This window comes from Zea mays, chromosome 8 (assembly GCF_902167145.1).
Source record: "Zea mays cultivar B73 chromosome 8, Zm-B73-REFERENCE-NAM-5.0, whole genome shotgun sequence".
Taxonomy (NCBI): Eukaryota; Viridiplantae; Streptophyta; class Magnoliopsida; order Poales; family Poaceae; genus Zea; species Zea mays.
Window position 1 is genome coordinate 175,812,712 of NC_050103.1, and position 60,158 is coordinate 175,872,869.

The window sequence follows — 60,158 nt, forward strand, 5'->3', positions numbered from 1 at the left end:
ACCTTCAAGTGGAGGAGTTCCTTGAGGAGGAAGGGATCAAGCACGAGTTCTCCGCTCCCTACACACCCCAGCAAAATGGTGTGGTAGAGAGGAAGAACAGGACGCTAATCGATATGGCGAGGACAATGCTTGGAGAATTTAAGACCCCCGAGTGTTTCTGGTCGGAAGCCGTGAACACGGCTTGCCACACCATCAACAGGGTCTACCTTCATCGCCTCCTCAAGAAGACTTCGTATGAGCTACTAACCGGTAACAAACCCAATGTATCTTACTTTCGTGTATTTGGGAGCAAGTGCTACATTCTAGTGAAGAAGGGTAGAAATTCTAAGTTTGCTCCCAAAGTTGTAGAAGGGTTTTTGTTAGGTTATGACTCAAATACAAAGGCGTATAGAGTCTTCAACAAATCATCGGGTTTGGTTGAAGTCTCTAGCGACGTTGTATTTGATGAGACTAATGGCTCTCCAAGAGAGCAAGTTGTTGATTGTGATGATGTAGATGAAGAAGATGTTCCGACGACCTCTATACGAACCATGGCGATTGGAGAAGTGCGGCCACAGGAACAAGATGAACGAAATCAACCTTCTTCCTCAACTACGGTGCATCCTCCAACCGAAGATGACGAACAGGTACCTCAAGTGGAGGCGCTTGATCAAGGGGGAGCACAAGATGATCAAGTGATGGAGGAAGAAGCGCAACCGGCACCTCCAACCCAAGTTCGAGCGATGATTCAAAGGGATCATCCCGTCGACCAAATTCTGGGAGATATTAGCAAGGGAGTAACTACTCGATCTCGATTAGTTAATTTTTGTGAGCATTACTCTTTTGTCTCTTCTATTGAGCCTTTCAGGGTAGAGGAGGCCTTGCTAGATCCGGACTGGGTGTTGGCCATGCAGGAGGAGCTCAACAACTTCAAGCGCAATGAAGTTTGGACACTGGTGCCTCGTCCGAAGCAAAATGTTGTGGGAACCAAGTGGGTGTTCCGCAACAAACAGGACGAGCACGGGGTGGTGACGAGGAACAAGGCTCGACTTGTGGCAAAAGGTTATGCCCAAGTCGCAGGTTTGGACTTTGAGGAGACTTTTGCTCCTGTGGCTAGGCTAGAGTCCATTTGTATTTTGCTAGCATATGCTGCTCACCATTCTTTCAGGTTGTACCAAATGGATGTGAAGAGCGCTTTCCTCAATGGGCCAATCAAGGAGGAGGTGTACGTAGAGCAACCCCCTGGCTTCGAGGATGAACGGTACCCCGACCACGTGTGTAAGCTCTCTAAGGCGCTCTATGGACTTAAGCAAGCCCCAAGAGCATGGTATGAATGCCTTAGAGACTTTCTAATTGTTAATTCTTTCAAGGTTGGGAAAGCCGATCCAACTCTTTTTACAAAGACATGTGATGGTGATTTGTTTGTGTGCCAAATTTATGTCGATGACATAATATTTGGTTCTACTAACCAAAAGTCTTGTGAAGAGTTTAGCAGGGTGATGACGCAGAAATTCGAGATGTCGATGATGGGCGAGTTGAACTACTTCCTTGGGTTCCAAGTGAAGCAACTCAAGGACGGCACCTTCATCTCCCAAACAAAGTACACGCAAGATCTGCTAAAGCGGTTTGGGATGAAGGACGCCAAGCCCGCAAAGACTCCGATGGGGACCGACGGACACACCGACCTCAACAAAGGTGGTAAGTCCGTTGATCAAAAAGCATACCGGTTAATGATAGGTTCTTTGCTTTACTTATGTGCTAGTAGACCGGATATTATGCTTAGCGTATGCATGTGTGCTAGATTTCAATCCGATCCTAAGGAGTGTCACTTAGTGGCGGTGAAGCGAATTCTTAGATATTTGGTTGCTACGCCTTGCTTCGGGCTCTGGTATCCAAAGGGGTCTACCTTTGACTTAGTTGGATACTCAGACTCCGACTATGCTGGATGTAAGGTCGATAGGAAGAGTACATCAGGGACGTGCCAATTCTTAGGAAGGTCCCTGGTGTCATGGAACTCTAAGAAACAAACCTCCGTTGCCCTATCCACCGCTGAGGCCGAGTACGTTGCCGCAGGTCAGTGTTGCGCGCAACTGCTTTGGATGAGGCAAACCCTCCGGGACTTTGGCTACAATCTGAGCAAAGTCCCACTCCTATGTGATAATGAGAGTGCTATCCGCATGGCGGAGAATCCTGTTGAGCACAGCCGCACAAAGCACATAGACATCCGGCATCACTTTTTGAGAGACCACCAGCAAAAGGGAGATATCGAAGTGTTTCATGTTAGCACCGAGAACCAGCTAGCCGATATCTTCACTAAGCCTCTAGATGAGAAGACCTTTTGCAGGTTGCGTAGTGAGCTAAATGTCTTAGATTCGCGGAACCTGGATTGAATTGTAGCATACATGTATTTATGCTTTTGATCATGTTCCTTTTTGCATTTTGTTGCTTATTATGGTGCTCAAGTTGTACAAACACTCCCTGGACCTCACAAGTCCGTTGCAAAGTGATGCACATGTTTAGGGGGAGATGTGTTACAACTTGACCCTTTGAGACTAACCATATGCTTGAGTTTGATGATTTAGTCTCGAAGGAGGATTGAAAGGGAAAAGGTGGACTTGGACCATGAAAGACTTCCACTGCACTCCGATAAGAGGGTAACTTATTCCAAGTTCATCTTTAGACTCTTATTGCCTGTTTGCTCTTAATTGAAGATTTTGGTGAGGCAATGGGGTTAAAGAGGCCAAGATTGATCCCGTTTTGGTGCTTGATGCCAAAGGGGGAGAAAATAAAGGCCAAAGCGATAAATGGATCAGCTACCACTTGCGAGATTTTGAAAATAGTAGAATAGAGTTTTTGTTTTGTCAAACTCTTTTATTGTCTCTCTTGTCAAAAGTTGGCTTCTTGTGGGGAGAAGTGTCGATTATGGGAAATAGGGGGAGTTTTTGAAATCTTTGATCAATCTCTTTTGGAATGACTCTCTTTATGCTTCAACATGTGTGTTTGACTTAGAGATAGAGATTTGAGTTTGATTTGCAAAAACAAACCAAGTGGTGGCAAAGGATGATCCATATATGCCAAAATTGAATCAAAATCAATTTGAGTTTTATTTGAAGTGATTTTGCACTTGTTCTAGTTGCTTTATGTTGTGTTGGCATAAATCACCAAAAAGGGGGAGATTGAAAGGGAAATGTGCCTTTGGGCCATTTCTAAGTATTTTGGTGATTGAGTGTCAACACAAGTGCTTAAACGTGAATCAATGCCCATGGATGAACAAAGTGCAAATCTAGAGCAAAGGTATGTTTCTAAGTCTTAGTACATTGGTTTTGTGTACTAATATACTTGTCTAAGTATCAGAAACAGGAAGAAGAAGAAAAGAGGAGAGTTGGCTGTGTATAGCCAAGAGGTTGTTTCGGTCTGGGGCACCGGACTGTCCGGTGGTGCACCGGACAGTGTCCGGTGGTGCACCGGACAGTGTCCGGTGCGCCAAGCTGCCTCGGCCGAAGAGGCCGCTCTCGGGAATTTGCTAACGACGTACGGCTAAAATTCACCGGACTGTCCGTTGTGCACCGGACTGTCCGGTGAGCCAACGGTCGGCCGGGCCAACGGTCGGCCGCGCGATCTGCGCGGGACACGTGGCCGAGCCAACGGTCGGAAGGGGGCACCGGACTGTCCGGTGTGCACCGGACATGTCCGGTGCGCCAACGGCTCCCGCATCTGCAACGGTCGACTGCGCTGTTTAAGGAAGGAAATCGGGCACCGGACAGTGTCCGGTGTGCACCGGACTGTCCGGTGCGCCCGACGACAGAAGGCAAAGATGGCCTTCCAGATTTGTTCTCAACGGCTCCTAGCTGCCTTGGGGCTATAAAAGGGACCCCTAGGCGCATGGAGGAGCACACGAAGCAACCTTAGAGCATTCTTGATCATCCACACTCAGTCTTTGCGCAATTGTTTGTCATTCTAAGTGATTCGAGCTCTGTTCTAGTGAGAACTTTGAGATAGTCTTTGAGCTCGATTCTTGGCCGTGTGTGTGCGCATTTTTGCTGTGGATTTGTGTGTGTTGCTTCTCTCCCTTACTCCGTGCTTCTTTGTGAACTTTAAGTGTAAGGGCGAGAGACTCTAATTTGTGGAGATTCCTCGCAAGTGGGATAAAGATAAGCAAGGCAAAACACCGTGGTATTCAAGTGGGTCTTTGGACCGCTTGAGAGGGGTTGATTGCAACCCTCGTCCGTTGGGACGCCACAACGTGGAGTAGGCAAGCGTTGGTCTTGGACGAACCACGGGATAAACCACTGTGTCATCTCTGTGATTGATCTCTTGTGGTATTGTGTTTTGTTGAGACTCCTTTCTAGCCACTTGGCAATCATTGTGCTAACACTTAACAAGTTTTTGTGGCTATAAGTTTAAGTTTTTACAGGATCACCTATTCACCCCCCCCCCCTCTAGGTGCTCTCAAATACAAATTCTATCTCTACAATTTCCAAATTCAAAAGTGGTTGGCTGATCCATTTTGCTTTGGCCCTTAATTTCTCCCCCTTTGGCATTAAGAACCAAAACGGGACAACTCTGGGCCCAATAACCCCATTGCCTCACCAAAATGTCAAATAAGAGCAAAAAAGGCAATGAGAACACAATATAAGAACTTAGGACAAGATACATTTTACTAGAATGCAGTGGAAGCTCTTTCGTTGTCCAAGTTCACATTTTCTTTCAATATCCCTATGAGACTATCTCATGAGCACTCAAACAAACAAGTTAGTCTCAAGGGAGTCAAGTTGTAACACATCTCCCCCTCAACATGTGCATCATTTGCAAAGGGACTTATGAGGTCCGGGGATGACTTGTACAACTTGAGCACCAAGTATAAGCAATAAATGACATCAATGCTTAAAGTAATCATGATTAAAGGCATAGAACACATGTATGCTGGAAATCAATCCTAGTTACGCGAGTCTAAGACATTTAGCTCACTACGCAACCTGCAAAACCTTTTCTCATCTAAAGGCTTGGTGAAGATATCGGCTAGCTGGTTCTCGGTGTTAATGTGGTAAATATCGATATCTCCCCTTTGCTGGTGGTCTCTCAAGAAGTGATGCCGAATGTCTATGTGCTTAGTGTGGCTGTGTTCAGCAGGATTATCCGCCAAACGGATTGCACTCTCATTGTCACATAGGAGTGGGACTTTGCTAAGATTGTAGCCAAAATCCCAGAGGGTTTGCCTCATCCAGAGTAGTTGCGCGCAACACTGTCCTACGGCAACATACTCGGCCTCAGCAGTGGATAGGGCAACAAATGTTTGTTTCTTAGAGCTCCAAGACACCAGGGACCTTCCCAGAAACTGGCACGTCTCTGATGTGCTCTTCCTATCAACCTTGCACCCGACATAGTCGGAATCTGAGTATCCGATTAAGTCAAAGGTAGACCCCTTTGGATACCAGATCCCGAAGCAAGGCGTAGAAACTAAATATCTAAGAATTCGCTTAACCGCCACAAGGTGACACTCCTTGGGGTCGGATTGAAATCTAGCACACATGCATGCACTAAGCATAATGTCCAGTCTACTAGCACAAAGATAAAGTAATGAACCTATCATTGACCGGTATGCCTTTTGATCAACGGACTTACCTCCTTTGTTGAGGTCTAGATGTCCGTCAGTTCCCATCGGTGTCTTTGCGGGCTTGGCATCCTTCATCCCAAACTTCTTGAGAAGATCTTGAGTGTACTTCGTTTGGGAGATGAAAGTGCCTTATTTGATTTGCTTCACTTGAAATCCAAGGAAGTAGTTCAACTTGCCCATCATCGACATCTCAAATTTCTGCATCATTACCTGCTAAACTCCTCACACGACTTTTGGTTAGTAGAACCAAATATAATGTCAACGCCATATATTTGGCAAACAAAAAGATCACCATCACAAGTCTTTGTGAAAAGAGTGGGATCAGCTTTCCCAACCTTGAAAGCATTAGCAATTAGAAAATCTCTAAGGCATCCATACCATGCTCTTGGGGCTTGCTTAAGTCCATAGAGCGCCTTAGAGAGTTTATACACGTGGTCGGGATACCTGTCATCCTCAAAGCCAGGGGGTTGTTCCACGTATACCTCCTCCTTGATTGGTCCATTTAGGAAGGCGCTCTTCACGTCCATTTGGAACAGCTTAAAGGAATGGTGAGCGGCATAGGCTAATAAAATTCGAATTGATTCTAATCTAGCCATAGGAGTGAAAGTCTCCTCAAAGTCCAAACCTGCGACTTGGGTATAACCTTTTGCCACAAGTCAAGCCTTATTTCTTGTCACCACTCCATGTTCGTCTTGCTTGTTGCGGAACACCCACTTGGTTCCCACAACATTTTGCTTTGGACGTGGCACCATGCTCTAGATTTCATTTCTTTTGTAGTTGTTTAGCTCTTCCTGCATGGCCAACACCTAGTCCGGATCCTGCAAGGCTTCTTCTACCCTGAAAGGCTCAATAGAAGAAACAAACAAGTAATGCTCACAAAAATTAGCTAATCATGAGCGAGTTGTTACTCCCTTACTGATGTCACCCAGAATCTGATCCACTGGGTGATTTCTTTGGATCATCGCTCGGACTTGAGTTGGAGAGGCCTATGATGCTTCTTCCTCCATAACCTATTCTTCTTGTGCTCCCCCTTGATCTCGCCCCTCTTCTTGAGGTACCTGTTCATCATCTTGAGTTGGGAGATGCACCATCGTAGAGGAAGAGGGTTGATCTTGTCCCTGTAATTCCTGTGGTCGCACATAACCTATTGCCATCGTTCGCATGGCGGCCGTCGGAATCTCATCTTCATCTACATCATCAAGATCAACTTGCTCTCTTGGAGAGCCATTAATCTCATCAAATACAACGTCGCTAGAGACTTCAACTAATCCTGATGATTTGTTGAAGACCCTATACGCCTTTGTATTTGAGTCATATCCTAGTAAAAACCCTTCTACGGCCTTGGGAGCAAATTTCGAATGTCTACCTTTCTTCACAAGAATGTAGCATTTGCTTCCAAATACACGAAAATAAGAAAAATTGGGTTTGTTACTAGTTAGGAGTTCGTATGAGGTCTTCTTGAGGAGACGGTGCAGATAGAGCCGGTTTATGGCATGGCAGGCTGTGTTCACAGCTTCCGACCAAAACCGCTCAGGCGTCTTGTACTCTCCAAACATTGTTCTCGCCATGTCGATTATCATCCTGTTCTTCCTCTCTACCACACCATTTTAGGTGTGGTGTGTAGGGAGTGGAGAACTCGTGCTTGATTCCTTCCTCAAGATATTCTTCAACCTGTAGATTCTTGAACTTTGACCCATTGTCGTTTCTTATCTTCTTCACATTTAGCTCAAACTCATTTTGAGCTCTCCTTAAGAAGCATTTTAGGGTTCCTTGGGTTTCGGATTTGTCCTGCAAAAAGAATACTCAAGTGAAGCGAGAAAAATCATCAACTATAACAAGACCATACTTACTTCCCCCGATGCTGAGATAGGCAAAGGGGCCGAAGAGATCCATGTGTAGGAGTTCCAGTGGTCTTGATGTCGTCATCACATTCTTGCTGTAATGACTGCTTCCCACCTTTTTCCCTGCTTGGCACGCTGCACTAGGTCTGTCTTTCTCAAAACAGACATTGGTTAGTCCTAACACATGATCTCCCTTTAGAAGTTTATGAAGGTTCTTCATCCCAACATGTGCTAGACGGCGATGCCAAAGCCAGCCCATATTAGTTTTAGCGATTAAAAATGCATCTAGATCGGCATTCTCCTTTGAGAAATCAACTAAATAGAGCTTGTCGTCTAATACACCCTTAAAAGTTAATGAACCATCACTCCTTCTAAACACAGATACATCAATATTTGTAAATAAACAATTGTAGCCCATATGACACAATTGAATTACAGACAATAAATTATACCCGAGTGACTCTACTTAAAACACATTTGATATTGAGTGCTCGGTCGTGATGGCTATCTTGCCTAATCCTTTAACCTTGTCTTGGTTCCCATCTCCAAAGATAATAGTATCCTGGGAATCCCTGTTCTTGACGTAGGAGGTGAACATTTTCTTCTCCCCCGTCATGTGGTTTGTGCATCCGCTGTCGATAATCCAACTTGAGCCCCCGGATGCATAAACCTGCAAGGTAATTAAGCTTGGGTTTTAGGTACCCAACTCTTGTTGGGTCCTACAAGGTTAGTTACAATAACTTTTGGAACCCAAATGCAAGTCTTATCTCCCTTGCATTTAGATCCCAATTTTCTAGCAACTACTTTGGCATTCTTTCATAACAATACAAAAGAAGCATTGCACGTTTGATACATAGCAGTTGGACCAGTGTAAACTTTCCTAGGCGCACGAGAAATAGTATGATTGCGCCTAGGCCTACTCTTATCATGAACATATGTGGAACTAGAAGCAAACATAGCATGCAAATCATGATAAATAGGTAGAGCAGCATGATTATAACATTTATCATGATGAGAAACTTTTTTGACATGAGCATAAAGATAAGCATGGTTCTTTTGATCATTTGAAGAACTACTAGCCATAGGAGCCTTCCCTTTCTCCTTATTGAGACCGGAAGTCCTTTGGCTTGTTAAGTTCCTGGTTTCCTTTTGAAAACCAAGTCCATCCTTAATTGAGGGGTGTCTACCAATAGTGTAGGCATCCCTAGCAAATTTAAGTTTCTCATCATTATCCATGCAAGTCTTAAGTTGAGCATTAAGACTTGCAACCTCATTGTTTAATTTGGCAATAATGGAGGCATGTTCATTACAAGCATCAACATCAAAGTCTTTACATCTATTGCAAATAACAACATGCTCTACACATGAACTAGTTGCATTTACTTCCTCTAGCTTAGTATTCAAATCATCATTTAAATTCTTTAAGCTAGAAATAGATTCATGACAGGAAGACAATTCAGACGACAGTATTTCATTTTTCTTAACTTCTAGAGCAAGAGATTTTTGAACACTAATGAATTTATCATGTTCCTCATATAAAATATCTTCTTTCTTTTCTAACAGTCTATCCTTTTCATTAAGAGCATCAATTAATTCATTTATTTTGTCTACTTTAGCTCTATCTAAACCTTTAAACAAATCAGTGTAATCTACTTCATCGTCAGAGGACTCCTTATCGCTAGAAGAAGAATACTTAGGAGTATCTCGAATACATACCTTCTTCTCCTTAGCCATAAGGCACGTGTGTCGTTCGTTGGGGAAGAGTGAAGACTTGTTGAAGGCCGAGGCAGCTAGTCCTTCATCTTCGGAGTCAGATGAGGAACAGTCGGAGTCCCATTCCTTCTCGATGTGTGCCTCGCCTTTGGCCTTCCTGTAGTTCTTTTTCTTTTCCCTCTTCCCATGCTTTTCTTGTGCCTGGTCATTATCATTATCGGGGCATTTAGCTATAAAATGACTAGTCTTACCGCATTTGAAGCAGGAGCATTTTCCCTTTGACTTGTTCTTGTTGGGGTACTCCTTGCGTCCTTTTAGCGTGGTCTTGAAGCGCTTGATGATGAGTGCCATCTCATCCTTGTTGAGCCCGGCAGCCTCCACTTGTGCTACCTTGCTAGATAGCGCCTCCCTACTGCTGGTTGCTTTGAGAGCAACAGGCTACGGCTCGTAGACGGGAAGTGGACCGTTCAATGCATCGTCAACGTATCTCGCCTCCTTCGCCATCATGCGCCCGCTTACGAATTTTCCGAGGATTTCCTCGGGCATCATCTTGGTGTACCTAGGGTTCTCACGAATAAGATTTACAAGATGTGGGTCAATCACTTTGAATGACCTAAGCATGAGTTGGATGACATCAGGATTCGTCCATCTTGTACTCCCGTAGTTTCAGATTTTGTTGACAAGGGTCTTTATCCTGTTGTATGTCTATGTTGGTTCTTCTCCTCTTATCATTGCGAACCTCCCCAGCTCGCCTTCCACCAGCTCCATCTTGGTGGTCATGGTGGCATCATTCCCCTCGTGAGAGATAGGGCTGGGCATTTTGAACCCGTGAACCGAATCCGAACCGTACCCGAACCCGAATAGACCGAATTTGTCGGTTTTCGGTGTTCGGTTTTCGGGTTCGGTTCCAAATCGTATCTGTTCGGGTATAAGGTTTGGGTTCGGTTTCTATCTCGCCTAACCCGAATAGACCCAAACAAACCGAAAAACAGTAACCCCCACTCCCCCAGCCCAAACCAGCGGTCAGCGGCCCACGACCGATCAGCCCAGTCTGGCACTCTCCCTCCCTCAGACCCTCACAAGTCGCCAACCCAACCCTAGTCAGCCGCCGTCGCCTCAAGCTCCAGGCTCCAGCTCCCGTGCGGCGCACGCCGCCCAGCCGCTAGACCCCAGCACCCAGGAACAAGAATGGCGGCATCCACTAGCTCCCACGTGCCGCCCAGCAGCTAGGCCCCAGCCCCCAGGAACAAAGCATGGCGGCATCCACTGCTCTAGCTACCGGCCCGGCCAGCCCGGCCAGCCGTCCCAGGTACCAGCGTCCGCTGCTCTAGCTCCAGTGCGTCCGCTCCAATGCTCCCAGCCTGGCCAGTTAATTGTTTATGAATTTTGTATGGACATATGTGCATATTATTGTATCAGCTTGTTTGTGATTCGTGAACTCATGATTTGTACATGTTTTGTGTTATTCGGGTTCTGGAGGAACCGAATAGACCGAACCGATTTTTTCGGTCTATTTGGGTTCGGTCCCTGTAAATTTAGGTTCGGGTTCGGTTCCTATAATTCAGAACCCGAATTGTGTAGAACCCGAATAGACCGAACCGAATAACCCGAATTACTCGAATGCCCAGCCCTAGTGAGAGATCTTGAGGGTGTCCCATATTTGTTTGGCGTTGTCCAAGCCGCTGACCTTGTTATATTCATCCCTGCATAGAGATGCTAGCAGAACAGTAGTAGCTTAGGCATTTTTATGTATTTGTTCATTAATAAATACTAGGTTATCAGTACTATCAAAATGCATTCCATTTTCCACAATTTCCCAAATGCTAGGATGGAGAGAAAATATGTGACTACACATTTTATGGCTCCAAAATGAGTGATCCTCTCCATCGAAGTGTGGGGTTTTTTCCAAGTGGAATAAAAAGTAAATGGGCATTTGAATTATACGGAATGTGGGAATAATCAAAGGAGTAGTTTTGATTAATTGTTTTCCTTTTGGACGAGGAGTCGTCGTCGTCATCCTTTGGTGAAGAAGAGGAGGTGTCGCTGTCGTAGTAGATAATCTTCTTGATGCGCCTCTTCTTCCCGTCCCTTTTCTTGTGACTCGAGCCTGAGTCAGTGGGCTTGTCTTCTCTTGGCTCGTTGAGGAGGGACTCCTTCTCCTTGTCATTGATCACCATCCCCTTGCCCTTAGGATCCATCTCTTCGGGCGGTTAGTCCCTTAGATGAAGAGTACGACTCTGATACCAATTGAGAGCACCTAGAAGGGGGGGGTGAATAGGTGATCCTACAAAATTCAACACTAATAGTACAAACTTGGTTTATAAAATGTTAGTTAGATTAAGCCAAGTTGCTATAGAGCGAGCTCTTGAGAAGAAATCGATCACAAAGAAAAGCAACACAAGAGACACAATGTTTTTATTCCATGGTTTGGCCAAGTAACACTTGCCTACTTCCACGTTGTGGTGTCCCAATGGATGAGGGTCCAATGATCAACTAGAATACCACAGTTCTTTTCTTTAGCAGTCTTTTCCCGTTTGCGAGGAATCTCCACAAGTTGGAGCCTCTCGCCCTTACAATGTTGATCACAAGAGATGCACAAGAGTAAGGGAGGGAAATCAACACACGTAAGACTCAATTTGCAGCAAACGCACGCAAACAAGCCAAGACGTGAGAACAAAACACGGTGCATGGAGTTCACAATTCAAATGGTGCTCAAATCTCTAACACAACGATCCGAATGCGTGGCGGTGGAGTCTAGGCGTCTTAGAATGATCAGAGAATGCTTGGTGTACTGCTCCATGTGCCTAGGGGTCCCTTTTATAGCCCCAAGGCAGCTATGAGCCGTTGGAGATCCAATTGGAAGGCAATTCTTGTCTTCTATCGGGTGGCGCACCGGACAGTCCGGTGCACCACCGGACATGAACAATAGTTGTCCGATGCCCGATCTCCTTCCTTATCGGGCACAACCGACCGTTGGACCTTCGGTCCCGTTGGCGCACCGGACACTTGAGAGCACCTAGAGGGGGGGGGGTGAATAGGTGATCCTGTGAAAACTTAAACTTATAGCCACAAAAACTTGTTAAGTGTTAGCACAATTATTGCCAAGTGGCTAGAAAGGAGTTTCAACAAAACACAATACCACAAGAGATCAATCACAGAGATGACACAGTGGTTTATCCCGTGGTTCGGCCAAGACCAACGCTTGCCTACTCCACGTTGTGGCGTCCCAACGGACGAGGGTTGCAATCAACCCCTCTCAAGCGGTCCAAAGACCCACTTGAATACCACGGTGTTTTGCTTGCTTTTTCTCAATCCCGTTTGCGAGGAATCTCCACAACTTGGAGCCTCTCGCCCTTACAATTGAAGTTCACAAAGAAACACAGAGCAAGGGGGAATGAGCAACGCACACAAGACTTCAAAAGATCAGAGCAACAACACGCACACAAGTCGCAACAAGAGCTCGCAACACGACTCAAAGAGTTCACAACTCCACAAGAGCTCTATATGCTATCACAATGAAACGAATGCGCGAGATCGATGTCTTGGTGCTTAGGAATGTTGTAGGAATGCTTGGTGTGCTTGGTGTCTCCCTCCATGCGCCTAGGGGTCCCTTTTATAGCCCCAAGGCAGCTAGGAGCCGTTGAGAACAAATCTAAAAGGCCATCTTTGCCTTCTGTCGTCGGGCGCACCGGACAGTCCGGTGCACACCGGACACTGTCCGGTGCCCGATTTCCTTCCTTAAACAGCGCAGTCGACCGTTGCAGATGCGGGAGCCGTTGGCGCACCGGACATGTCCGGTGCACACCGGACAGTCCGGTGCCCCCTTCCGACCGTTGGCTCGGCCACGTGTCCCGCGCAGATCGCGCGGCCGACCGTTGGCCCGGCCGACCGTTGGCTCACCGGACAGTCCGGTGCACACCGGACAGTCCGGTGAATTTTAGCCGTACGCCGTTAGCAAATTCCGAGAGCGACCTCTTCGGCTGAGGCAGCCTGGCGCATCGGACACTGTCCGGTGCACCACCGGACAGTCCGGTGCCCCAGACCGAAACAGCCTCTTGGCTGTACACAGCCAACTCTCTTCTTTTCTTCTTCTTCCTGTTTCTAATACTTAGACAAGTATATTAGTACACAAAACCAATGTACTAAGACTTAGAAACATACCTTTGCTCTAGATTTGCACTTTGTTCATCCATGGGCATTGATTCACATTTAAGCACTTGTGTTGACACTCAATCACCAAAATACTTAGAAATGGCCCAAGGGCACATTTCCCTTTCAATCTCCCCCTTTTTGGTGATTTATGCCAACACAACATAAAGCAACTAGAACAAGTGCAAAATCACTTCAAATAAAACTCAAATTGATTTCGATTCAATTTTGGCATATATGGATCATCCTTTGCCACCACTTGGTTTGTTTTTGCAAATCAAACTCAAATCTCTAACTCTATGTCAAACACACATGTTGACGCATAAAGAGAGTCATTCCAAAAGAGATTGATCAAAGATTTCAAAAAACTCCCCCTATTTCCCATAACCAATACTTCTCCCCATAAGAAGCCAACTTTTGACAAGAGAGACAATAAGAGACAATAAAAGAGTTTGACAAAACAAATAAAAGAGTTTGACAAAACAAAAACTCTATTCTACTATTTTCAAAATATCTCAAGTGGTAGCTGATCCATTTATCGCTTTGGCCTTTATTTTCTCCCCCTTTGGCATCAAGCACCAAAACGGGATCAATCTTGGCCCTTTAACCCCATTGCCTCACCAAAAACTTCAATAAGAATACAAAGAGGCAATAAGAGTCTAAAGATGAACTTGGAATAAGTTACCCTCTCATCGGAGTGCAGTGGAAGTCTTTCATGGTCCAAGTCCACCTTTTCCCTTTCAATCCTCCTTCGAGACTAAATCATCAAACTCAAGCACATGGTTAGTCTCAAAGGGTCAAGTTGTAACACATCTCCCCCTAAACATGTGCATCACTTTGCAACGGACTTGTGAGGTCCAGGGAGTGTTTGTACAACTTGAGCACCATAATTAGCAACAAAATGCAAAAAGGAACATGATCAAAAGCATAAATACATGTATGCTACAATTCAATCCAGGTTCCACGAATCTAAGACATTTAGCTCACTACGCAACCTGCAAAAGGTCTTCTCATCTAGAGGCTTAGTGAAGATATCGGCTAGCTGGTTCTCGGTGCTAACATGAAACACTTCGATATCTCCCTTTTGCTGGTGGTCTCTCAAAAAGTGATGCCGGATGTCTATGTGCTTTGTGCGGCTGTGCTCAACAGGATTCTCCGCCATGCGGATAGCACTCTCATTATCACATAGGAGTGGGACTTTGCTCAGATTGTAGCCAAAGTCCCGGAGGGTTTGCCTCATCCAAAGCAGTTGCGCGCAACACTGACCTGCGGCAACATACTCGGCCTCAGCGGTGGATAGGGCAACGGAGGTTTGTTTCTTAGAGTTCCATGACACCAGGGACCTTCCTAAGAATTGGCACGTCCCCGATGTACTCTTCCTATCGACCTTACATCCAGCATAGTCGGAGTCTGAGTATCCAACTAAGTCAAAGGTAGACCCCTTTGGATACCAGAGCCCGAAGCAAGGCGTAGCAACCAAATATCTAAGAATTCGCTTCACCGCCACTAAGTGACACTCCTTAGGATCAGATTGAAATCTAGCACACATGCATACGCTAAGCATAATATCCGGTCTACTAGCACATAAGTAAAGCAAAGAACCTATCATTGACCGGTATGCTTTTTGATCAACGGACTTACCTCCTTTGTTGAGGTCGGTGTGTCCGTCGGTCCCCATCGGAGTCTTTGCGGGCTTTGCGTCCTTCATCCCAAACCGCTTTAGCAGATCTTGCGTGTACTTTTTTTGGGAGATGAAGGTGCCGTCCTTGAGTTGCTTCACTTGGAACCCAAGGAAGTAGTTCAACTCGCCCATCATCGACATCTCGAATTTCTGCGTCATCACCCTGCTAAACTCTTCACAAGACTTTTGGTTAGTAGAACCAAATATTATGTCATCGACATAAATTTGGCACACAAACAAGTCACCATCACATGTCTTTGTAAAAAGAGTTGGATCGGCTTTCCCAACCTTGAAAGCATTAACAATTAGAAAGTCTCTAAGGCATTCATACCATGCTCTTGGGGCTTGCTTAAGTCCATAGAGCGCCTTAGAGAGCTTACACACGTGGTCGGGGTACCGTTCATCCTCGAAGCCAGGGGGTTGCTCCACGTACACCTCCTCCTTGATTGGCCCGTTGAGGAAAGCGCTCTTCACATCCATTTGGTACAACCTGAAAGAATGGTGAGCGGCATATGCTAGCAAGATACGAATTGATTCTAGCCTAGCCACAGGAGCAAACGTCTCCTCAAATTCCAAACCTGCGACTTGGGCATAACCTTTTGCCACAAGTCGAGCCTTGTTCCTCGTCACCACCCCGTGCTCGTCCTGTTTGTTGCGGAACACCCACTTGGTTCCCACAACATTTTGCTTCGGACGAGGCACCAGTGTCCAAACTTCATTGCGCTTGAAGTTGTTGAGCTCCTCCTGCATGGCCAACACCCAGTCCGGATCTAGCAAGGCCTCCTCTACCCTGAAAGGCTCAATAGAAGAGACAAAGGAGTAATGCTCACAAAAATTAACTAATCGAGATCGAGTAGTTACTCCCTTGCTAATGTCACCCAGAATTTGGTCGACGGGATGATCCCTTTGAATCATCGCTCGAACTTGGGTTGGAGGTGCCGGTTGCGCTTCTTCCTCCATCACTTGATCATCTTGTGCTCCCCCTTGATCAAGCGCCTCCACTTGAGGTACCTGTTCGTCATCTTCGGTTGGGGGATGCACCATAGTTGAGGAAGAAGGTTGATCTCGTTCATCTTGTTCCTGTGGCCGCACTTCTCCAATCGCCATGGTTCGTATAGCGGCCGTCGGAACATCTTCTTCATCTACATCATCACAATCAACAACTTGCTCTCTTGGAGAGCCATTAGTCTCATCAAATACAACGTCGCTAGAGACTTCAACCAAACCCGATGATTTGTTGAAGACTCTATACGCCTTTGTATTTGAGTCATAACCTAACAAAAACCCTTCTACAGCTTTGGGAGCAAACTTAGAATTTCTACCCTTCTTCACTAGAATGTAGCACTTGCTCCCAAATACACGAAAGTAAGATACATTGGGTTTGTTACCGGTTAGTAGCTCATACGAAGTCTTCTTGAGGAGGCGATGAAGGTAGACCATGTTGATGGCGTGGCAAGCCGTGTTCACGGCTTCCGACCAGAAACACTCGGGGGTCTTGAATTCTCCAAGCATCGTCCTTGCCATATCAATTAGCGTCCTGTTCTTCCTCTCTACCACACCATTTTGCTGGGGTGTGTAGGGAGCGGAGAACTCGTGCTTGATCCCTTCCTCCTCAAGGAACTCCTCCACTTGAAGGTTCTTGAACTCGGACCCGTTGTCGCTCCTTATCTTCTTCACCTTGAGCTCAAACTCATTTTGAGCTCTCATGAGGAAGCGCTTGAGGGTTCCTTGGGTTTCAGACTTATCCTGCAAAAAGAACACCCAAGTGAAGCGGGAAAAGTCATCAACAATAACTAAACCATACTTACTTCCTCCTATGCTTAGATAGGCGACGGGTCCGAAGAGGTCCATATGTAGCAGCTCGAGGGGTCTTGATGTGGTCATCACATTCTTGCTGTGATGCGCTCCTCCCACCTGTTTACCTGCCTGACAAGCTGCACAAGGTCTATCTTTTTCGAATTTTACGTTAGTCAAACCTATCACGTGTTCTCCCTTTAGAAGCTTGTGAAGGTTCTTCATCCCCACATGTGCTAAGCGGCGATGCCACAGCCAACCCATGCTAGTCTTAGCAATTAAGCATGCATCTAGACCGGCCTCTTCTTTTGCAAAATCAACTAAATAAAGTTTGCCGTCTAATACACCCTTAAAAGCTAGTGAACCATCACTTCTTCTAAAGACAGACACATCTACATTTGTAAATAAACAGTTATATCCCATATGACATAATTGACTAACAGATAGCAAATTATATCCAAGACTCTCTACTAAAAATACATTAGAGATAGAATGCTCATTAGAAATTGCAATTCTACCTAACCCTTTTACCTTGCCTTGATTCCCATCACCGAATATAATTGAATCTTGGGAATCCTTATTCTTGACGTAGGAAGTGAACATCTTCTTCTCCCTCGTCATATGGTTTGTGCATCCGCTGTCGATAATCCAGCTTGAACCCCCGGATGCATAAACCTGCAAGGCAAATTTAGGCTTGGGACTTAGGTACCCAACTCTTGTTGGGTCCTACAAGGTTAGTGCAAATTTCCTTAGGGACCCAAATGCAAGTTTTGTCTCCCTTGCATTTTGCCCCTAACTTCCTAGCAACTATTTTCCTATCCTTTCTACAAATAGCAAAGGAAGCATTTAGGGCATGATAAATTGTAGAAGGTCCATGAACTTTCCTATGAGCATTAACAACATTTCTCCTAGGCATATTGTGAATAACATTTCTTCTACCAACTTTTCTATCATGCACAACATGAGAACTAGAAGCAGTCATAGCATAAGAATCATAAGCATGTGAATCAAAAGCATTTCTAGAATTTTTCCTATCATGATACAAAAAGGCATGGTTCTTTTTAGCACTAGTAGCCATAGGGGTCTTCCCTTTCTCCTTAGCGGGAATGGGAGCCTTATGGCTTGTTAAGTTCTTGGCTTCCCTTTTGAAGCCAAGTCCATCCTTAATTGAGGGGTGTCTACCAATCGTGTAGGCATCCCTTGCAAATTTTAGCTTATCAAATTCGCTTTTGCTAGCCTTAAGTTGAGCATTAAGACTAGCCACTTCATCATTCAATTTAGAAATTGAAACTAGATGTTTACTACAAGCATCAACATTAAGATCTTTACACCTAGTGCACGTTTCAACAATTTCTACACAGGATGTTGATTTACTAGCTACTTCTAGTTTAGTATTTAAGTCATCATTAATACTCTTTAAAGTAGCAATGTTTTCATGACAAGAAGATAATTCACTAGAAAGCACTTTATTTCTTTTAACTTCTAAAGCATAGGATTTTTGTGCCTCTACAAACTTATCATGTTCATCATACAACAAATCCTCTTGCTTTTCTAAAAGCCTATCCTTTTCATTCAAGGCATCAATCAACTCATTGATTTTATCAATTTTATTTCTATCTAATCCCTTGAACAAACTAGAGTAATCTATTTCATCATCACTAGACTCATCGTCACTAGAAGAATCATAAGTGACATCATTACGAGTGATTACCTTCTTCTCTCTTGCCATGAGGCAAGTGTGACGCTCGTTGGGGAAGAGGGATGACTTGTTGAATGCAGTGGCGGTGAGTCCCTCATTGTCGGAGTCAGACGAGGAGCAGTCCGAATCCCACTCCTTGCCAAGATGAGCCTCGCCCTTTGCCTTCTTATAATTCTTCTTCTTCTCCCTCTTGTTCCCTTGGTCCTGATCACTATCATTGTCGGGACAGTTAGCAATAAAATGACCAAGCTTACCGCATTTGAAGCATGAACGCTTCCCCTTGGCTTTGGTCTTGCTTGGCTGTCCCTTGCGACCTTTAAGCGCCGTCTTGAATCTTTTGATGATGAGGGCCATCTCTTCATCATTAAGTCCGGCTGCGTCAATTTGTGCCACCCTGCTAGGTAGCGCCTCCTTGCTTCTTGTTGCCTTGAGAGCAAGAGGTTGAGGCTCGTTGATTGGTCCATTCAAGGCGTCGTCCACGTATCTTGCCTCCTTGATCATCATCCGCCCGCTTACGAATTTTCCGAGTACCTCCTCGGGCGTCATCTTCGTGTACCTGAGATTCTCACGAATATTGTTCACGAGATGAGGATCAAGAACGGTAAAAGACCTTAGCATTAAGCGGACGACATCGTGATCCGTCCATCGCGTGCTTCCGTAGCTCCTTATTTTGTTGATAAGGATCTTGAGCCGGTTGTATGTTTGCGTCGGCTCCTCGCCCCTTATCATCGCGAATCGTCCGAGCTCGCCCTCCACCAACTCCATCTTGGTGAGTAAGGTGACATCATTCCCCTCATGAGAGATCTTGAGGGTGTCCCAAATCTGCTTGGCATTGTCCAAGCCGCTCACCTTGTGATACTCGTCCCTGCACAAAGAGGCTAGCAACACAGTAGTAGCTTGTGCATTTTTATGGATCTTGTCGGGGACCATAATTAGGGGTACCCTCAAGGCGCCTAATTCTCAGCTGGTAACCCCCATCAGCATAAAGCTGCAAAGGCCTGATGGGCACGATTAAGTCAGGGATCAGTCCACACGAGTGACTCGATCACGCTTCACCCGAGCCTAGCCTCGGCCAAAGGCAGCCGACCTCGAGAGACTTCCGTCTCGCCCGAGGCCCCCTTTTTATGGCGGACACATCACCGGCTCGCCCAAGGCCTTGGCTTCGCTCAGAAGCAACCTTGACTAAATCACCACACCAACTGACCAAATTGCAGGGGCATTTAACGCAAAGGTGGCCTGACACCTCTATCCTGACACGCGCCCCCGGCAGAGCCGAGGTGACCGCCGTCACTCCACCGCTCCACTGGCCCGTCTGACAGAAGGACAGCGCCGCCTGCGCCACTCCGACTGCAGTGCCACTCGACAGAGTGAGTCTGACAGGCAATCAGGCCTTGCCAAAGGCGCCACGGCGAACTCCGCTCCGCCCGACCCCAGGGCTCGGACTCGGGCTAAGACCCGGAAGACGGCGAACTCCGCTCCGCCCGACCCCAGGGCTCGGACTCGGGCTAAGACCCGGAAGACGGCGAACTCCGCTCCGCCCGACCCCAGGGCTCGGACTCGGGCTAAGACCCGGAAGACGACGAAACTCCGCCTCGCCCGACCCCAGGGCTCGGACTCCGCCCTGGCCTCGGCCGAACGACTTCCGCCTCGCCCGACCCCTTGGCTCGGGCTCAGCCACGGCAACAGAAGGCAGACTCAACCTCGGCTTCGAAGGAAACCCCACGTCGCCCTGCCTAGGGCACAGACCGCCACGTCAACAGGAGGCGCCATCATCATCCTACCCCGAATCGACTCGGGTCACGGAGAACAAGACCGGCGTCTCATCCGGCCAGCTCCGCCAGAGGGGCAATGATGGTGCTCCACAAGCTCCATGACGACGGTGGCCCCCAGCTCTCTTACGGAAGCCGGACGACGTCAGCAAGGACTCGGCCGCTCCAACAGCTGTCCCTCCATCAGGCTCCGCCGCACCTCCGACAGCCACGACATCACGCCAGCAGGGTGCCCAGATCTCTCCGGCTGCCACATTGGCATGTACCTAGGGCGCTAGCTCTCCCTCCGCTAGACACGTAGCACTCTGCTACACCACCCCATTGTACACCTGGATCCTCTCCTTACGACTATAAAAGGAAGGACCAGGGCCTTCTCAGAGAAGGTTGGCCGCGCGGGATCGAGGACGGGACAGGCGCTCTCTTGGGGCCGCTCGCTTCCCTCACCCGCGTGGACGCTTGTAACCCCCCTACTGCAAGCGCACCTGACCTGGGCGCGGGACGAACACGAAGGTCGCGGGACTTCCACCTCTCTCACGCTCGGCTCCGGCCACCTCGCCTCTCCCCCCTTCGCGCTCGCCCACGCGCTCGACCCATCTGGGCTGGGGCACGCAACACACTCACTCGTCGGCTTAGGGACCCCCCTGTCTCGAAACGCCGACAGTTGGCGCGCCAGGTAGGGGCCTGCTGCGTGCTGACGAACAGCTCCCCGTCAAGCTCCAGATGGGCAGTCTCCAGCAACCTCTCCGGCCCGGGACGGTGCTTCGTTTCGGGACTCTCGAGTTCATGTCCTTCGACGGCAGCTACGACATGACACTTCTTCCACCGCCGCGCGACTACGACAATGGCGGCCGACAACCCGCCCGCCAGCGGCGGAATCGACGACGTCTTCCCCGCGTGATGGAAGAGCAATATTCGGGCTCGCTCCGTTCTCTCCCCCGCCAACGGAGGAGGAGGCGGAGCCGTCAAGGCCAGACGGGAGGTCGCGCTTCGTCGGCCGTCGAGCGAATCGACGCCCCCGACGCCCCGACGGAAGGCACGCCGGACGTCGACCTCGCGTTCGAGACGGAGGAGAGCGCCGTCCCCCCGCGGCACGCTGACCTTGAGCAAGAAGACGACGCTGGCGCGCTCGCAGAAAGCCTGCAGGACGTCGCCCTCGAACCAGGGATGACGGCGCAACCAGTCCCCGGTGTGACTACGTCGCTCCTCGTCGACCAAAAGGTAACGACTAACTCCCATCTTGCGTCATTTCGACTCGGCCTCAACCCGCCAAACGACCTCGTTTTGGCGGGCGCTCTCATTGAGGCGAGTGCAACCCTACTGAGGTTCTGTATGCGGTCGCCTTGGGACCGACTGACGGACGTCTCGACCTACGGGCCCTCTGGGTCCGAGGAAGATGACGATCCCAGCATCGGTTGGGATTTCTCCAGACTTGGCAACCCCAGTACCGTGCGGGACTTCATGACCGCATGTGACTACTGTCTATCCGACTGTTCCGATGGAAGCCGCAGCCTTGGCGACGAGAGCTGCGGCCCAAGCCGCGAATGTTTCCACATCGAGCTAGGGGATCCCACCGAAGGCAACCATCTTGGCATGCCGGAGGATGGTGACCTCCCCAGGCCAGTGCCTCGCGCCGACATCCCACGGGAGCTAGCTGTGGTCCCCGCTCCGGCGGGGGGTTACGACCCACAACTCGAGCAAGTCCGCGAGGCGCAGGCCAGGCTCAACGAGGGAACAGGAGCGCTTGAGCCGATTCGTCGGGACGTTGGACAGGCATGGGTGGGCCAACCCCTGGCCGGAGAAATACGTCATCTGCCCCAAGGTCTCCAGCACCGCGTTGCCAACGATGTCAGGATCAGGCCGCCGCCCGCATCCAGCGGGGTCGGTCAGAACCTGGCAACCGCAGCAATGCTCATCCGCGCGATGCCGGAGCCGTCAACCACCGAGGGTCGGCGAATCCAGGGAGAACTCAAGAATCTCCTGGAAGGCGCTGCGGCCCGGCGGGCTGAGAGCACTGCATCCCGGAGACAAGGATATCCCTCAGAACCTCATGCCGCGACTTCCCGATTCATGCGGGAAGCCTCGGTCTACACCGGGCGCACGCGCAACACCGCGCCTGCGGCCCCGGGCCACCTCGGCAACGAGCACCATCGACGCGACCGTCGGGCTCACCTCGACGAAAGGGTGCGCCGAGGCTACCACCCCAGGCGTGGGGGGCGCTACGACAGCGGGGAGGATCGGAGTCCCTCGCCCGAACCACCCGGCCCACAGGCCTTCAGTCGGGCCATCCGACGGGCGCCATTCCCGACCCGGTTCCGACCCCCGACTACTATCGCAAAGTACTCGGGGGAAACGAGACCGGAACTGTGGCTCGCGGACTACCGCCTTGCCTGCCAACTGGGTGGAACGGACGACGACAACCTCATCATCTGCAACCTCCCCCTGTTCCTCTCCGACACTGCTCGCGCCTGGTTGGAGCACCTGCCTCCGGGGCAGATTTCCAACTGGGACGACTTGGTCCAAGCCTTCGCTGGCAATTTCCAGGGCACATACGTGCGCCCCGGGAATTCTTGGGACCTTCGAAGCTGCCGGCAACAGCCGGGGGAGTCGCTCCGGGACTACATCCGGCGATTCTCGAAGCAGCGCACCGAGCTGCCCAACATCACCGACTCGGATGTCATCGGCGCGTTCCTCGCCGGCACCACTTGCCGCGACCTGGTGAGCAAGCTGGGTCGCAAAACCCCCACCAGGGCGAGCGAGCTGATGGACATCGCCACCAAGTTCGCCTCCGGCCAGGAGGCGGTCGAGGCTATCTTCCGAAAGGACAAGCAGCCCCAGGGCCGCCCAGCGGAAGAAGCTCCCGAGGTGTCTGCTCCGCGCGGCGCCAAGAAGAAAGGCAAGAAGAAGTCGCAATCGAGACGCGACGCCGCCGACGCGGACCTTGTCGCCGCCGCCGAGTATAAGAACCCTCGGAAGCCCCCCGGAGGTGCGAACCTCTTCGACAAGATGCTCAAGGAGCCGTGCCCCTACCATCAGGGGCCCGTCAAGCACACCCTCGAGGAGTGCGTTATGCTTCGGCGTCATTTCCACAGGGCCGGGCCACCCGCCGAGGGTGGCAGGGCCCACGACGACGACAAGAACGAAGATCACCCAGCAGGGGGGTTCCCCGAGGTCCGCGACTGCTTTATGATCTATGGAGGGCATGCGGCGAATACCTCGGCTCGGCACCGCAAGCAAGAGCGCCGGGAGGTCTGCTCGGTGAAGGTGGCGGCGCCAGTCTACCTAGACTGGTCCGACAAGCCCATCACTTTCGACCGGGCCGACCACCCCGACCATGTGCCGAGCCCGGGGAAATACCCGCTCGTCGTCGACCCCGTTGTCGGCGATGTCAGGCTCACCAAGGTCCTGATGGACGGGGGCAGCTGCCTCAACATCATCTACGCCGAGACCCTCAAGCTTCTGCGCGTCGATCCGTCCTCCGTCCGAGCAGGCGCTGCGCCCTTCCACGGGATCATCCCTGGGAAGCGCGTCCAGCCCCTCGGGCGACTCGACCTCCCAGTCTGCTTCGGAACACCCTCCAACTTCCGAAGGGAGACCCTGACGTTCGAAGTGGTCGGGTTCCGAGGAACCTACCACGCCGTGCTAGGGAGGCCATGCTACGCGAAGTTCATGGCCGTCCCCAACTACACCTACCTGAAGCTCAAGATGCCGGGCCCCAACGGGGTCATCACCGTCGGCCCCACGTACAAACACGCGTTCGAATGTGACGTGGAGTGCGTGGAGTACACCGAGGCCCTCGCCGAGTCCGAGGCCCTCATCGCCGACCTGGAGAACCTCTCCAAGGAGGTCCCAGACGTGAAGCGCCATGCCGGCAACTTCGAGCCAGCGGAGACGGTCAAGGCCGTCCCCCTCGACCCCAGTGGCGACACCACCAAGCAGATCCGAATCGGTTCCGGGCTCGACCCCAAATAGGAAGCAGTGCTCGTCGACTTTCTCCGCGCAAACGCCGACGTCCTTGCGTGGAGTCCCTCGGACATGCCCGGCATACCGAGGGGTGTCGCCAAACACTCGCTGGATATTCGGGCCGGGGCCCGATCCGTCAGGCAGCCTCCGCGCCTCGATCATCAAGGAAGGGTCGGCCTCGCCATGGCGGAGCCCGACCCTCCCTCGGGGGCTAAAAAGGGGGAACCCCTCTTCGTCAAGATCTTTTTAAATCAAAAAAAAAGGGGGGCCTCTTGCGTTCTCCCAGTTACGTTCCCCTGGCTATGTCAGAAGCCGGGTCTCGAGGAGCGAATGCGGGTACATGAAAATGGCAAGGCCGATTGAGCCAAGGAATTCCCGTACCTCCGGGTTAGGGATACCTCACTCATCACCTGCCACGAAGGATGGCCCAACTCGAGAAGCCACTCTATTATTGACGAGGTAGGACGAACATGCAGACGGAAAGAAAGGAGAGTACGACTCCATGCAAGAAAGACAAAAGTGTTCAGGCCTCAGCGGCCATGGTGAGACACACGTTCAACAAGAAACTGTTCAAACGAGAATCAGGCGCCGCCTTGGGAAGGAGCCGCGCCTTCATCTCCACCCCCGCCATCGGTGGGGTCCATCTCGGCCTCCGGTGACGTCGCAGGAGGAAGGACCTCCGCCTCAAAGGTGGTCGCCAGCACCGCGCTCGGACCGGCGGCAACCGCGTCAAGCCGCTGCACCTCCGGCAGAGCAGCATCGTCTTCGTCAGGAAGACAGTACCCCTCACTAACCCGCTCCAGATCCACAACGTAGTGAGAAGCGAGCACGGCGAAGGCCCGCCGGACGCCGTGATGTAGCGCTTCGCGGACTCTGCCGCGGGCGTGACCACCCAAGGCTCGAAGACGGCTCAGAGGGGAGCTTCCTGAAGGGACGTCAACGGAGCCGAGGGCACGATAAAAGTCCGAGACGGCCTCGGACATGGCCGCGAGGTTCGCCTCCCTCTGCTCGGCGGCTCCGGCGAGCGCCTCAGCAAGCGCCTTGGCGGACTCGTCAAGGGCGGACTCAAGCTCTGCAAGTAGCCAGGAGAAATACCTCAAGCACAAGCAAGGGAAACGAACAAGAAAAAGAACTAGGAAGGACCAAGACGTACTTCCGGCTCGGGCACGGTGCTCCGAGGCCGCGACTTGGGTCGCAGCTAAGTCAGCCGCGAGCGTCTCGGCTCGGCTCTCGGCCTCGGCGGCCCGGCCTTGAAGTCGGTTCCGTTCCTCGACGACCTGGGCGAGCTCCGATCGCTGCTGTTGCGCCTCCGCACGCGCCGCTGCCACCTCGGCTCTCAGGTCGGCGCATAGCAGCTGGAGGTCCGCCACCTTGGCATCTTGCTGAGAAAGGCGCGTGGTAGCCTCGGCGAGCGAAGACCTCAGGGATCGCAGCGAGCCCCAGACATCAACCTCACGGCGGATGAACAACGACTTAGCGGCGCTCCGGTCCGTCAGATCCTGGGAAAAGGAAACGGGGCGTCACAGCAAGTATCACACAGAAGGAAAAAAGGTATGCCCGAAACCGCTACCTGGAGGATTTTGGGGACGTCTCTGCAGAAAACCTCCAGCGACGACCGGAGCGACCCCACCGTCGCCTCTGCGCACTCGCGGAGCTCACCCCAGGACTGGTCTTCCTGCTCATCATCGAGAACGAAGACGGGGTCCGAGGCCTCGCGGGTCCGGAATCGGAGCAGCGGGCGCCGGGCCTCGGAGTCCCGCCGCACAGCGATGAGGCTGTCGCCCGGCTGGACGGATTGCGCGACCGCGCCCACCTCTTCTGGGGTCTTGGGCACCGACGCATCAGCCATCCCGGCGCTGGCGGCAGCTGGACACCCTTCGACAAGGACGGCGGCAATCTCGGCGGTGGCAGGCGCCGGCATGACCGGCACGACAGGCGAACTCAGAGCCGCGTGGGCGTCGGCCGCCTCCTCAACCACGATCGCCGCCTCGGCGGAGGAGCCGGCCACGGGAGCCCGCTCCTCCGAGATTGGCGACGCCCGAGCCCCCGATGTCGGAGTACCCCGCGAGAGGGTCGGCTGAATGGCGCTGGCTGCACAGTTCGACGCCGTCTTGAGGACCTTCCGGGGTGCCAGGTCGGTCTGGCCGTGACTTCGCTTGCTGGATAAAAAAAGGGGGATCACAGCCGAAACATACGAATGGGAGGCCAAGACGAAGACATTCCGAGGTACTCACCCACTCCGGGCCATGATCCACCGCGCCTGGGGAGAGCCTTCTTGGATCCCGGCTCTCGAAACGGCCGCCGAGGTCCGCTTCGCCGGCGCTTGGGGCGCCTGGGAGACAGGTTCCCCGGGCACGGCAGCGACGACCTGAGGGTCACTCCCGTCCGCCACCAGCACAAGCGGCGGCCTCTGGGGAACAGACGCCTTGGTCTGGACCTCCGGGACTACTTCAGCTCCTCCGGCGGAGGGGTCAGGTGGCCTCTCGGTTCGCCCCCGCGCCTCGGGTCGGGAGCCCGACGCCCCGACTTCGGGGGCTGGCGGAGTCGGTTCGCTCGGGGGCTGGCTCGACGGCTCTTGGCCACACCCCGGGCCGAGGCTGAGGCCAAGACGGGCGGCCATGCCGTCATCATCATCATCATCGTCGTCGTCATCGTCGTCGGGCGTCTCCGGCGACGGCTCCCTCGGGAGTCCGTCCCTCTCCTGCTGGCGGCGGCGCTTCTCCAAGGCGTCCCGAGCCCGCCTCCGCTCGCGGGCTCGGGCCTTCTCCGCGTCCTTCTTTTTCTTCTTCTCCTCCGCGGCAACCCGCCGCGCTGCACGGTCCACCGCGTCCTCCGGGACCCGTGGCAGGGAGGGTTTGTGACACCCCACATCCTAAAAGGAGGGGAGAAAGGAGCCCGATCATAAGGACCCGGAGCAACCAGATATACGAAGAAGGGAGGAGCAAACGCTCACCAAAGTCACGCACCCCTGATCGGGGCGCATCCGAAGCTGGGAGTATGCGTGGGGGTCCGACTTCCCCATCGCGGCCGACACCCGCCATTGGAGGACGTCGAAAGGGAGAGGATCAGGGGACATTCGTGAGCCCTCCCAGTCGGCTTCCGGGGTCATCTCCCAGAGCGACAGCCGTCGCTCCGCCAATGGGAGCACCCTCCGACGGTGAATGGCGGTGATCACTCCCGCAGCAGTAAGTCCCCCCTCCCGCAACTCCTTCAGGGCCTGGAGAAGGGGCTCGAGATTTTTCTGCCTCTCGTGCGGGGTCCCGTGGCGCCAGGCGTCGGTGGCAGCTGTATCTACTCGCTGGGAAAATGGTGGGAGCAACTCACTGTCGTTCCGGAGGTAGAACCACCGGCGCTGCCACCCCTTGTTCGAAGACGCGAGAATGGCAGGAATGTACTGCAACGCCCGCGACTGCCTCAACAAGAGAATGCAGCCGCCGGCCCGCACCGCTGCACGGATCCTCCTCTCCCCCGTCGACAAGGCGAAAGGCTCGGCGAGGAATAAGTAAGTCCACAAATCCCAATGGGGAGCAATCCCCAAGTACCCTTCGCATAACGCTACGAAAATAGCGGCCTGCGAGATGGAGTTGGGGGAGAGGTTGTGCAACTCCACCCCGTAGTGGAATAAGATGGCCTGCATAAAGCGGCCCGTCGGCGCACCAAATCCCCGCTCATGGAAGGAGACGAAGCTCACAACATACCCCGGCGGTGGGGACGGAGCGGCTCCGCCCACGGGAGGAATCCACTCTGGCCGCTGCTTGTCGGTGAGGGGGCGGAGCAAACCTTCGCCGACCAGCTCCTCCAGATCACTCGCCGTCACCGTGGAGAAGGGCCACGGATCGCGCGGGGGGATTATGGTCACTCGGTCCGCCATCACCAAGATGGAGAAGATGGCGGCGCGGGGGGCAGGGAAGGCGGTTTCTCTCTCCTCCGACTAAAGTTTCCCGGATGGCGAAAACCTGAAGGGAAAAGAAGGGAACAGAGTGAAGAACCGTCACCGGGCCCCCTCTCAAGTATATGAAGGCCAGGGCGAAACCGTTTCCAGCGCGCCGCCTGGACCGGACGCAGGATTCGAAAAACGCGAAGCGGCACAGCCGTTCCTCGAAACGGCTTGCACACGCGTAACGGCCGCCCCGCCGACCACTCGCCCCGTCGCATTAACTCCGCGACAGGACACGCGGCGCTTCTGGCAGGAGGAGCGCGCGGCGCTTCACCTTCGCCGTAATGACCGCTTCAGAAAAGGTACGCCACGTCGTCCGATTTCGTATCCTTTTCCGTTTTCCTCTTTCTCTATCTCTTGCAACAGGGACCGGGAAAGGGGGATACCCCGAAAGGGATCCTTCTCCGCGAAGGAACCGGGCTCCGAGCCCCCCATTACTGATCAGGGGTTCGAAGGCTGGCCCCCCGAGGGTTCAACAGTCGCCTCAGATCGCGTGGGCCCGACACCCACTACTGGTCAGGGGTTCGAAGGCCAGCCCCCCGAAGGGCTCCATGGCCGCCTCAGGCTACTCGGGCTCCGCGCCCATTACTGATCAGGGGTTCGAAGGCTGGCCCCCGAAGGGTTCACAGTCGCCTCAGACACCGAGCGAGGGATGACCAGGGGTACGTTCGATACATAACCGAGGCTCGGGCTGCGCTCCCGAGGTACCCTAGGACATTTCCGAGACCAGCGGGAACGATCTTGTAACGGAATCCCATCAGAGGGAGGCATCGAGCCCTCGGACCCCGTCGCCAGGGGACCGGGTCCGGCAAATCACCCGCAGGTACTTTTGAGCGTGCCTCTGGGCCCCTAGCCGACCCCCAACGAACGGGGCACGGACGTCCACTCGGATTACCCGCTTGCAGCTCACCGGAGACACCATGTTCGGTGCCCATCGAGGGTAACATGGCGCACTCCCCCCTCCTCCTTGCGGAAAGGCGACGTAGGGGCGTATGTAAAAAGCCGAGTCTGTCCCTGATCGTCCTCTCGCCCTGTGCAGAGGCTCGGGGGCTGCTCTCGCAAAAACCGGCTCCGGCCGAATCGTTGACAGCGTCAACATACCAGCCCGAGAGCTTGGGCCCCGACCGTGCACCCGGGCTACGGCCAGTTCGCATGAGGGAACGACCAGACCAGCCGAAGCGTTAAGCGAAGTATTAAGACCTCGAAGGAGTGTAACCACTCCTCCGAGGCCTCGGGGGCTACACCCGGCGGGTGCGCTCGCGCGCACCCACCGGAACGAAATGCAACCGAGAAAGGCTGGTCCCCTTGCAAAAAAGTGCGACAAAAGCCTCCAAGCGAGTGCTAACACTCCCTTCGAGGCTCGGGGGCTACTGTCGGGGACCATAATTAGGGGTACCCTCAAGGCGCCTAATTCTCAGCTGGTAACCCCCATCAGCATAAAGCTGCAAAGGCCTAATGGGCACGATTAAGTCAGGGATCAGTCCACACGAGTGACTCGATCACGCTTCACCCGAGCCTAGCCTCGGCCAAAGGCAGCCGACCTCGAGAGACTTCCGTCTCGCCCGAGGCCCCCTTTTTATGGCGGACACATCACCGGCTCGCCCAAGGCCTTGGCTTCGCTCAGAAGCAACCTTGACTAAATCACCACACCAACTGACCAAATTGCAGGGGCATTTAACGCAAAGGTGGCCTGACACCTCTATCCTGACACGCGCCCCCGGCAGAGCCGAGGTGACCGCCGTCACTCCACCGCTCCACTGGCCCGTCTGACAGAAGGACAGCGCCGCCTGCGCCACTTCGACTGCAGTGCCACTCGACAGAGTGAGTCTGACAGGCAATCAGGCCGTGCCAAAGGCGCCACGGCGAACTCCGCTCCGCCCGACCCCAGGGCTCGGACTCGGGCTAAGACCCGGAAGACGGCGAACTCCGCTCCGCCCGACCCCAGGGCTCGGACTCGGGCTAAGACCCGGAAGACGACGAAACTCCGCCTCGCCCGACCCCAGGGCTCGGACTCCGCCCTGGCCTCGGCCGAACGACTTCCGCCTCGCCCGACCCCTTGGCTCGGGCTCGGCCACGGCAACAGAAGGCAGACTCAACCTCGGCTTCGGAGGAAACCCCACGTCGCCCTGCCTAGGGCACAGACCGCCACGTCAACAGGAGGCGCCATCATCATCCTACCCCGAATCGACTCGGGTCACGGAGAACAAGACCGGCGTCTCATCCGGCCAGCTCCGCCAGAGGGGCAATGATGGTGCTCCACAAGCTCCATGACGACGGCGGCCCCCAGCTCTCTTACGGAAGCCGGACGACGTCAGCAAGGACTCGACCGCTCCAACAGCTGTCCCTCCATCAGGCTCCGCCGCACCTCCGACAGCCACGACATCACGCCAGCAGGGTGCCCAGATCTCTCCGGCTGCCACATTGGCATGTACCTAGGGCGCTAGCTCTCCCTCCGCTAGACACGTAGCACTCTGCTACACCACCCCATTGTACACCTGGATCCTCTCCTTACGACTATAAAAGGAAGGACCAGGGCCTTCTCAGAGAAGGTTGGCCGCGCGGGATCGAGGACGGGACAGGCGCTCTCTTGGGGCCGCTCGCTTCCCTCACCCGCGTGGACGCTTGTAACCCCCCTACTGCAAGCGCACCTGACCTGGGCGCGGGACGAACACGAAGGCCGCGGGACTTCCACCTCTCTCACGCTCGGCTCCGGCCACCTCGCCTCTCCCCCCTTCGCGCTCGCCCACGCGCTCGACCCATCTGGGCTGGGGCACGCAGCACACTCACTCGTCGGCTTAGGGACCCCCCTGTCTCGAAACGCCGACAGATCTGTTCATTAATAAATGAAGGACTATCCGAGCTATCAAATTTCATTCCACTTTCCACAATCTCCCAAATGCTTGGATGGAGAGAAAATAGGTGTGTACGCATTTTGTGACTCCAAAATCCGTAGTCCTCTCCATCAAAGTGAGGAGGCTTGCCAAGTGGAATGGGGAGCAAATGAGCATTTGAGCTGTGCGGAATGCGCGAATAATCAAAAGAAAAGTTTGAGTTAACCGTCTTTTGTTTGTCGTAGTCGTCGTCCTTGTGGGAAGAAGTAGACTCGTCGCTGTCGTAGTAGACGATCTCCTTGATACGTCTTGTCTTCTTCTTCCCATCTTTACGTTTGTGGCCCGAGCCAGAGTCGTTGGATTTGTCATCTTTTGGCTCGTTGACGAAGAACTCCTTTTCCTTGTCGTTGATCACGATTCCCTTCCCCTTAGGATCCATCTCTTCGGGCGGTTAGTCCCTTTTTGAAGAGAACGGCTCCGATACCAATTGAGAGCACCTAGAGGGGGGGGGGGGTGAATAGGTGATCCTGTGAAAACTTAAACTTATAGCCACAAAAACTTGTTAAGTGTTAGCACAATTATTGCCAAGTGGCTAGAAAGGAGTCTCAACAAAACACAATACCACAAGAGATCAATCACAGAGATGACACAGTGGTTTATCCCGTGGTTCGGCCAAGACCAACGCTTGCCTACTCCACGTTGTGGCGTCCCAACGGACGAGGGTTGCAATCAACCCCTCTCAAGCGGTCCAAAGACCCACTTGAATACCACGGTGTTTTGCTTGCTTTTTCTCAATCCCGTTTGCGAGGAATCTCCACAACTTGGAGCCTCTCGCCCTTACAATTGAAGTTCACAAAGAAACACAGAGCAAGGGGGAATGAGCAACGCACACAAGACTTCAAAAGATCAGAGCAACAACACGCACACAAGTCGCAACAAGAGCTCGCAACACGACTCAAAGAGTTCACAACTCCACAAGAGCTCTATATGCTATCACAATGAAACGAATGCGCGAGATCGATGTCTTGGTGCTTAGGAATATTGTAGGAATGCTTGGTGTCTCCCTCCATGCGCCTAGGGGTCCCTTTTATAGCCCCAAGGCAGCTAGGAGCCGTTGAGAACAAATCTGGAAGGCCATCTTTGCCTTCTGTCGTCGGGCGCACCGGACAGTCCGGTGCACACCGGACACTGTCCGGTGCCCGATTTCCTTCCTTAAACAGCGCAGTCGACCGTTGCAGATGCGGGAGCCGTTGGCGCACCGGACATGTCCGGTGCACACCGGACAGTCCGGTGCCCCCTTCCGACCGTTGGCTCGGCCACGTGTCCCGCGCAGATCGCGCGGCCGACCGTTGGCCCGGCCGACCGTTGGCTCACCGGACAGTCCGGTGCACACCGGACAATCCGGTGAATTTTAGTCGTACGCCGTTAGCAAATTCCCGAGAGCGACCTCTTCGGCTGAGGCAGCCTGGCGCACCGGACACTGTCCGGTGCACCACCGGACAGTCCGGTGCCCCAGACCGAAACAGCCTCTTGGCTGTACACAGCCAACTCTCTTCTTTTCTTCTTCTTCCTGTTTCTAATACTTAGACAAGTATATTAGTACACAAAACCAATGTACTAAGACTTAGAAACATACCTTTGCTCTAGATTTGCACTTTGTTCATCCATGGGCATTGATTCACATTTAAGCACTTGTGTTGACACTCAATCACCAAAATACTTAGAAATGGCCCAAGGGCACATTTCCCTTTCAACACTGTCCGGTGCACACTGGATAGTCCGGTGTGTCCAACTGACCGTTGGCGCGGGCCATGCGTCGCCCGCTGATTGCGCTACCGACCGTTGGTCGCGGGTGTCGTTGGCTCACCGTACAGTCCGGTGCACACCAGACAGTCCGGTGAATTTTAGCCGATGTGCCTTCGCTTTTTTCCGAGAGCGAAGAGTTCATCGTCGGGCCAGCCTGGGCACCGGACATTGTCCGGTGCACCACCGAACAGTCCGGTACACCACCGAACAGTCTGGTGCACCACAGGCTGATGCTGATTTGGCTGAACTTAGCCAAAACTTCTCCTGTCCGATTCCAGTTTTCTTGGCTATATTCCTGGTACTTAGAGAGATGTGTTAGTATCCAAAAACAATTTACTAAGTCTAGAGACATACCTTGATTCTTGATTTTGCACTTCTCAACCACTTAGCACATATTAACTAAAACCATGTGTTGGGCCTCTAATCACCAAAACACTTATAGAAATGGTCCAAGGGCACATTTCCCTTTTAAGAACAATTTTACTATGGCGTGACAAATAGGGCGATACATGCAAATCAGGAAATTTTCCTGAGCTTTGGTCGTTTGCCTCCAACAAAGACATCACTGTAAATCAAGCAAGAACAACTGATATACACGAAATGTTTCACACTCCTTTGTCAGTGGAAGCCTTCCAACAACTCCATCACCTTCAAGACTCGATTGCAAATCTCTCACATGAGGACCAGAAGGATAGATGGCTCTGCACTGGCAACTCAAGCCTTTATTTATCCAGAAGGCATATGTACATATGGATGGTGAAGAATAGACCCACTCAATATACTCCTAGATATGGAAAACAAAATGCCAACCAAAACACAAGTTTTTTCTGGATGCTGCTAAAAGACAGGCTAAACACTAGATCCTTCCTTAGACGTCGATCGATGCCTCTGGATTCTTACACATGTGAAAACTGCATACTGCAACAAGAAGAAACGATACTCCACCTCTTTGTGAGATGCAACTTTGCTAGAAGATGCTGGCCCATGATAGGTACCACCCCGCCAGCACAGTGGATCTGGTACATACATTATTGCGGATTAGAGCAAGACTGAAAGTGCCATGGAGAATGGAAATTATCATAACCATGTCTTGGTGCATATGAAAATGTAGGAATAACAGGATATTCAACGAGGTACCACCCACGGTGGAAGCCTTCAGAGAGATGTTCAAGTCTGAAATGAGATACACTTGTCACCGGGTTAAGCCCGGGATATGAGACAAAACTAGGAGCTGAATACAACATTTTGTGACATAGTTGCTCGTTTTCACCTTTTTTGGTAGCACAACGTGATAATGAAGTTACATGTTTTTATGACAAAAAAATGATGTGATATGATGTCCAATCGGCTCCCTCAACCGTTGGATTGTGCTTGTCCATGGGCGACTGTGCATCTTCGACATGAGTTTCTACAAAATAGGTAAATGCTATCCCGCTGCTTTCGGTTGCATTACTACACGTGTAGCTTTTCGTCTATACTCATACCTATATATAACCTACTAGTTTACATTTTACAAAATTCACCCAACCAAATCACCCACACATCAATAGCTTTGTCCAAAAGTATGTTTGGTTGTGGAAGAGCCGACGATAGCCACGTCCTCCGAGGTCCACTCTCGTCCGTCCGATTTCGACAAATAGCTATGACGGTATTAGGATGCTCTTGTTCTAACCCTTGATCATGAACCAAACAACATTCTCTAAGGTATCATCACATCCCGTTCTGTCCCGTTATTACAACCAAACACACCCTAAATCCGCCAATCAAACTACGCTCACACATAACACATCATTAAAACCAACAGTTTAGATAGCTTGATAATCCTCATCTCTTTTACTTACTCAAATCTAATAATTAGTATTATCAAGATCATCATTCCACTCTTATCCCTCACACGCACAATAACCTTCTGCGACCTCGCCACCCACTTGCGCTGTCACCCCCATCGGCCTCTCCCCTACCCGAACCCATTGTTACTATGGGTAATATTTGCTAGTGTTGTGTAAGAGGTCGGATGACTCAAATCACTCGACGGTACTTTATACAATTATTTTCTCTGTCCTAAAATATAATTCGCTTTAGATAAATTATACATTTTTTGAGTAACATATGAATGTCTATATTTATTATCATTTGAATGAATGTAGATGAAAAAATGTGAGACTAAAAAGAACTATATTTTGGGATGGAGGGATTAATTGTTATGGCTTTGCGCACCATATATGGTTTATACATCCAAAATTCAATTACTGAAGCTTGATCTGACTGCACAGACACATTCCACTGGACACTGGTGCGATAAGATTTTTCTTCTGTCGTTGTTTCAGGGATGACCCCGCCACCTTTCAGCGCACAGCGCCCTGCACTAGCAGCATCAGATTGCAGAAGAATACACGGCAAGCCTCCCCTCCCCTCCAATATATGCGCATGCGCATCCCTCCGCCCTCTCAAACTCCCCTCAAAGCCCAAACCGCAGTTGGCGCAAAGTCCCAAGGCTTTTCCCACGTCCAAAGGGCAAAGGCCATGTTCCGTCGATCCTCCCCCTCCCCCTCCTACAGCGACGCTCTCATGCACAACCACGCCGCGAGCTTCTCCGCGCCGCTGCCCGTCACCGTCCCGCCCCCTCGCGGCGCCGCGGCCGGCGGGTACCTCGACGGTAATGTCGGCGCCTTCTCGTCGCCTCCGTCGTCGTACTACAACTACAACAACATCCAGAGGAGCGTCAGCTCGCACTCGCTCCCGATGCGCCTTCAGCCGGGCGACGTGTCCCTCGGCGGCCGTGGCTTGTACTCGCCGTCTTCGCCGTCCGCGCACCAGCTGACGCCGACGCTGCCGCCGCTCTCGTCTTCCCCGTCCTCCTCCTCCGGCGAACTCTTCGAGTTCACCTCGCCGTGCCCCGTCCGCCGCGTATTCAGCACCGGCGATCTCCAGGTACTGCGTCGTGCATCTCAACAGTTCAGAGCTGCGTCCGATACTCCGATCCACGGCAACAAATAAAAAAGAAACCTGAAACTCTGCTGGTGTGCTGTGCTGGCAATGAGAACAGGGGATGAACGGGTCGTCGCCGCCGCGCCCGGTGCTGTCGGCCGACGCCTGCGGCCACGAGGGTGGCGGGACGTTCTCTCAGAAGGTCGTCCGGTACAGCGCCGTGGAGAGGAAAGAGCGGATCGAGCGCTACCGTGTGAAACGGCACCAGAGAAACTTCAACAAGAAGATCACTGTAATAAGCCATCGCAGCATCTCCCTCCCTTCCCCTGCGAATGACCGATTTGCTCTGTCGCGCTCTGCTCTGCTCTCTCTCTCTCTCTCTCTCTCTCTCTCTCTCTCTCTGTGCGTGCGTGTGTGTGTGTGTGTCTCCAAGCATCCATTCGTGCCAGCTAACGTTCGACCACAACGCGCTGGTCCTCGCATGCAGTACGCCTGCAGAAAGACGCTGGCGGACAGCCGCCCGCGGGTGAAGGGCCGCTTCGCGAGGAACGGCGAGGCCGAAGCCGATGCCGACGACCGCGAGACGTCCGATAACAGCTACGAGTACGGCCGCAGCCACAACGAGCTCGGCAACGGCAGCGCCTACAGCACCACGGGGAGCTGCTACGATGGCGACAACGGCGAGTGGTGGTGGCGGGCGCCCGGTGCCTCCGCCGCGGGGGACGACGATGCTCAGCGGCAGGTCCGCTTCGACGACGACGACGACGAGCTCTGGGCGACCCTCGGCGACATGATGTCGATGCACCTGGTCTCGTAGTAGGCTGCGATCGCCTGCACGCTTTAGGCTACAGGCCAGTCACCGGTCACCAGCCGAGTAGCGCGGCAGGGCCCAGGGGCGATGGGACGAACGCGACGCGACGTGGCGTTGGTGTCCGGTGCACGCGCGAGCACTCCACTCGATCGGCGGGGGATGTTTTGCGCCCTAGCTCTACAAGTCGTCGTAGTTTCCGTCGTTGTGCGTGTCTGCTGGCGCTGCACTTATTTTTAAGACTTGGAAAATGGCGCGTATCACATGATCCGTCAGTGACAGGACATGACATGTCATGTCACGGCAGTTTGCTCACCCGTGGGGGCTGCGACTTCTCCCGGTGTCGCGGGAGATGGATGGCATTGGCAGGCAGGTGGCACTGCGACTGCGATTGCGATGCAATCCAGTCAAAGCCTCAAAGGGGCCGGGCGGGCGGGGCCGGGGGTGGACATCACTGTCGCGGCGTCGCGAACGCGGGCGAGGCGTCCGTGATGCGCAACCAACCATCCCGCTCCCGCCGGGCTTTTGGAGGGGGTTCAGCTTCTTCAAGTCACTTCAATGGCCGTCTCGGGGATGTTCCACCACACGTGATCGGCAGCTAACTCCAGTTTAGTCGCCGCGGCCCGGGATTGCGAATTGTCAGCAGCTGTTCGGTTTTGCGTCGTGTCACTTGTCAGCATCTGCATATGTTTTGGATTGGTTCAGTAAGTTGCGCATTAACGTTGTGCCATACAACTTGCATGCTTGAGCATGGCACCCCCAGATTCTGGCATTTTTTATTATTAATTCCTATGTCCCTATATAGTAGTATGACAATCAAGAAATTCGCCTCAGATTTTCCAGTCAAGATAAGCTGAAATGGTGAGATCGAGTTATCACAATCCGTTGCGAGAGCTGAAAAAATGCAATTAATCTCTACTACTAGTCTACTACTAGTACTAGTAGCAGTACCACCACCTTTTGACGACCACACCACCCCGAAGGCATCGCCAAAAAAAAAAAAAATCGTCAGGGAATAACTTAAAGCAGCTGCCAATTGCGCCTCTAGATGTGGCATGCAAGACAAAGAAATGCAAAAGGGACAATTCAGGCAGGGGCGACAAGGGCAGGCACCCAGCGCCAAGGGGAGCCAGCGAAACAATCCAGTTCCGATTCCAATCCTCGCCGATATCTGGAGCGTATTTTTCTCGAGCGTGGTCTAGGGAATCGTCGTCCATGCAATGCAGGCTGCAGCTATCCAAGAGCTAGAAGAATGGAACCAAAAAAAAAGAAACTTTTGGACGATCGCAACGGGCACGATCTCATCCATCCAGTACACTAAAGACGAGTCAAACGAGAATAAACCGCAAGCGTGTTTCTGCGTCTCACAATGCTTAGAGTTCAGAAGAGCGACGGGGAAGCCTCTCCATGCAAAACAAGATGCAGGATACAGATTAAAGAGGCCAATTATGTTGATGGTTCTTGCACTCAGCGGAAGGCTACTTTTGCATTCGTTCCTTACTGTCAGTAAATCCAAACACTTGGCGCAGTTAAAGAAACATGTCTACTTTTGCATGTGTGACAGTGGGGTTCCTGTGATCAGTTGCTTCGATAATTACATCGTGAGAGTGACTGCTGCTGCGTCTTTGTTGCACGTGCAAGGTCTGTGGACTGTCTCCCTAGTCCCTACTGCTATAATTCACCTACTTGCCTCTTCTCTAGCACAAGATAGATATTCTGAAACTCTAGCACATCACATGAAGGCCATTAAAGGCCAGTTTCCTTTCGGCTGGCTAGTAAGTTCCCGAGGGCGTACCAAGAGAACCCTATGATTAAGGGCGCACTAGCTGTAGTTTTCCCACTTGGTCACTCTGCTCGATCAGTGTTTTTAGATGAAGCAGCGGACTGGCGCACTCGCTGCTGTCTCTTTGGAATTTTGCTTTAGCCAATTGTTGAATTTTTTATGGGCTTGGCCCATTTATTGAATAAACTCTATGGTGTGTAATGGTGGAGAATACCAATAGTACCACATTGGAAGTCCAAGGGTCTTTTGCCTTGACTTATATGGTGGGATTTATTCCACTTAACTTGAGAAGTCAAGAAATGGACAAGGGCGTGCCACGCGCGCGCGCGCCCCGCCGCCGGCCGGGCCAGGCGTGGCGTGGCGTGGCGTGGCGTGGCGTGGCGAGGCGAGGCGAGCGGGCGTGGTGTGGTTGTGTTAATTTTTAGCACTCACTAACCGCGTACGTCAGCCGAGTGACCCTGTCTCTTCGTCAGCCAGCCGAGTGACCTTTCTCCTTCAGCTGGCCGACTTATGGCGTGACTCGGCGAGTGCTGGCCGACTCATGGCATGACTCGGCGAGAGCTGACCGACCCTTGGCGTGACTCGGCGACCTTTCTCCTTCAGCTTCCCTCTGCGTGACTCGGCGAGTGCTGGCCGACTCTTGGCATGACTCGGCGAGAGCTGACCGACCCTTGGCGTGACTCGGCGACCTTTCTCCTTCAGCTTCCCTCTGCGAGAGGATAAATATAGGAGCACCCCTGTCACTCGGTACAGGCGAACACACCACTTTCAGAATCACAGTCCAGCCGCCGAGTGAGGGTATTTCCATCTCGTGACTCTGCGCGCACAGAGAAGCGAGAGGGCAGGTGCCTCCGAAGCCGGTGCCGTTCGAGACCTTGCACGGGGGATCGGCAATTAGGTTTTTGGGGAGCGTCTACGCGACTGCCCAAAACATCTGCGACATGACAAAGGAAGTTGGACAAGGATCTGGATCAGAGCGCATGGGAGGGTATGATCAGTTTATTTCCTTACTGTTTTGCGTTCTACAGATTATATATGTTTTATATATGCATTTGTACTGTTTCATGTATAGCAAAGAGTTTATCTCATCTGTTCTGTTACCTTATAATGTGTTATATCTGTTTGTTTTAATTTTACAATCATACTGTTTATGTTTCTATTTGTTTATTTTCAATTGTTCAGTCAGTTTATATGTTTATCGTATTTATATGATCTATATGATTCATATGCTTTGTGTTCTCATGATCCATATTGTTATGGATATGTTTGAGATTACGATTTCTATGGTTAATTATCTTTTATATGTCATCATCATAATATTAATTTATGGAATTAAAATGATACGGAAAATGCCTATAATTCTAACAATCCAAAAACCTAATGTTAGGCATTTTTCTGTCAGAGGTTTTGCTGCTGTGCTAAAGCCTGATCCTTTTGATGGTAAAAACTTCTTGATATGGAAAGCTAAGATGGAATTGTGGCTAACTGCAATGTCTTGTTTTCATGCCGTTGAGGGCAAGCCTGCCAACTTACCTCCTGAGGATGAGGCTAAGTTTAAGGCTGAAGACAACCTCTTTCGAGGAGCAGTAATTAGCGCACTGGATACAAAATTCCAGAAAAGCTATATCATCCTTCCCACAGGGAAAGAGCTGTGGGATGCTCTTGTTGGAAAGTTTGGAGTTACTGACGCTGGTAGCGAGCTGTACCTCATAGAGCAGCTGTATGACTACAAGATGGTTGAGAACCGATCTGTAGTGGAACAGGCTCATGAATTTCAGGCACTAGCTAAGGAACTCGAACTTTTTCCTTGTCCTTTGCCTGACAAGTTTGTGGCTGGCGGTATAATCGCCAAGTTGCCACCTTCTTGAAAGGACTTTGCTACCTCTCTCAAACATAAGAGACAAGAGTTCAATGTGGAGGAGCTCATTGGTACTCTTGATGTTGAGGAAAGAGCTAGATCAAAGGACAATGGAAAAGGTGTGGAGACCTCTACTGCTAATGTGGTGTAGAAGAGAAACTTCCGCAAGTTTAACAAGAAGAAAAACCAGAACAAACCAGAGAACACGAATAAACCTGTTCAAACAGCACAGTTTAAAAGGAAGAACAACAATAACAAGGGAAAGGGAGGTTGCTTTGTCTGTGGCAGTGATCAACATTGGGCTAGAGAGTGCCCTGATCGCAAGTTCACTCAGGACAAGAAATCAGCTAATGTTGTAACCACTGAAACTGAAGATGGAACATCTGGGTATGGTAATTCTTTACCATTTGTTCTCTCAGTTTGTAATTCACCTGAGTGGTGGATGGACAGTGGTGCAAATATTCATGTGTGTGCTGATGCCTCTATGTTCTCCTCCTACCAGGTCGGGAGGTCTAGCGCCTTGTTAATGGGAAATGGGTCGCGTGCTCATGTTCTTGGTGTTGGTACGGTCATTCTGAAGTTTACTTCGGGAAAGACGGTGCCATTGAAGAGCGTGCAGCATGTGCCCTCTATCAAGAAGAATCTCGTTAGCGCGTCTATGCTATGTCGAGATGGATACAAAGTTGTTCTTGAGTCTAATAAATGTGTTGTGTCTAAACATGGTATTTTTGTTGGTAAAGGATATGACTGCGGAGGCTTGTTCCGCTTATCACTGCATGATGTGTGTAATAAACTCGTGAATTCTGTTCATTTTTCTGATGAGTCGGATTTATGGCATTCACGTTTTTGTCATGCAAGCTTTGGCTGTCTTATGCGGTTAGCAAATATAAATTTAATTCCTAAATTTAATTTGGTCAAAAAGTCTAAGTGCCATGTGTGTGTTGAATCAAAACAACCCCGCAAGCCTCACAAGGCTGCTGAGGCGAGGAGTTTGGCACCTCTAGAACTTGTTCATTCTGATCTGTGCGAGATGAATGGAATTTTGACCAAAGGTGGTAAAAGATACTTTCTCACTTTTATAGATGACTCCACTAGATTTTGCTATGTGTATCTCTTAAAAACAAAAGATGAAGCGTTCAATTATTTTAAGGCCTATAAAGCTGAAGTTGAGAACCAACTTGAGAGGAAAATAAAACGGTTAAGGTCTGATCGAGGTGGAGAATATTTCTCTAATGTGTTCGATGAGTTCTGCGTGGAACATGGTATTATTCATGAGAGGACACCGCCATTCTCACCACAATCCAATGGGATTGCTGAAAGGAAAAACCGCACTCTAACAGATTTGGTGAATGCCATGTTGAGTACAGCGGGATTATCCAAGGCATGGTGGGGTGAGGCGATTTTGACAGCATGTCATGTCCTGAATAGAGTTCCAACAAAGAACAAAGAGATCACACCATTTGAGGAATGGGAAAAGAGAAGAGTAAATCTCTCGTATTTGCGCACTTGGGGTTGCTTGGCTAAAGTGAATGTGCCAATCAACAAAAAGCGTAAACTTGGGCCTAAAACTGTTGACTGTATATTCCTTGGGTACTCTTTTCACAGCACTGGGTATAGGTTCTTAATTATAAAATCTGATGTGCCAGATATGTATGTTGATACTATCATGGAATCAAGAGACGCAACATTTTTTGAGAATGAGTTTCCCATGAAGAATACACCTAGTGATACAAGTCATGAGACTATAATTCCCCATGAGCACGAACTGTCGATTCCTATAGATCATGCTGAGGATTCTCACGAGCACATCCCTGAGGAGGATGACACTATAGTCACTCGAAAGAGCAAGAGACAGAGGGTTGCAAAATCCTTTGGTAATGACTTTATAGTGTACCTTGTGGAAGACACACCAACTACCATTAGTGAGGCATATTCCTCTCCTGATGCTGACTTATGGAAGGAAGCAGTAAGGAGTGAGATGGAATCTATTATGTCTAATGGAACTTGGGAGGTCGTTGACCGTCCTTATGGTTGTCAACCTATAGGTTGCAAATGGATCTTCAAGAAAAAGCTTAGGCCTGATGGTACAATTGAGAGGTACAAGGCAAGACTTGTGGCCAAAGGATATACCCAAAAGGAGGGTGAAGATTTCTTTATACCTACTCACCAGTGGCTCGATTGACTACAATTCGCACATTAATAGCTGTGGCAGCCTCTTATGGTCTTATCATTCATCAGATGGATGTTAAGACAGCTTTCCTAAATGGAGAGTTGGATGAGGAGATCTATATGGATCAGCCAGAAGGGTTCATTGCGGATGGTCAAGAGAACAAGGTGTGCAGGTTGATAAAATCATTGTATGGCCTAAAACAAGCACCTAAGCAATGGCATGAAAAGTTTGATAATACTCTTACAGCAGCTGGCTTTGTTGTAAATGAATCTGACACGTGTGTATACTATCGGTATGGTGGGGGTGAGTCTGTTATGCTGTGCCTTTATGTTGATGACATTTTGATCTTTGGATCAAATCTCAATGTGATTGAGGAAGTTAAAAATCTTCTATCGAGCAATTTCGAGATGAAAGATTTGGGAGAAGCTGATGTCATTCTAAACATCAAGCTTGTTAGAGAAGCTGATGGTGGGGTAACTTTGTTACAATCCCATTATGTGGAAAAGGTATTGAGTCGCTTTGGTTTTAGTGACTGTGATCCTGCTCCAACACCTTATGATCCTAGTGTGCTATTGAGAAAGAATCAGAGAATAGCAAGGGATCAATTGACATACTCCCAGATCATTGGCTCGCTCATGTACCTTGCAAGTGCAACAAGGCCAGACATCTCTTATGCTGTGAGTAAGATAAGTCGGTTTGTGTCGAAACCAGGAGATGATCACTGGCATGCTCTTGAGAGAGTGTTGCGGTATTTGAAAGGTACTATGACATACGGTATTCATTATACCGGAAACCCAAAAGTGCTGGAAGGCTATTGTGATGCCAACTGGATTTCTGATGCTGATGAGTTTTATGCCACAAGCGGATATGTGTTTCTGTTTGGAGGTGGCGCTGTTTCCTGGAAGTCTTGCAAGCAGACTATCTTAACGAAGTCTACAATGGAAGCAGAACTCGCAGCATTAGACACTGCTGGGGCTGAGGCCGAGTGGCTTCGTGATTTCCTATTGGACTTACCGGTAGTTGAAAAACCGATACCGGCTATTTCCATGAACTGTGACAATCAAACGGTGATTACAAAGGTTAACAGTTCTAGGAATAACATAAAGTCTACAAGGCATGTTAAGAGGAGATTGAAATCTGTCAGAAAGTTGAAAAACTCCGGAGTTATAACTGTGGATTATGTCCACACATCGAATAATCTGGCAGATCAATTCACTAAGGGTCTATCACGCAATGTGATAGAAAGTGCATCGAGGGAAATGGGTATGAGACCCATGTGAGATCTACTCTAGTGGTAACCTGCTCTATGTGATCGGAGATCCCGTGAAGTAGAGTGGAGAAACAAGCTAGGAGTAGGTTGTGAGGAAAGATCCCTTTCTTAACTCATTTCTGATGCACATCTTTCCTATCTGTAAGGCAGGATGATATTTACCTTAATTTATTCCAAGAGTCTTATAAAGGTGAGATGTTGTCCTACAGAACATCTTTTGAGGAATACACCTATATGAGTCAGACTGCTGGTCACAGTCTATGGGACTTGGGTAATCCCTAAATACTCATGAAAGGCACTGAAGTGTGACTTATATGCTTCTAAACAGCGGGAATACCCTTTTGCGGCCTAGTATCAGCAAAGGATTTGAGTGAATCTTACTTCGCACAAAACTGTCAATTCAAGGCTTAGTCCATTGTTCAGTTGTGAATGAGTGAAACTCTTATTCTAGATGGATGTTCAACTTAACAGTCTCCATCGAAACACTGGTATATCAAAGGATTGTGATTCTGATACTTCATCATTACAAACCCTAGAGTTTGGTGGGGATTGTTGAATCTTTTATGGGCTTGGCCCATTTATTGAATAAACTCTATGGTGTGTAATGGTGGAGAATACCAATAGTACCACATTGGAAGTCCAAGGGTCTTTTGCCTTGACTTATATGGTGGGATTTATTCCACTTAACTTGAGAAGTCAAGAAATGGACAAGGGCGTGCCACGCGCGCGCGCGCGCCGCCGCCGCCGCCGGCCGGGTCGGGCCGGGCGTGGCGTGGCGAGGCAGGCAGGCGAGCGGGCGTGGTGTGGTTGTGTTAATTTTTAGCACTCACTAACCGCGTACGTCAGCCGAGTGACCCTGTCTCTTCGTCAGCCGAGTGACTCTGTCTCTTCGTCAGCCAGCCGAGTGACCTTTCTCCTTCAGCTGGCCGACTTATGGCGTGACTCGGCGAGTGCTGGCCGACTCATGGCATGACTCGGCGAGAGCTGACCGACCCTTGGCGTGACTCGGCGACCTTTCTCATTCAGCTTCCCTCTGCGAGAGGATAAATAGAGGAGCACCCCTGTCACTCGGTACAGGCGAACACACCACTTTCAGAATCACAGTCCAGCCGCCGAGTGAGGGTATTTCCATCTCGTGACTCTGCGCGCACAAAGAAGCGAGAGGGCAGGTGCCTCCGAAACCGGTGCCGTTCGAGACCTTGCACGGGGGATCGGCAATTAGGTTTTTGGGGAGCGTCTACGCGACTGCCCAAAACATCTGCGACATGACAAAGGAAGTTGGACAAGGATCTGGATCAGAGCGCATGGGAGGGTATGATTAGTTTATTTCCTTACTGTTTTGCGTTCTACAGATTATATATGTTTTATATATGCATTTGTACTGTTTCATGTATAGCAAAGAGTTTATCTCATCTGTTCTGTTACCTTATAATGTGTTATATCTGTTTGTTTTAATTTTACAATCATGCTGTTTATGTTTCTATTTGTTTATTTTCAATTGTTCAGTCAGTTTATATGTTTATCGTATTTATATGATCTATATGATTCATATGCTTTGTGTTCTCATGATCCATATTGTTATGGATATGTTTGAGATTACGATTTCTATGGTTAATTATCTTTTATATGTCATCATCATAATAGTAATTTATGGAATTAAAATGATACGGAAAATGCCTATAATTCTAACAACTCTAACTCATCATCTCTCCCCCTTTCCCTCGTCTCCCTAGAGGCGGGGAGTGTGGCTGCCGATTCTAGGCCGGTAGCATAGGCACTATGGGTCTTCGGCTGCGTGCAATGAGTAGTACTGCTTCGTTCTTGAATTCTTGTTTTGACGCTCCGGTTCATCGGCTTTTGTGAATGCTCACGCTGAAAATGCTACTGATCTAGTGCAGAATATATAGGTAAATTGCCGCCTTCTGCACAGCTGCTGTCCCGAGCCTTTTTTCAGGCAACGCCGCGCGACAGTTGATGCTGCCTAATCACGCGCTAATCTTTCAGGTAGACTAGTAGTAGCCTTATATAGCTCCATGATGAGAACTGGGGACAGAATGTGGCATGCAATCGTGTTAGTGCAATGCATAGCGCGCGAAACAATAATTTACAATTAACTAAAACATTTAGAACTTGGAGCACCAGTCCTTCCACTTTCTGCAGCGGAGGAAGAAGCGAAAGGGAACAATGTGAGGTGTGTTGAATTCCCTCCCTATATTATTTGAATTACTTAAACATGAAGTGAAGGCCCAAGAATCAAATGATGGCCTTGCTTTCGTGGATAAAATCAATCGTATTAAAAGGAACACATGGCATGAACATCAGAAAGTGCACAGTTGGATGCTACTGTTGACCCTAGTAAGAAATGTAGGACAGTAGCCCACCACAACCCTTTACCCAATCAGCAAGCTCTTACTTTGGGGGTAGAACAAAGCCAAAAAGATGTGACCTTTGAGCACTCAAAGGGAACCTGAATGGGAAGTCACATTAACCTAATGACAGATTCAAGATTAAGTATCCTGAATGCGAGAATAAGGTCAAAAAGTTTTACTGCAATTCCATAGAAAGGGGAAGGTTATTGTAAAAAAAACTGAGGAATCAGAGCAATGCCAGAACACTATTTACTGATGTTGCGTGACCAACTGCTGCTATTGGTTGGTTCCTGCTTCTGAGTGAAGATCAATGTTTTCAGTCTTACATGTCAAGAACAAGAACTGATGTTCTGTCTCACCATAGCAGGCACCAGCAACACCGATCTTTTTTTTGAGAACGCGCAGGAGAACTGTGCATCTTATATATTAGAGAGGAAAAGAAACATTACAAAAGTGGAGATGTTGCTGAGCAAATCTCCCAAAGACCCACATAATCCCAAAGCAACACCGATCTTGCCACCCTTCTTCCTGAGAACTTATTAAAAGAAAACAAGCATTATGAGGATCGAGGGCCACAAATTTGATGTCCCAAAACGGATCAGGGCTTATTTCATGCATCCACGGTGACCACAGTAGGCTATCACTATGACAATAAGGCGTTGTTTCGGAAATCCAGTTAGATCGATGGGAGGGCAGCTCGTCATATTGCTCCATGCTCCATCCCCTTTAAAAAATAACCCACAAGAACATCACGGTCAAAAGGGGACTTGGGGAGAATAGATGGATCACCAGCATCTGGTCGGTAGAAGAAGGTACTGAAATTCAAGAATTTGTGGCTCTCTGGGAAGCCATCAATGACTTTCAAAGAGATTCTTCTAGTGAAGATCAAATTATTTGGCGCTGGACGGCCAATGGCGGATACTCCACCGGTAGTGCCTACCAATCTCAGTTTGAGGGAAACATGTCTAAAATTAAAATTAAAGCCATACGGAAAGCACAACATGGTAGTTTGGTGAGCCATGAGTTCCTTGGTTCATTGCCACTTCTCTTGTGAACTCTTGATTGAAATCTTTCTTAGTGCCAGCAGTCTTGCACATATGAATCTTTTCCTGATTTTTGTCTATTTGTTTTCTATAGAAAACCATGGAGAGGGCTGATGGCAAGCTGTTTTTTTAAGTTAAGTTAATGTAGGGAGGACCTACAGTATTTTATTATTTCTTGGCCAAATAAGAACAATTTACAGAAAAGTAAGCGAAAATTATGATACAGAGCATCGAATCCAATTGCTAATTCTGTTGAGTTTGTGATCCAAATTCTGAAGAAGGCGGCCAAGTTGGCGAGCGAAGCGGAGGCCCGTCGCCGGGAGGCTTGGGCCGGAGCGCAGCGAGGCTTGGTACGGATTGTTTTAGGGTTTCACCTCTATAAATATCTTTGTAAGCCGCAGGAGATATCTATCTCTCTATTGTAAATCTCCTGCGATCTGTAACCACCCAAAAATAGTGAGAAGTTGCCGGCCGGCGCCCGTGGTTTTTTCCCCTTCACTTTGGAGGGGTTTTCCACGTTAAATCCGTGTCTTCTCTGTGATTGATCCTATTTGTGTCGCATTTATTTATAACAAGTGGTATCGGAGCTTTGGTTGTTTGGTGATCGGTGTGCTAGGGTTTCCTGCCGGCGCACGGATGTCGACGACAATGAAGTACGATCTTCCGCTGCTGGATCTCGACACGCGTTTCTCGCTGTGGCAGGTGAAGATGCGGGCAATTCTCTCGCAATCTGATCGCGACCTGGATGATGCCCTAGATGGATTTGGCAACAAGGATGCCAGGACGTGGACTGATGAGGAGAGGCGCAAGGATCGTAAGGCGCTCGCACATATTCACCTTCATCTGTCTAACAATATTCTACAGGAGGTTCTAGCAGAGAAGACTGCCGCTGCTCTCTGGTTGAAGCTGGAGTCGATCTGTATGTCAAAGGATCTGACCAGCAAGATGCATGTCAAAATGAAGTTGTTCTCCCACAAGTTGCAGGAAGGAGGATCCGTTCTGACGCACATATCGGTGTTTAAGGAGATCGTGGCCGATCTGACGTCTATGGAGGTAAAGTTTGATGATGAAGACCTAGCTCTTCTTCTCCTGTGTTCCCTCCCTGCATCGTTTAGCAATTTTCGAGATACCATCCTATACAGTCGTGATACTCTAACCGTGGCTGAAGTGTATGAAGCTTTGACTGCGAAAGAAAAAATGAGACAGATGGTTAACTCGGAAGATGCTGCTGGCTCGAGTGGAGAAGCTTTGTATGTCCGTGGCCGCACTGATCAGAAAAAGTCCAACTCAGGTGGCAAAGGAAAGGGGAAGAACCAGAGGGGTCGCTCCAAGTCAAGGGGGCCATCCGATGAATTAATTTGCAAATACTGCAAGAAGACGAACCATGTAATTGAGAACTGTTACAAACTGCAGAACAAGGAGAAGAGGAACAAGGAGAAGGGTAAGACTGGAGGTACTGTCTCTGTTGCATCCGAAAATAATTCTGATAATGGTGATGTTCTTATTGCCTTTGCTGGTTGTGCTGCTGATGATGCCCAATGGTTCCTCGATTCTGCTTGCTCATATCATGTTTGCACTAAAAAATCTCTGTTTAGTACCTATGAAGCTGTGCAGAACGGAGGTACTCTTCGGATGGGTGATAATTCCCCTTGCACTGTTGTTGGCATGGGCACCGTGCAGATCAAGATGTTCGATGGGATTGTACGCACATTGACTGAAGTACGACATGTTCCATCCATGTCCAGGAACCTCATCTCTCTGAGTACTCTGGACACAAAGGGCTACAAGTATACCGCCGGTGACGGTGTCATGAAGGTAACAAAAGGCTCTCTTGTGGTTATTAAAGGTGATTTGAAAGCTGAAAACTTATATGTGCTTCGAGGTAGTTCTGGCTCTGCTAATGCTGTTGTTGCATCTGATTCTGAGACTACTAAAATTTGGCATATGCGCCTTGGCCATATGAGTGCACCTGGTTTGGCAGAATTGAGCAAGAGAGGCCTTCTTGATGGTTGCCATGCTGATACTCTTGATTTCTGTGAGCACTGTGTTTTCGGTAAGCATAAAAGGGTAAAATTCAGTTCTGCTATTCATAATACCGAAAATATTCTTGATTATGTTCATGCTGATTTGTGGGGGCCGTCACGTATACCTTCACATGGTGGTGCTCGTTACATGTTGACTATCATTGATGATAATTCACGCAGAGTTTGGCCTTATTTTCTTAAGCAAAAATCAGATGCCTTTGAGTCTTTCAAGGTTTGGAAGACTATGGTTGAGAAGCAGACTGAGAGGAAGCTGAAGGTTCTGAGAACTGACAATGGTATGGAGTTTTGTTCTGGTGATTTTAACTCTTTCTGCAGGAAGGAGGGCATTGTGAGGCACCACACTATACCATATACACCTCAGCAGAACGGTGTGGCAGAGCGTATGAATAGAACAATAATCTCCAAGGCTCGGTGTATGCTGTCCAACTCAGGTTTGAGCCGCAAGTTTTGGGCTGAGGCCGCTTCCACTGCTTGTCATTTGATCAATTGTTCACCATCCACTGCTATCGATAAGAAAACTCCAATTGAGGTTTGGTCTGGTTCCCCCTATGATTATTCTCAGTTGAGAGTGTTTGGTTGTACTGCATATGCACATGTTGATAATGGTAAACTTGAGCCTAGAGCAATTAAGTGTGTTTTCTTGGGTTATGGATCTGGTGTTAAAGCATATAAATTGTGGAATCCTGATACACAGAAGGCATTTTTTAGTAGAAACGTTGTGTTCAATGAATCTGCTATGTTTCCTTCGGTTGTATCTACCAGTGCTACTAACCAGAATTCTGAGTCTATCAGTGTGCAGGTGGAGCACGGGGGGGATGTTGATGATCATGCTCCACCATCTGCTGAACCTGCTGAAAATTCTGTTTCTGAAATTTCATCACTTGTTGTGGAGTCTCATCCCCAGTCTCTTGCTGAAGGCCGAACTAGGAGGCAGATAGTTCGGCCCCAAAGACTAATTCAAGAGTGCAATGTTGCTTTTGCTTTAGCTGTTGCTGAAGAAGTTGATAATGTTCAGGAACCATTGAATTATTCAGAAGCTATATTGTGTACTGATAGTGAAAAGTGGATGGGTGCTATGCATGAAGAAATGGAGTCTCTTGATAAGAATGGCACTTGGGAACTAGCTCGGCTGCCTTCTGGTAAAAAGGCAATTAAGTGCAAATGGATCTTCAAAAGAAAAGAAGGTATGACTCCAAAAGAGCCTCCGCGCTTTAAAGCAAGGCTAGTTGCAAAAGGTTTTAGTCAGATTCCAGGAATTGATTACTCTGATGTCTATTCTCCTGTTGTCAAGCATAGTTCAATTCGTACCTTTCTTAGTCTTGTTGCTGTACATGACTATGAGCTTGAACAGTTAGATGTGAAAACTGCTTTCTTACATGGTGATTTGGAGGAGGACATTTATATGGACCAGCCAGAGGGGTTCATTGTTCCTGGAAAAGAAGACTATGTGTGCAGGTTGAAGAAGTCCTTATATGGTCTGAAACAATCTCCCAGACAATGGTATAAGAGGTTTGATTCATTTATGCTTTCTAAGGGCTTTCAGAGGTCTCAATATGATAGTTGTATTTATCTAAAATTTGTTAATGGATCACCTACATATTTGCTGCTATATGTTGATGATATGTTGATTGCTGTCAAGAGCATGAAGGAAATCACTGCTTTAAAGGCACAGCTTAGTAGCGAATTTGATATGAAGGATCTGGGTGCTGCAAAGAAAATCCTTGGCATAGAGATAGTCAGGGATAGGAAGTCTGGACTGCTGTACTTGAGCCAGAAGAATTATATTGAGAAGGTCCTTCGTCGTTTCAACATGCAAAATACTAAACTTGTGAGTACTCCGTTGGCTCCTCATTTTAAACTGTCTGCTAAACAGTGTGCTGAAACTGATGCTGAGCTTGAATATATGTCAAAAGTTCCATACTCTAGTGCTGTTGGGTCACTCATGTATGCTATGGTTTGTTCTCGTCCTGATTTGTCTCATGCTATGAGCGTTGTTGCTAGATACATGTCTAATCCTGGTAAAGAGCATTGGAAAGCTGTTCAGTGGATTTTCAGATATCTACGTGGTTCTTCTAGTGCTTGTTTATGTTTTGGTAAATCTGGAGATGGTCTGATTGGCTATGTTGATTCAGATTATGGTGGTGATTTAGACAGGAGGAGATCTCTTTCAGGTTATGTCTTTACTATTGGAGATTGTGCTGTGAGTTGGAAAGCTCGTTTACAGGATACTGTTGCTTTGTCTACCACAGAAGCTGAGTATATGGCAATTGCAGAAGTTACTAAGGAAGCCTTATGGTTGAAAGGTATATATTCAGAGCTATGTGGAATTAAGTCTTGCATTACCATCTATTGTGATAGCCAGAGTGCCATTCATCTCACCAAAGATCAGATGATTACTGAGAAATCCAAACATATTGATATTCGTTATCACTTCATTCGTGATATCATTGATAAAGGGTTGGTGAAGGTATGCAAGATCAGTACTGATAATAATCCAGCTGATATGATGACGAAGCATGTTTCTGTTGCTAAGTTTGAGCTATGCTCAAACTTAGTTGGTATTATAAATTAGCCCTTAGTGGCTGTTGGCGCCGGCAAGATGATGATGCATTTGTTTAAGGTGGAGGTTGCTATTATGATGCTACAAGGAATTTGTCTCAAGGTGGAGTTTGTTGAGTTTGTGATCCAAATTCTGAAGAAGACGGCCAAGTTGGCGAGCGAAGCGGAGGCCCGTCGCCGGGAGGCTTGGGCCGGAGCGCAGCGAGGCTTGGTACGGATCGTTTTAGGGTTTCACCTCTATAAATATCTTTGTAAGCCGCAGGAGATATCTATCTCTCTATTGTAAATCTCCTGCGATCTGTAACCACCCAAAAATAGTGAGAAGTTGCCGGCCGGCGCCCGTGGTTTTTTCCCCTTCACTTTGGAGGGGTTTTCCACGTTAAATCCGTGTCTTCTCTGTGATTGATCCTATTTGTGTCGCATTTATTTATAACATTCTATCTCCTATCTATGGTTTAACTCGGTGACACATTAGAGTCATTTCTCTTTTAAACATTTCCCGACATTCATCCACCTTGGGCGGGGTCTCGTTGAAAATCCAATTATTCCTGCTTTTCTAAATGCATCAGGTCATAATGATGATAGTTTCCAATCTCCATGGAACTTGTCATCTCATTCTAATCCTCAAGAGGGTGTTGATTAGATCACTTGATCTAGGCGAAACGGCAAGCTGGATTCAGAAACCACATTTATCATCAAAGTTGATAGAGAACCTGCCATCATTATCAATGGCGTTCCAGATTTGCCCTCTGATTTTCATAACTGGTTCTCAATCTGTAGTAAAAAAAATGACGCAGAAACTCAGGAGAGTGCGGAAGTTTTTTTGAGACACTAAAATTATGTCGGGAAAGTGGCCAAGTATGACAGTGAAAGCAACTGGTACAATGCCATTTATGGTGACAGAGACCAGGAAGACGAATGGCGTGAACTTGAGGAAGTTCTACTGCCATTGGACATAACTGTTCCACTCAAAACACTTGTTATGAACAAGTGCAAACCTAATGTGCCAGGTTTACTTCCAGCTTCTGTGTCCAATGACATGAGCGGCCAGTCAGTGACTGCTAATATTCAGCCTAGAAAAAAGTGGCAGGCCTCCAAAAAAACAGGAATGCACCTGGAAATTCTCAGAGCGCCCAAAACACACCAGGTTCTCTGACGCTTGTGCCAGTGCAAGATGATACGCTAGAGCCTTCTAGGAAACAGAACAGCACCCTCGCAAATCGCAATGCAATGACAGCTCAGGCAGAAAATACTTTAGTAGTACAATAGTTCAACAGTTACATCTACTGGAGATCTTTACGTTTGTCTAACGGAGTTAGTAGTCGAGCTACTATCCTTTTCCCCCTCTTTCCCTTGCGAAATACGAAACAAATCGTTCTACACAGTTGGATTATTAAACAAATGTTGTCTTATATTCGGTTTAAGAAGTACCTCACAACTTCCGTTGTAGTCTAGTTGGTCAGGATATTCAGCTCTCACCCGAAAGACCCGGGTTCAAGTCCCGGCAACGGAATTTTTTTCGATTTTCTCATTTTTTTTAATCTCTATGGTGTTGGGCATGGCAAGCTGCAGCCTGCAGGTGACCGGGCGACGGGGAATCTCGCGTGGATGTGGCCACTCCGCTGCAGATGCAGCTGTACGACCACCGAGTGTTGCTGCTGGGCATACGGGCTAGAGGTAGGTCGGCCGGCACAGTGACCGACACAGGCCTTGTACCTTTATTTTTTAGCAACACACAAGCATTGTATTGTAGCTTGTAGTACTAACCTGATGTCTGATGATGCCTGGTACTAGGAAGGCCGGTTGATCGATTCAAGTGCCTTATAAATAGCGGAGGTCTCTCGTGTGCAAGCCCATTATCGAGACTACTTAGGCAGCCCGATGGCCGTTAAGATGGCCACTAGGGAAGGCTAAGAAGGCTTCAATCGGGCTCACTCAGATACGATTCAACAGCTGCTTAGATTAACAAAGTCCTAATATTTCCATCTATGTTCCGTGCATCTTGTTGTCAGTTGCCACCTTGCCACTTCACCACGCTTCCTTTTCGAGCTTTGAAAGCACAAAGGCACTCGGAAATGAACATCTTTGTGTCGTAGTCATGGTGATGCCGCATCTGCAGTGTGCCTCATGCGTCCCGCGTGAACCAGAAATGAGTGGTGTCACGTCTTGCTAGGCTGCTAGCACTATCGTGCCCCGTCTTTATACGGCCAGTCAAGATAAAAGTGCCGTGAGAGTTTTACAGATATCAATTAAATAACAACGCATGATATAGTACAAATAAAAATAGTATGATTAAAACTGTATGAGATAAATTAAGTTTTATAGGTATAAAGCTTTTGTATTGTTTTTAACATCTTATAGTTTTTGAAATATGGACACGACAGGTCTAGCAATTTTGCAGCCCACCTGAAAGCTCCGTCTCACACCAGGTACTGGTAGGCTTGTGTAGTGGTAGTAGTACTAGTATGACCTATCACCGGGCCCGCCATGGGTGCGATGCCGATGCGCACAGAAACCTTAAAAGCTCCCAAAAAAAGGATCATTGCTCTGATGCCCACAGCCCACACGGCACACGCACTACGGCGCGCCGCCGCCAGCAACCCAGCTGAGCCTCCCTCCAATCAACCACCCCTGAGTCCCTGACTGCGCATTTTCGCCATGTGATCCACGCTCTCCCGACCAAACTGCTCCGTGCTCCCCCGGACCCTCCATGCAGGCATGCAGGCATGCAGCAACGCGGTCCGTGTGGGCTGCAATTATTTGGGTGCAAGCCATCTTTCTTATCTTCGGACAGGATCTGTCAGTGGTCGCGTGTGCTGGTGCTGGATTTGTTTTGTGCCCGCCAGATTCTTTCGGTCACCACTTCCGTCCATTATGCGTACTCCATCCGACCTATAAAAAAATATAATCTCAAAGCAGTGTTATGCGCTAGTATGTTTAATTTGGTTTAATTTATATAAACGCCATTGAAATCTTTTTTAGACGGAGATAGTTAAAAAAAGAAAATAAATGGTGAATGGTTTATGGGACAACGTTCCTTTCCTCTTCTCCGTTGTGCCTCTTGAGACTACTGGAATGCGCTGACACGCCCAATAGAAAAAAACATGCCCCGGTAAGGCGGTGATCCGAGTCCGATGCAAACTCACAACGCCTCTCGGGCAACCCACGGATCAGGATGCTCTGCAACTGGGACAACCTCTGCGTAGCTAATTCATAAACTAACGTTGCGCATATAATAACAAAAGAGAGACTACTGGTAATGCTTTACATTTGGTGGCCTTTCCGATGATTCAGATTGGCCTGCATTTCTTATATAAAGAGCACCTGCCTATTTTTTATTACAGGGATGCAAAGGAGCACCTGGCTATTTCTTATATCGAGATCTCAACAGTGCGAAGATAACTACAACAAAAGCGGGTCGTATTTATTCAGTGATAATACTACAGCTAGGCCAGTGCAGTGCCTCAACAATAGGTTCTCTGTTCCTTGCTAACTGGCCCACCACTGTTCCCTTCATGGTGGGTGAGACGAGGAAAAAGGCAGCGCAACGAAGAAGACAGTGAGGTGGCGCTGCAGAGTGGCCAGTGGTCCTGCACTGCTCCCACTCCCACTCCCACTCGCTCCCAAGTTGCAAAAGAGACAGAGACTACGCACATGGCTCAAAACATTTGCGAAGTCCCCAGTCCCCACCCAGGTCTACTCTGGAGAAAACAAAGGAGAAGGCGCGTTCCCACCTTCCAAAGCAACGTGTGTGAAGACTGGCTATATAAACCACGTCCGCATTGCACGCTCCCATCCATCCAGCTCGCGACCAGAGCAGCGACAGCGAGAGAGAGAAGCAACGGAGAGAGGGGCCAGCTCAAGAGGAAGGAAGCAAGCAAGAAGGAAACAAGGAAGGAAGCAAGCAAGCAATCGGAGCGATGGAGCACGGGTACCCCTGCAACGGCTGCGGCAAGGAGAAGCGGCCGCCGCTCAAGAGGGGCCAGCTCAAGCTGCAGATCGCCAGGACCCTGCTCGGCAGCCTCGCGGCGCCGGTCGCCAAGAACCGGGACCGCGGCTTCGGGAGATAGATAGGCCGTGCCGTGGTAGCAGTAGTAGAGTAGTAGTTAGCTGAGGACATGCGTCGGCCGACTGGTGGACTGTGCCGTCTGTGCTTTTGTTCTTCCTCTTCTTCTTTTAAGAAAGAGCGTGTTGCCGTCAGGTTTTGCTCTGTTCTTTCTCCTTCCGCAGGCCTCTTGCTCACCTTCTTCAGCCGCCTCTCTTGGTTGGCTGGCTCGTACTAGAACGGAAACGCCAGGCAGCTTAAGAGCCCTGTTCCTCCTGAATGAAGCAACGCACGCACGTAGAGCGAGAAAGCAACACAACCGTCCGGAAACATCTTGTGTTTTTCTATGTAGTATCCTCTTGAACAAAAGGAGACGCCACCAGAGCATTCGATTCCTGCCCTGGGGCGACATTTACGCCTTTATTTGGCATGACAATTTGGCCTGATTTCTATTTGCCATGAGGGCATAAGCTAGGCTAATCCCTCCCCAACTAACACTGATGCTTCGAGTGACCCCTCCCCCAACTAACTCTGGACAGGTGCGCGGGTGGTGATGAGTGTCGCGAGTGCGAGAAGACAAGTGACGCAGGTCCCACTACCCAGCCCACTAGCAACAACAGAGAGATGAGAGAACCACATGCATGGCTCAAAACAAGTCCGCAGCTTAATTTATTCCCCGACCGTAGGAACCACATGCATGACCCAATTCCCTCCCATCAACACGCATTCAGATGAAAACGAACGTGCCCAAAGGATGGAGAGAAACCAAACAACACTACCGAACTAGTTGTGCGAAGATAATTCACTTTGAACTCAGCTGTTTATGATATATATTATGTATAAATTGGTGTATTTGAGACTATCCCTTGTTAGTTGGTAATTGTACTACGTGGTTCGTCTTTTCTATTTATACATGTGTAGAATCTCTTGGTGTAGTCTTCTTAGCTTCTAGAAAAAACTAGCTGCTAAAGGTCATAGCCGACTGTTTAAGCATGGGAGCAATATAGGTTATCATTATTTGGCTAATGATTTGGCGGATAATTTATGAACCTTGGCTGATTCGTTCGTCCAACTCTCCTGAGCTCAATTGATTTCACAGTTTCTCATCTGAATTTGAGCAGTATCTACTGTGAATTTGAGTATAGAAAACTGAGTGGTGGCTGGCTCCATTTCCTGCCCTTAACTGAACGCATGCCCTTATGAAACAGAGTGGTCATGAGCCTGCCGCATGCGCGCGAAGCACAGCTCACCTGTTCGCAGAGCGCGAGTGCGTGCCATGTGATGACGGGTTAGGTCTTGATTCTCTGCAAGTCTGGTAGCCTTTGGGTTGATGTCAATCAACTTGTACTTGCTATGTGTATCTGATAATTTAATAAGCATTCGTTGTCCTGCTAGATATCAGAGATCTTACCATCGCGATCGAATCCCCTCAAAAAGCGATCTATACTTGTTTTGATTAAAGCAAAGCCACAATGCATGCACATCATCCCCCTGCTAATCATTGCAATAGAAGCACGGAGTGGTGGCTGGCCTAAAAATTCGAGGAGTAGGTATTTTATTAAACATTCTGCCAAGATACCACTTGCCACATCATAGCGCCACACAGAAATGACATTACAACCAGCCTATGTGTTTTTTACATGGACAGTTTAGTGGACTTGACATGGACAGTTTGATTAAAGGTTTGCAGGATGATATGGCTATAGTAGAAAATGATATGAATAGTTAGCGGGAGATTATATGGATGGTTGAGATAGAACCGATAGCGGGGATTAGCTTTATAAGAGAGATATTAAAAGTAGTAACTGCGCTTAGTAAAGATGATGTGGATAACTTGAATTAAGAGGCTGAAAGTTTATAGGATGGCATGGCTATTAGCAGTAGATGATATGGAAACTTAGTGAGAGATGACTTGCGTGTTCAGATAGAACTTATAATAGTGAAATTTGGTTTTTATAAGAGATATAGATAAAGTTATTGTATCACTGTATGTATAAGATATATGCCAATAAACCTAGACAAGATCGATGATATCAGAATCCAATACAAAACTACTCCATTCCTCCCAAATTAATTACACATCTTGTTTTCCAACAGGTTAGATTTGTAAAACATTTTACTAGATTTTTACAAACTATTATCACGTTTATATCTTCTAATATATTTATTATAATAATATAAAATTTTATTATGTATCATAAATATGATATATATAATCAAACTTAAAAACCAATTGAATTTTAAAAGAAGTGAGATGCATTGTTATCTTTTGAGACAGAGGCAGCAATAAAATATTAGATGGAATTATACGAGGATGTGACGTAGTGTGAGGTGAAAGCCTTGTACATTGGTAGATTAAAAATTGCAAGTGCACTTAATAGAAGATGTAGATTAGCTTGCACGCGAATATATAGGAGATGGTAGGTCACCCAGCACAGGATGATACATGGATAGTTTGTAAGTGAAGATGGAAAAGATATGCCTTGTTCGGTTATTCCCAATACACATGGATTAGATGAGATTGGAAAAAATTAAGAAGAAATTTGACTTGTTTGGGATTCAAACCCATCCAATCCTACTCAATCCACATGGATTGAGAGCTAACCGAACAAGCCCTTAGTGGGTTTGTTTCTATAAGAGATGCAGATTTACTGGATGATGAGTGATATATGCGCAATGATTAAGAGCACTAAGTAAGTTAATATATAGCTTAATTAGTCTGATACATAGAGATGTTAGTGACATCTGCTTGTGATGTATATCCAATATGAACTATTTGAGTATGCCTAGATTCACATGGACGTATCTGTGACGGTTTGCAGTGTCGGGCTTCGTTTCCGTGCCGCTCTTCAGTTCAGTCTACACCGAATCCGAACTCCGAACCGACGCACTGCAAGTTTTTGGGCATCAGATGCGCATGCGCCAAACCGGCGTGACTCGCCTGCCGTTTGACTGCTTGACCGACCGCCGCTGCATTCCTCATCCATCCGCGGCCGGCGAATCGGCGCAGTGAGGATCACCATGAGGCATTCCTGTTCTGCTCTCTAGGGGTGTAAACGGTACAGATATTATCCGACCATCTGACCGTCCGAAGAGGCTAATTATTCGGTTGAATAGGTTTTTTCGGATATCCGCAGAATTTTCGGATTTCGGATTCGAATTCGGATACTACAGTTCGGATATCGGATACGGATATGGTATGACTGATATCCGTCGGATTTCGGATATCCGGATATCTTCTCGGATAACTATCCGGATTTCATATTTCGGATATCCGGACATCTACCCAGATATCTTACCAGATTTCAGATTTCAGATATTCGGATAGTTACATGTGAAATCACCCTAAATATCCAAGTTTCAACATAATCAATACTTCACTTTATCATTTTCATATCAGGATTTGAGGTTATGTTCTTATATAATGTTTATTGTTCCTGGTAAAATATTTGCAATTTTCGATCGATAGTGGAATATTTTATGAATTTAAATGCATTTTGATAATTTTCTGTAGAAAAAATTATAATAATACATAAATAGTCTCAAAAAATCATGAAATTTGACGGAGGAGCAATATATGCCCATATAGCATCCTCAAAAATGTTTGGGCCATAAAATCTAAAGATTGCCAACATTTCTTTCAAATCACTTTCACTTGTTATGTGAGTTACATGTGATATCACCTTAACTATCCAAATTTTAACATAATCAATACCTCACTTTATCATATTCACATAGGTACTTCATATTATCTTTAATAGAATGTTTATTGGTCCTAGTAACTTATTTGCAGTTTTTGGTAGACACTAGATTATTTTATGATTTTAATTACATTTTGATGATTTTTTGTAGAAAGAAATTAATAATACACAAATAGCCTTAGAAATTCATAAAATTTGACGGTGGGTTAACATTTGTCTACATAAAATTCTAAAAAATGTTTGGGCCATAAAGTCCATAAGATGCCAGTGATTCTTTTCATTTTCTTACACTTGTTGTGTGAGTTACACGTGAAATCAGCTTAAGTATCCAAGTTTCAACATAACTTTTACTTCACTTTCTCATTTTCATGTAGGGACTTGAGATTATCTTCTTATGGAATGTTTATTAGTCTTGATAACTTATTTGCAATTTTTGGTCCATACTATAATATTTTATAGATTTAAATGCATTTTGATGATTTTCTGCAAAAAGAAATTAATAATATACAAATAGTCTCAGAAATTCACGAAATTTGGCGTATGAGTAACATATGTCCATATAGCATCCTCAAAAATGTTTGAACCATAAAAACCACAAGATGTCATCAATTATTTCATTTCATTTCCACTTATTTATGAAACCCGTAATGATTACATGTGAAACCACCATAATGATAAGTGAAACCATATATCATAATAACACATGAAACCACATATCATAGTTATCAATATTTTATGAATTTAATTGTATTTTAATGATTTTCTACATAAAGAAATTAATAATACTCAAAATAGCCTTAGAAATT

At 48.8% G+C, this 60,158-nt stretch overlaps 2 protein-coding genes and 1 non-coding gene across 4 annotated transcripts; all 3 read left to right on the forward strand.

The window, feature by feature from the left end:
• Positions 1-35,155: 35,155 nt before the first annotated feature.
• On the forward strand, positions 35,156-36,824 carry LOC100281853 (uncharacterized). Of its 2 annotated transcripts, XM_008656718.3 has the most exons (3): positions 35,156-35,704; positions 35,820-35,993; positions 36,189-36,824. In XM_008656718.3, exons 1-3 carry the CDS (start codon positions 35,195-35,197, stop codon positions 36,516-36,518), a joined length of 1,014 nt encoding a protein of 337 aa, XP_008654940.2. In that variant the 5' UTR covers positions 35,156-35,194; the 3' UTR covers positions 36,519-36,824. The 2 variants fall into 2 exon arrangements, with proteins under 2 accessions (XP_008654940.2, XP_020397714.1); XM_020542125.1 differs by having other exon boundaries at positions 35,232-35,704; positions 35,820-36,824.
• Positions 36,825-53,046: 16,222 nt separating this feature from the next.
• On the forward strand, positions 53,047-53,119 carry TRNAE-CUC (transfer RNA glutamic acid (anticodon CUC)). Its single transcript has one exon. It is a non-coding gene; the product is annotated as a tRNA-Glu (tRNA).
• A 2,269-nt stretch (positions 53,120-55,388) lies between these two features.
• On the forward strand, positions 55,389-56,045 carry LOC118473182 (uncharacterized). Its single transcript, XM_035961939.1, has one exon. The coding sequence runs from the start codon at positions 55,527-55,529 to the stop codon at positions 55,674-55,676; it is 150 nt and encodes a 49-aa protein (XP_035817832.1). The 5' UTR covers positions 55,389-55,526; the 3' UTR covers positions 55,677-56,045.
• The last annotated feature ends 4,113 nt before the right edge of the window (positions 56,046-60,158 follow it).

What these genes read in the sequence shown, in the direction of transcription:
- LOC100281853 (XM_020542125.1), top strand. Translation starts at nt 35,297, where the DNA reads ATGTTCCGTCGATCCTCCCCCTCCCCCTCCTACAGCGACGCTCTCATG. An exon ending in TCAGCACCGGCGATCTCCAG is followed by an intron (nt 35,705 to 35,819) that starts GTACTGCGTCGT and finishes CAATGAGAACAG; the next exon opens with GGGATGAACGGGTCGTCGCC.
- LOC118473182 (XM_035961939.1), top strand. Translation starts at nt 55,527, where the DNA reads ATGGAGCACGGGTACCCCTGCAACGGCTGCGGCAAGGAGAAGCGGCCG.